Genomic DNA, 72,089 nt, shown 5'->3' on the forward strand with positions numbered 1-72,089 from the left:
AATAAGAAGTCGTTAGTGTTATTACAAGTTTCCCAGTACATGCAAGTTAGGATTGCAAAATGTTTTACATAGACATTTCACGTACATAGTCCATACACATATGGTCAGACAATTTATAGGAGTCTATTTTAATTGCATATGTATATCAATGTGTTTACACACATTTAAGTATATTTTTACGAAACTTTGTACGAAAAATAATCATGATAATCGTACGTATGCTTGAAGTAGGTCATTATTGCAAAAAAATAGGACAAAAAACTAGAAACCTTTCATAATTATTCACACAATATAAATGTAAAAGTTTATTTTCTACAAATTTAGAAATTTATTTGTATATCAGAATATTAATAAGTAATTATATAGGCACATGGATTTCAAGCTTTTCGGCCTTAGCAAAATGAGGTTGGGACAAGGGGCTTTCGGATCGGACATAATCTGAATCTACCTCTAGTATGAACCCTTCAGTCTGAGGAACTCTGGTCCGGAACTTGGACTAGAGTCCCATCAAACTCTCACTTCGAACTCAATTTGGACTCAATTTTAAAATTGATTTGATTATGAGGCTTGAATCATAGTTGAAGACACGATACTCCCCATCTTTTGGTCTAGCTAAGCACTCAAGTCTTGAATTTGCCGTGAAAGTTCATTACTCGTGACTGGACATCAAAGAATTGACTCATTAACAGCTCTAGTTCATAAAAAAATTATTTGATTATTATATGTCCTTACCTTACCTGCTTATAAATGACTTAAGTGCACATGTGTTAGAGGGTGTGTTAAGTTGTATACTTAGATATCTACAAAATTAAGCTGAGTTAATATTAATGAGGCATAACAAATAAGGTCTTCACGAAAAAAAAAAACACACCATGAAATGAGTTTTCACGTTCTAAGTATATTGAGTAATTGAATTTATAATGAAAATAACAGATAAAACATATTTTAATTCATTGACAACTGGGAATATCTCAAGGTTTGAACTGTCTTGTTTCTTTTAAAAATATTGGAAGTGTCTACTAATGTATATGAAATTGCAAGTTTTGCCATTTTATCATGGAATGAATTGGCTATATTTTTATATTATACTGATTTGTATTCTAAAACTCGGTACAGTGATGGGCGCGATAAAATGTAGAGGGGGGTGGAATAGAGAAGAGAAAAAAGGAAGGAAGAATCCTTCATGAGAAGAGATGAAGGCGTGACTCCTACGCCCCACTTGTATTCTTAAACGTTTTCTTGGTATTGGTCTGGTAATATGGGAAGAGTAATTCGCACAGATTTTCATAAAAATTCTGTCATTATATGGTTACATTAAAATAAGTAATAACAACTTGGAATCAGGAATTCAAAAAGTATAAACATTTGAGTCATTCTATTCCACTTGAGAATAATCACATTATCCTCTCAACAAGGATGTTACCTCAGAGGAATCCCCTAGTTGGGATTCCTCTGTAACATGTCCTTAATATCCACCAAGTGTGTTTACTTTAAAATTACTTATCTTTTTTTGGTTCTCCTATACATGTGTGCGCGTCTAAAACTGAACACTCTGAAATTTTTAAAGTGGCCGACGAATTAATTTATTTAACATGAAAGACGAGAGTCTTAGTCACATATCTATTCAATATGGCCGCCCATGTTCGGTACTCCAACTCCAGCCTGGACCGGAACTTGATCTATGACTTGGCGATGAAGCTCTGGTCGAGGTTTGTAATGTATTAGGGTTTTCTTCCCCCTTGTTCTCTTCTCTTATTTTCTTGTATATATATATATATATATGTGCAAAGTACAGTCTTTTACCTCGTTTTAAGTATAAATAGTTGTGTATTTTATGTATGTACCAGAGTAGGTTTTTGTATTAATAAAAATACAGATGTTCATATAAATAACCGTTGCATTATTCCTCCATGCCTTTCCTTCTCCTCACTTCTCTCGGTCTCGGTAAAGTTGCTAGCGTGGCAGCTGGCACCGTCCTGCTGCCAACACCACCTGTCTACGTAAGTAGCCCTGGCCCAAGGGAACACTTTGTCCTTCAAGTACTGGCAGTACGTCTCGGAGTTGAGCCTCTCGTGGTCCTCCAAGAAGATGAGATCACATTTCTGACCGTGGGACTTAACAACATCCAGGACCTCGAGGTTGGCAAAGTGCCGTTCCTTACCCACATGCACCACGTCATCATCCCTGGCATCGAGAGACTCTGCCAGATAAAATCTGGTGTTGTTGGCCACCATCTCGCCTAGGCTGAAGGGCGTCTCATTACTGAACAAAACAACGACATCAGTTGGCATTTTCTTAAGCTTGTTGAGAAGAATTTTCGACCTTGTGAGACGTGTTTCCTTGTCTACGGGCTTGAGGGCTTGACGAGGGGTTCTCTTGAAAGCCTTAAGGCCAAGATCTTTCTTAACTAGCCAGTCCATGGTAATTCTGCTGACATTGAACTCCCTGGAGAGGCCGCTGACGGTGACCTTGCCTCTCTTGTCCTCAACATACTTTTTCACGGCAGCAACCATTTTATCCGACCTTAGAGGCCTTGACTTAGATCTTGTGGCCACCTGAGGAGTCCCTTTGGCTACCACGCTGTAAACGGTGGTGCGGCTGCAGTTCAGAACCTTGGTAATTTCAGTGGGAGTTTTTCCCTGAGCGGAAAGTTCCAAAATTGCAACTCCACGTCTCTTCATATTATCGGCTATTGTTTCACTGTTGCTATTTAGATTTTGCTGGAGATTTGTTTATAACTAGTCAAGACCCTTGACTCGAAGTATAAACCGGTTTCAACTCAATAAAATCACGAATATGTGCATGGCGTAAAATTTAAAAGAGTGTTCAGTTTTAGACGCGCAAGCCTCTATTTAGATAGTTTTAACCTATAGGAAATGAATAAAAGAAACATGAGTTCCTTGTATGACAGTGCAATGATTGAGAACAGCTCGAATCTGCAAGGAAAGTGATGAATAGATCATCATAAAGGAAATCATTTTTTTCTTGATGAATTTATCCGAAAAGTACCTACTTATTTTATCCTGTCAATTTCATTATTGAAATTGACCAATTTCTTAGAGTAAAAACAATAGTAAAATTGTAGTGGAAAAGAGCAAGTATTGATGGATTGAATTTTTGTAACAAGACCCTTTTATTTGATGTGTTTCCTCAAACACACGTATGAATACTGATTGTACTAATAAATAAATAAAACAGCATTTACTTGAATTGGTTGCCAATCTAGCATTTAAATTTCATCTAAAATCCTAACCAAAAAGGCCGGATGAGATATTGTTTGAACGTTTTCTGGCGCGATGGTACTTAATAACGGAGGATACTGACTATGAATAAGTCTTCAAAAGTAAACAATATGGACGATATCTTGTTTGCTCAATAGACAACAAAAGAAAGGAAAGATTTGAGAGGGGATCATATTGACATTATTTGTTATTTCTACATGTTATTTCATACAAACGTCCAGGAGCAATGAACAATGGCGGTAAAATAACCAAAGGAATACACCCGTTTGAAAATAGGGGCGGGGGGGTCAGTTTGAGCTTGTAACAACAAAGAAGATAGATTTATGAAAAGTAGGTACATTCGTATTCGTATCAACAGTTTTAGTAAAATACTATCGGTAGTATCTAGTATTGCCCAGAATAACTAAGTGTTTGCAAAAAGATGTACACGTAGCACCTTAGCACTCTATATGTTTTCTCCACAAGAATGAAGGAATAATAAAAAAGATTTTGAGATAAAAAACATAATATGATGTGATGACTGATGAACCAGGAAATAATTTAGTCTATAGAGAACTAACTAACCAAGACAACCCAAAACAGTTATCCCTGTATACACGCTCGATCCAAAGAGCATACAATATTCTATTAATACGACTAAATTCTTATTTTTTTAGATCAAAAATATGTTTACGATATACACAAGGGAGCACTATATGTATTGCACCTTGTTTACACGCTCAATGCTAAATGCAAAACGCCTGCAAGATTTTATTATCGTGATAATATTGCTATTTCTTAGATCAAAAATATGAATAAGAAATACACCAGGGGAAAATATATAGATATTTCGGTGGCAAAACCCTTCAGAGATTTCATCAAAAGGACTTTGTCCAGATAGTCATACAGAAAGATAGGCAGATAATGTGTTCTATATTAATATAAAGGATATTGAGGCTGTAATTCCTATAATACCCACTCCAAGAAATGATTTACGTCAACTAAGCAATTTATATGAATACAGCAATATTGAAAAAGGAATCTCAAAAAAATATATATTTAGCTCAGATATATATATATATATAAAGATATTTGTTGGAAGTATTGATCTCTCTATATGTGTTCGACTCCCAAGTACAGGCATCGACAGATAGAAAAATGTTCAAGCCTTGAATGGAAATGGTTCCTCATTATATAAATAACATATGATCTGTTACCTGTAGTTTAAGAGATTTTGCAACTAAAAGAAATAATGAATAATGTGTAGTAGCTTTGGATGGTTTGCAACTAGTTTGTCTGACACTAGTTTCTTCACTTAAAGACTTGGGTATGCTCATTAGGTTTTCCAATACTACATAGTCAATAAATATTACTTTTTTGACACTTAAGGTTTAGCTATAGTTGATAGTCTCCAAGAAATGGTGTTCAGAAAACTCATAAAAGGCAAAAACAACTGCTTAAATGATCACAACAATTGGGGTAGTTGCATTGGGTGTAGCATTATAATTAGAAATTGTGGGTATCCTTCATGATAATAGTATGTTGTTATACTAGCATAAATAACTGGGGGGAAATCTTTTTTTGATGCTCTTAATAAGGAGTAATATCGCTGGGCATTACTACATAATTAGCTTTTGTTCTAAATCTTTACGATGTCATGTTAGAAAACTACATTAAGTCAAGAATGGTTGCCTGAATTGTCTTATCAGTTATAAAGGAGTCTCATTTTTATATCTAAGATAAGTAATTAAGGTTTAAAATTAGACTGCATGGATTAACTTCGTACTCGTACTAAGATCGGAAGAAGATATGGATTTAAATCTAACATTATTTTATGATTTTTACATTTACTTTATTATTAATAATTATTAAGATCTCATCGGTAGAGATATATCTATCCTATGCTTGAATGTTTCTAGTATTATATGCTTAGATCAACTATGGGTGAAAAAAGAAAAAGAGTGTTTGTTTCACGTAGAGAGTATTTCTTGACCTGTTCCACAACAGGAACATTCCAAGCTCTCATTATTGAGGGGGAGGCTTAGCCCTAAAAAATTATCAACACACTTGAACTATAACGTATATAAATAATTAATTTTTATGTATACAATATATATATATTAAGAGAGAGTGTCTACATTGCAGGGCTGAATATAGGGAAATAAAAACAAAAAATGAAGGTAGAAGAAAAGAGACAGAGAGAGGAATGTAAAAAGATACAGTCGAGACAGAGAGACATAGAAAGAGAGAAGTCCCCTCCAGTTCAGTCTTGCAAATCAGTTAGTTCTAAAAGTTATGTTCTTATGATGTAACTCAGTTTTATTTCTTCTTTTTTTTAAATCAGTTCTAGTAATAACAATCCCAAGAACCCAAGGTCTTAATGCCTGGTCCTAAGAATGCACTGGACCAAATAAATTAGAATTGATACAGTACTACTTTTTTTTACTATATTTAGCAAATTAAAAGAGTTTAGGAATCGAAATAAGGATTGAATCTCTAAAAAAAAAATCTACAAATTGATCCTTTTGTAACAGACTTAGATATGTTTTCTGAATTAATTATCAGAAGTAAATACTCATAGTGATGTAAGGTTTTAAATAAAACATAGGGAAGACTGAGTGTAGTCCCATGGCCAGTGCTGAGTTACTGGGACTCGAGTAGCCAGGCACTTCAGAATTCACTCGGACTCGAATTAAAAAAACCATGAAACTTAATTAAGAAGATTGTAGGCTTTAGACTCTAAGACATTTTTAGTGGGCATTTCATTATGATCTAGAATGGGTACTTGGTAGGTTGTAAACCACTGCACTTAGTCATAGAACTCGTACAAAATGAATTAGCTATTACTTTTATTATAAATAATGCTGATAACCGTGGGAACTTGAACTCGAGACTTGTGACGCGACTTGATCTCACAATCAATTACTCGAGACTTGACTTGTGCACTATATACATCATGTGTTAAAATTATAGACTTGAAAAGAAGAAAAATAGAAATCTGAAGACTCGAATTTAACTCGATGAAAATATTGCAGGCCTCAAATTTGACTTGATCAGAGTATTCAAGGACTTGTACATAAAAAGCTAAGACTTGAATCCACTTGAATTTGCAGTATAGAAAATTTTAACCTCCTTTGTTTCTTACATCCTAAAATTTTAAGATATCTAAGATTCCTAGCCTCTAAACTTTCAATACATTAGTCATAAAATGCTCTATTCAAAATTGTAAGGTTGCGTGACTATGACGCCACCATAATATTATTTGACCCTCCCATTTGAAAATTCATATCAGCATCACGGATCGTGGGTCACATCCAAGTGGAAAGTTTGTACAATTATAGTGAATATGAAGAGTGGATATCATTTTTTTCTGTATAATTACTGGAGGTAGAATGAGATTTTTGGTACTTTAATTAAAATCATGATTATGGCAAGTTCTAATTTTTTTTTATTAGTCGTTAAGAAAAGTTGAATACAGAGGGTAGAAATAAGATTTAACTTTAATAAAATGTTTCTCTCATAAAAAGCAAAAAAAACAATTCAAGATTTTCTTTTTTTTAAGTAAAAAAAGGCCAATTAAACATTCATGGCCCAACTTAATGGTTCCCCTTTCCATGTATGCATATAATTTTATATTTAACTAGGACGCAGATGTAGAATGTATCATTAAATCGAAATCAACCCTGCATGAGAGGGCGTGATTCTTAAAAGCCCCAACACGTTTTAGGATTTATATTAACATAGTATCATTAAAAACAATGTATGAAGAAGGTAAAATGCTATACGATCAAAAAAAAAAAATTTTTATATATATAAATGTCATGAGAGGGTAAAAAAGGTATTGCGAATCAAGTCAGCCTTGAAAAGTTAGTCACTGCAAATTCATTGTACATGTAAAATTAATTATCATTCGTACGATAGAAATTCAAAAAGAAAAAAATAGCACTCAATCATTTAGACCAAAAGAATAACCGCGTTAAGTGCCTTCAGTCATATACCAGAGTCAAATTCAATAATCACAAAGATACCGTCCAACATTTTTTTTTTTTTTTCCCAACTCATCTTCATCTATGGCAGACTACTAATTGAAATGTTTATATGGGATGTGGGACTTGTGATGAAAGGTTTATTGATATTTCAAACTTCTACTTACTTAGATGAATTAATTTATAAAATGATATCTTTTGCCTAAATGTATACCGCTCAGACAAAAACGTTGTATAGCGAGGTAGTACAGATATATCCTGAGTGAATTGCTCCAACAGAAAGAAGAAAAAACAATGGATAAGACGCAAAAATAGTTTGAGATATCTTCATCATACATAAAAAGGCTTTTTCAAACATTTGTCCACTAAAGCAGTATCACAAGATTATTTTTCATAAAGTGCCCTAAAAATCGATTTTATTGACGAGGTGATCTTCTTTACATCTTTGAACCAAAGATTTTTTGGACCAAAATTAACTCTTAGTAAGCAATGGTATCATTATCCCTAACTGTTGGTCTATTGATTGGCATTAAATAGTAATGAAACATACAGCTGAACAGATTATTAAGGAATACATACATAAGTATATATATTAGGTCGAGATCAGACAAATAATGAACAGAGGCGTCCACAGAGGGTCGGCTAAAGGGGATGTAGCCTCTTCCCCCCCCCAAATAAGAAACTTTTACTTTTTAGAAAAAAAATTTTAATTTATTTTCCCAAAAAAAATAATTTTTTTGGGAATAGTGTGGATTTTTGAAAAATTTTCCCAAAAATTAATATTTGATTTTTTTTGAAATTTTTGTCTAAAAAATTTAACTTTTTGAGAAAAACTATGGATTTTTGAATCAATTTATCGAAAAAATTGAATATTTTTCTAAGAAATTTAATTTTTTTTAATTTTAAATGATCCCCAAAATATAATCCTACAGACACCACTGATGAAATACCTCTTAACTAACCAATTACTTGTTAGGCAAAGTTGTACATGACCTCTACTCTCCTTGGCATAATATGTCCATGACAAAAAAATCTTTGGGGATGGGAGATGGATGGATGTTGCTTTACTTTTTCACAATACTATTTTTTTAATATTAAGACAATTTTTGGTGTAATGCTCAACAAAATTTGCATTATTTTTTTTATTAAAAGCACAACATGTATTTATAATCATGGAAAAAAAGACAATGGGGCATTGGCGTCTTTTACTTATTATACTCTATAAACAAAGAAACATAATACAATATAGATTATAGATATATGTTACTCAGATAGAGGGCGCTAGGAAACTTCTTTTTAGCATGCTCCCATTTTTTGTTTTTTTAAACAAGCTACAGATTGTTACAATTTATATTTTTTGAGTTTGGACTGGTTGAATAAATTTATAATAATTGTCAACATTGATAAATAAAATTTTAGCCTGGGGAGAGGAGGTCGCATAGGCAGGAGTTTGTGGGAGGTATGGACCTCCCCGGCCCTCTAGGAAAAATATAATTAGTATTTTTCAAGCATAACTTAATTAGCTGTCGATTGCTAAGAAAAACATAGACGATTTACAATGTCTTCGATGAATGGAGACATTGTAAATCGTTTTCCTCGATCCTCAAGTCTGCTCCCAGATGACCTTTTGGGACGATCCCACGCGGAGGGGCGTTGCGATCTCAATTCTCTTCTACTACTGTGTGCTCATAGTGGCCACTAGAACAAAGTTTTTCTTAGCAATCGACAACTAATTATGTGTTCTACATCATTGGTCATAGGACAATTTAAAAAAAAAAAAGGATTCTGAACCTCTTAAATCTGCATATAGAGATGGGTTAGTTAATAAGAGTTGGTCTGGTTGTTCTAAAATAAATATATATTATATGGTACTATTTACATTATCTTAGTCCAAGACATGAATATTGAATTTTGTATATTAGAGCGATGAAGAATTATGTGTATCAAACGGCTCATCATGATCCTTTTTATTATATCTATTCGCCTTCTTTATATGTATTGTACCAATATGGTAATGGTCCTTGATGATGATGATGGTATGTTACTTATATTTTATGAAGACACACTGTACACCATATTATTTGATAGGTTTTGTAATCTGTATAGTTAAAAATGGCAATCAAAATGTCACGTTTACACACTTTAACAATTTTTAAAAATATTTTCATTTTTCAAAAGTAATAATTCTTTATATTTTTCATTCTTTCTTTTTTATTATTTTGATTGCGAAATTTAGTTGTCCTCCAATGATAGACTCGTCATGCAATTCCTCCACGATTCTCTAAAAAAGTAATAAAAAGAGTGTTGACACACCCTGCATAGATATTTTATGTGAATATACAAGCATTACTGACTCTTGTACGGGCTTTTTTAGAGATTAGAATAATGACTCAATAAATATTTTTGGGTGTACATGGAAAATATATTTGTATGTATGTTTATATATTACATAGAGGACAAAAGTTTAATTAAGCGGGATTGAATAATTACACAACTACCTTGTAGTAAAGACATTTAGAATGCAAGTTCAAAAGTCATTGTTTAAATACAGTGTAGTTCAAAGTATGGGCCTGGAGCAAAAGGGTAACAAGTGCAATACTATTGCTTTAAGATGTCGTTGATTAAAGTTTTCAAAAACATTTTTGTAAAGTAGGCTTTTACGAAATATATTATTGAATATTTCATTAGAGTAGTAGTAGATATTTACCAAATATGGAAACGAGAGTTCTAAGGTGTGGACTCCGCCTAATAATGGACATCTAATAATATATAGGCTGACCAACCCAACATACACAAAATATCATTCAAGACCATCAAATGGAATTGAATGAGTGTTTAACTCAATGCCAAAAAAAAATGAATACAACAATCTCGTCTAATCTTTCTAGGGAATGATGGAAAATGTACCTAGATATGTATGTGTTTTTTTGGATCCATTGCCAAAAAAGGATGGACGAATGGAATAAGGATCACTTCCACATAGTCAGAGATCTATGGAAGGGACTAGACAGTAGATATATTTTTGTTTATTTGTCTCTTTAAACAGATGTATAATATACATACTAAATGTTAGTATAAGACGAGTGTTTTGTCGATCCTTATTTGGGATTGCAGAACCGTCTTGTTGATACTCAGTACGGTCCAGTTCAATCTGCATCTCAGTCCAAAAACTGATAAAGTTTGGTCCTTGATGGCATCACTCAACTTTATTTCTTCTTTTTTAATCAGTTCTAGTACTAACCCTCCAAAGGAACGGTCCCAAGACTGGAATGGACAGAATAAATAAGGACTGAAACAACACTATATAAGACACAACTTTTTATTAGAAAAGTATAAGGATAAATGTTAATAAAAAACTTTTAGCAATCAATCTTGTCAATAATTATTCAATATGGCCGCATCCAGTCTCTATCACAGCTTCCACACAATGTCTGAACTTGGCACAGGTTGCCATAATTTCTGTATGATGTCTTCCCAACCTTGCTTTCTAAGGCACTCCAAATACTGAAGTTGAGGGGATTGAGATCAGACCTGGAAGAGGGCCAGAAGGTCCCAGACTCAGTAAAGTACTCCTTGCAGAAGTTCTTTGTCTTCAAGGACGTATGCCTGAGGGCACCGTCTTGGGTCTAAATATAATTGTTCTCAGGATAGTTAATATTCAGCCAGGGCAATAATTTGCACCTCAGGACCTTATGGTTGGCTTCACCCCCAATTTTCCCATTAGGCTTGAAGAAGAAGGGATCAATTTTCTTCCCATCAGAGGCCACGACTCCAAAGCACATAGTTTGGGCAAGATGTTTTGTCCTGAAGGTGCCCTGGACTTCTTCAGGTGATGCTGCTATAAATATGTCGTGTTTGTGGTTCGAAACCTGGTCGACTGTGAGATCTTCTGGCCTGAGAAGATCTTCACAGTCGACAGATGACTCAAGTAGTTAAGAACTTTTTTGCATCTCTGAAGCCTTAAGGTCTTCATCATGTCGATTAGGAGATGCCATGGAGTCCTGACAAAGCTCTTAAGGCCGAGGTGATCATGAAATACCCTCCTGATGGTGATCTCGTCCACATTGAATTCGTCAGCCAAACGGTGCATTGATGCTGTTGGATCGTTTCAAACCATTTCCTCAGCTTCCTTTTGACTTCTTTCCCATTCTCCTTGGCCACCTTGATATTCCGGACTGCCTCCAGGTCACGCTGACAATGTCTCAAATTCTTTTTGGATCAATATCCGCGTCGAGAAGATCCTAAACCCTTATTTTTTTGTCCAATTTTGATCAAATTAAAACAATAAAAACAACACATTTATCGGAACATGGCTTGAAATGTCACATGAAACCTTAATTAGCACAAAAAAATTAATTTGGATGACATGGAAAAATTTCCCTGTTACACTCTGTCCTATGAAAAAATTAACCCTTATTTGAATCCAGGCATATGGACTAGAATGGGCACTTGTTAGGGTGTAAACGCCTGTATTTAGTCATTTTTACTAAAATAGATTTTTGCAATATATAAAGCATCTTTATTAATTCACCATAATGATACCCAGGGGCGTCTTTAGGGGTGGGCTGGAGGAACTGTTGCTCCAAATTAAAGTTTTTTTGGCTTTTTATTAAAAAAATTAATTTTTCAAATTTTTTTTTCAAATAAATTAATTTTCCGTAAATAACTATTGATTTTTCAAAAATAAATTCGAAAAAATAATTTTTTTGTAAATAACTATTGATTTTTTAAATATGGTATTATTACTCTATAGTATCATTCTGTTATATGTTTCCAGTATTTCAACGTCTTTGAAAAAAATTCTGGTTATACAAAAAAAAACTATTGATTTTTGAAATTTTTCTCCAAAAAATTTCATGTTTAAAATATAATTTTTGAAATTTTTTGTTAATTGCTGTGGATTTTTGAAATTTTTAAAGATCAATATTAGTTTTTTGTGAACAGTTGTGGATTTTTGAAATTTTTAAAGATCAATATTAGTTTCTTGTGAACAGTTGTGGTTTTTTGAATTTTTTTTCAAAAAAATTAATATTTGAAATTTAATTTTTTATATTAAAAAAAATATAGTCATTTTCAAAAAAAATTGAAAAAAACCCCAAAAATCAAGGCCTAATATATAATCTTGCGGACACCCCTGATACCAATTTGAGTTTTGTACCTCAATATGTTCTTAAGTTAGGATCAATTGTGTATTTTAACGTTTTATGCTGCCTTAATATTAAAATTTAATAACCTTATGCTGTAACCACATATAAAATTCTATAATATATTATTTTTCCGCTAAACTTCAGAAAAAAGTATTTCTTATTTTGGCTCAGAAATCAGAGGTACAAAGTTATTAGACGATTACAAGAAAGAGCAACTGTAACTCCAAGGAAACAAAAATTAATTAAATCAATTAAAATCTTTTGATTGAAATTTCCTCCTTGCTGGAGAATATATTTTTGTAGCAAGGATATTCAAAAACACCGATTATTTTTAAGAAAGCTCAATTTCCTGTGAAGTTGAGTTTTGCTATGAGCATTAAAAAAGGCCAAAGGTCAGACATTTCAAGTTGCTGGCCTGGATTTGTCTAATCCATATTTTTTTTTCGTCAGTTATACTCAATAGTTGGTAATAAAAATGGTTTTTCTATATTTTAACACAAAAAAGAAGAACTAAAGATATTTTTGAAAGAAGTGATGGAGTATATCTGTGTTTTCAATTTTGAATATTTCAAAGAAATATATATTTACCATTTTTAGAAGTGACTGTAAATTCATCACTATTTATAAATACATGCTTCCATTTACATTGGGCTAATTATAGGTACATAAATTTTTCTTAAATTTTACTGCATAATTAATGTGGATATTGTGTTGAAACAATTTAGCAAATAACTCTGTGCAATGTCCAGAACTCCCGCTACTTTGTAATATTCATTGTTATTTTATTAAATATTAAATGTAATAAAGCTGAATTTTGTATTTTAATATTTATATTATTCTTGTTTTCTATGAAGTAAGAAAAAGACAAAAATATACATAAAAATCCACTTCTTTCTTTTCTTCATATTTTATGTTTTTTTTCAAAAGAATTTTCACTAGATTGGGATCCACATTGATATATACTCGGACATAACAATTTCAGTTTAACTATAACGATTTTGAGATATCCTAGTTTATAACACGGAACAATTATAACTACTTTATTACGCAACCTTTTATATCATCTTTAACAAGATATATACATTGTTCTTTCTCTAAATAAATTTATTAAAAAAATATATTTCACATCTTGGAAAAAAATTATTACTAATTTTTCAGGACACAAATTTTAATAGATATATTCTCATATTTCCAAGTAATGCATTTCAAATTCCAATAAACCAGTTGATGTCTATAGCCTCTTTTCTGTTGAAGGGACCCAAAATGGGATCATTACTACATCCATCATCCAAGGAATATTCCATTATTACATTTAAAATTATGGATGTAGGGATACCAAATTTTCAGCCAATTCCGGTTCTGATTCTGATACCCTCTTTATGGAACATTCCTATACCAATTCCGTATTATGTATAAAGGAATTTGATAAACAAATAACTTTTTTTAATGATTAACTTTTTATGGGAAAAAAAATACATAAATTTATCAGTCATAATTAGTTGTAAATAAATTTTAATTTTCAAAAGCTAATTACTCTCCGTGCTCAAGACTCAGAAAATATGGATTCGACTTCAGTTCTCCTAGAAATAATAATATTTAACAGACATACAAAAAAAGAAAAAGTTGGTGAAAAGGTACTTAATTTTTTTAAAGTCAACTGTTCAACCCAACTTCTACCCTTACAGACTTTTTGAACGACTCATGATACAATTCAAATGCATGGGGCCCTACAAATGTAGTTATTTCTAAATTGTTACTTTCAAGTAAATTTCCTGTACAAACCTCCAAATTAGTATAATCGTTCAATGTACATTATCGCCTTTTATTTCTATTTTTTAATTTGCCTCACTGATGGTGTATATTTTAGCTATTTATTTATTGGAGCCGTAATTTGGCCTCCAAAAATTAGCTGAATTAAGTCATATTATCCATTTAAATTGTAATGTATTAGTGTTTCCTTCCCCCTTGTTCTCTTCTCTTATTTTCTTGTATATATATATGTAAAGTACAGTCTTTTACCTCGTTTTAAGTATAAATAGTCGTGTATTTTATGTATGTATTAGAGTAGGTTTTTGTTTAACTAATAATATAGATGTATAAACAAACCTTTGTATTATTCCTCCAGGCCTTTCCTTCTCCTCACTTCTCTCAGTCGTCTTGGATCTCTCCACCTTATAAATAGTTTGTGTCTCCTCAACCTCGTCAAGACACAACATAAATAATTAATAATAGGTATCAGTGGACTCTGCAGCATTGAGCCGATTCCGATACCTAAAAAAACCTATTCTTACCGATCACAATGCATCGGCACACCCCGGCACAAAAATATTAAAGATGGCCTTTGAACTTGTGTAATGTGATTTTAGTTATTTCTCAGTTCTTATACCCCATTGTTAGCAGGCGCCCTTGAGCTTTCGCTCACAGGCTTCTAGTATTCTATGAATTAGATGGGCAAATGTACCCTAGGCTGTGAAATCCTCCAGTCGTTCCCAAACTTTTCTGAGTTCGACCACATAAATATATTGCTAGACAATGTGCAACCCCAACACCTCTCATTGAGAGATGACTATAAAAATTGGAGTACATTTTATATAAATAGATGACTCAAAGATCGTATCCAACCTATAAAATTCAACCCGGAGCCAAATAATATTAGTTATTTGACTATATTGATCAAAAATAAATATTTTAATTCCACATATATTAAAAAATATAAGAGCAAAATAAGGAAAAAGACGAAATAATAGAATATATTGTAAATATAAAATCAACGGTATATGTACTACTTGGAATCATTTCTGTACTATCAATTATCTTTTTTCTTTTTTTTTCGGTAAATAAAGTAGAAATTGATACTCAAAAACAAATGATATTACAGACTGTGGATGTGCAAATATAAACGAAACAAGGTCTTAATGTGACTGATGTGCATTGAGCAAAGTAGGTCTGCTCTCGGTTTAATTTTAGACACCTTCAACTCCAAGATCATCCTCTACGTTAAACCGCGATCTGTATTTATTTTTTATATAAGTTAATACGGAAAAGGTCTTCTAAAATAAATAACTTGAAAAAAAGGGTATAAGTAAATCTAAAGCTGCTTTAGCTAGGATTGGGTACCCATTCATCACAGAAATCCAGATTTAGTCAAGGGAAAGATTTTGTCAGATGAAAGATCTATAAGTGCATCATCTATATCAGACGACAGATGATTAGCTGTGGCGGTAAAAGGGCGTATCTAGTTATATACTTGTGGAGCACCATCTTCTGGGATCCAGAAGAGACTCATTAAAAATATGTACATTCATCATTATTTAAGTTTTGATATCTCTCAAAGTAATGTCAGTTAAAATTGTATTTTTCTTTTTTGGAAATCATCGCACAGCCCCTCTGTTATACCTGGCGACTCCCACAGGGGTCGCAAACCCCACTTTGGGATCAGCTACTCTAGCATACAGCCCTATTGATAGGACACACAATTTTTGTATAAAGAATACCAATGGAAAAGGTTGAGCGAGTCAGTAAAAGAGCATATTTTCTTCCGTAAATTAAAATAAAAAAAAGTATGTTTTTTTTTAAAAGTATTAATTATGTTTATAATTATGGTGCTTACAAAGATGGATTTTCTATATCATCAATCTTGTATCATACTCTTATATCTCGATATCTTTTCTATTATGAAATATGAATGATAAGTCAATATTTTGAAACTTTCCATTACGAATATGTCTTTGACATTACTTCGAGAAGGTTTGGCATGATTCTGTTTAATTTTCAATGTTAAAATAATACATATATTAAAAGCTAGACAAAATTAACTATTTAAATATTTCATTTTTATATTCATGACTATAATTCACCGTATTTAGGGAGTTATCCCCAAATCCCTTCTCAGATTTATTATGACATCATGTCTCTACTCTTCCAAAAATAGATCACAAAACTCATCGTATAAAATCCCCTTCTCAAGCCAGGCTTGGAGATAGGCCGGAAAAATGAACGACGTTCATGCTTCTTGTTCATTTGCTGAACAAATGAAGGGGGAAAATGAGCGGCATTTATTTTGCCGTTAATTTTCTTAACGTCTCAAAGGGGTCGTTTTATGAATATTTTTTGTACAGATTACTTTAATTTCTTGATTAAGGGAATATTTATTACCCAAAATGAAAATTAATCTAGGCATATACTGAAAAATTTTTCATTATAAAACACTTGTATATTGACTTTTTTGGATGAAATGTCTTACAGCTCACCATTTTCAAATCACTAGACTATGTAATGGTTGTGTATGAAATATGGGGCGGATATATTGGATCGGAAACTGAAAACCGATATGTAGGAGAAAATATCCAATATCTATACCCTATAATTAAAAAAATGGAGAAAATTCTTAGAAACTTTAATATTTTCTCCTATTTTTTACATGATGCAATGAAAAAAAAAGGAAAAAATGAAGATAAATTATTTTAAATTTTTGTAGCTCACACATATGTCGATAAATGATTGCATTTATTATTACTTAGGTACTTTTTAAAAAGATTGCAACACAAGTTGTACCTCCTTGGTAACTGATAACGTTAAAGTAGATAAAAAATCTAACAATTTTTATTTATGACCAAGGTTTTTCAAGTTTGTCTTCCTTAAAAATTGTTTTTTTTTATTTTCATACTGTGGTTTTGCTAACAAGAGTTTAAGAAGGTTAAGCACATACATACATTTTTATGTTTTTTCGATTGATCAGATGGAGTTGGACTGATATATATAGTATAAGTAAAAATTATTATTATAATACTAAAATTACAAAATCAGTCCAATTACACAATGTATATTTATTTCCTTATCTAGAAGTGATTGAGTATTGAACCAACACATATTGACTTCAAGATAATAATTCTTCCCGAGCTCGTTGTACATCAAGCTCCATTCTATATTTTCACAATAAAAAAAAATTCATATTTAACCACAAAATCTCCAAACATTAATAATGAATTGTAAAAGTTCATGATATTAGAGTTTTAAGAGCTCTAATTCTAAAGATATGTGAGACTTATTTAAAAAATGAATCCTAACAATTCATTTATGAATAATATTTCTAAATTCCTTTTTAAAATTATAAACTAAAATGAATTCAGATAATAGAAACACTGAAAACCAATTACAAAATGTACTATATATAATGTTTACTATTAGTTTGAAGGCTTTCAAGTATATTTTTGGGTATGATTGCTGCTAAATTTTGAATTTGTTATTATAATTGAATAGTTGTAATGAAACAATAAAGATTTATTCCTTCTTGAGCCATATCACATTCATCAGTATTTTGGCCTTTGATGGACAAAGTTTTGATTTTTTTGTCGATTCCCTCATCTCGCTTGATCATGTTTCACGTCTATTTCCTAATATATGTCAGAGGTAGGCAGCCTATGAGACATGGAGTGGCAACTTCAACATTTCTAATCAATGAGTGTCCCACTATCAATAATAATGTTTTAAAAAAACACACATACACAAACTACGGGATAATGTTCTAATTTGCGTGTGCCAGTAAATATGCCTCCGCATACCAGCAGTGACACGGGTGCCATAAGTTGCCGACCCCTGATGTATGCATTATTTTTGACAAATAAATAGGGTTGTGGGAATCGTCTTTTGCGCAAGTGCGCCCGCAAATACAACTTCCTCTTTATTCATAAGTTCATAAGTCATACTTGATGGCCGATGGGTAATTTCGAATATACTTATAAAGATATATCAATTATGATTTTTTTAACATTACAACTTATCTGAAAGGGCACTACATATAGAAACTTTCCTTCACCAAAATATAGCTCTACTTGGTACTATTTAATTAAAATAATATTATCAAGAAAATGTCTTAATGTTAGTTATAATTTATTGTATGACACAAATAGTATTAAATACTGCTTGTCATAATATAAATATACAAGGTGGATCAAATCATCGTTAGACCTGAGATACAAATATATAACTTCTATTTGAAAGAACATTCAAGGATGACATCTAAAAAATTGACCGGAGTCCAAAAGTATAAAGAAGCACAATTAAGATTATTTTATGATGCAAATAAAATATGTGAAGTATATATTAATGGGGAATGAAAGAAATGGCAAAGAATAATAAAATAGTCTAAATGATTTAGTATCAAAGGGTGTTAAGGCAAATATACAGTCATGTGGATTCAATATATATCGAAGAAGTCAAAGCTGTAGGAGATCGTGGAAGAAAGATTGTGTAGACAGTGTGGTTTCCAATTTCTTCATAAGAATGGGATAGTTTGCCTGCAATAAGCTTCGATTTCACAAGACGTGGTAAGAGAAGCCACTATGCAAGAGTATGCAAGTGTCTAAAAGAAAACTCTATTTCGATCATCAACTCTATCCAAAAATTTGAACTAAATAAATTACCCATTGATGCATTGAATGTCATGAAAATTACTTCAAAAATATAATAGCTACATTAAACAGTGGTGCAATTGTATCTGTCGCTGGATCAAGAGTTCAAAGTAAATATCGATTCCAACCCAATTAAAACAGTATCGTTTAGAATATATATTTAACATAAATTATGTATTTATTTACACATGATTGGTGTATATTATTAATATATAACTTCCCTATAAATAACTTTATAAATGTATATTATATTCTGTAAATTTATGCATGACAAAATATATTGTTAGTTAGAGAACATCAAACCCATCATTACAGGAAGTGTACTTATAACTTCTTAGTGACCACCAAAGGATGAATAGATAACTTTGGCACGAAATCTAAAGAATAGAAATGAGGCAATAAAGTAACAAATTATTTTAAAAATATTGTTAATATTTACGCGTTGAGAATTAAATGATAATAAAATATTCATTCCATTTGGTGATCAATAATTCCATCAATTTCTTAGTACTTAGTTTGGACCTCTTTTTCGTATTGATGATATTCATCCTAGAAAAGACTCTCTCAGCATCACAATTGGCAATTGGAGTATTTTTGTATACAAGGTTTTCACTTGTTGAAAGTTACTTTAGTTTTGTGCCGCCAGGATTCTTTTGAAGCACTTCTTTTAACTTGGTCTTGAATGGCTCTTCCTTTAAATCTTGAGTCAGATTTTCTACTATGATTAGCCTGGTAAGAAGAGGCAATCTTTCCTCCATCGCAGTTATTGCCAAAGGTATTTGACGAAAATTTTCCTGTATAAATACGACTTCGTCTCTTAAGGACTCATTATCTATTACTTCTGATGCTGCCAAATCTTCATCAAGGCTATTTAAATATTCTCTGAAGACGTCAAAGTAAAGGTAGTAGTACTCCACTGCTTTTAGCTGGGTTCCCTATCTTGTTATAATTGGTGATGGAGGGAGGGGAATTTCGTACGAAGCAATGAATACTCTCTTCCTTCTTTCAGAATTCAAAAATATCTTCTTCACATTAGAAATAAGTTTGTTCGTTAGAGGAAACTTTTGTTGAGCCATATCTGCAACTCTATGTAATCCATGATCAATACATGTAATGTGGATCAATTCTGAGAATTTTTTTTTGAAGATCTACTCCTTCTTTGAGACAATACGAGGCGGCATCAGTGATGAAAACTTTAAGTCTACACGGGACATAATCTTCTCCCAATAACTTACAAACTGAGCTTATGACGATGTTCTTTACATTGTTTGCATTTGCAATCTCAATATCAATCAAGTCAATAAGGTAAGGTATCCCACAGAAATGTCCATCCTAAGGGCCAATCAAAATTGCAGTCATTGACCTCCCTTGAACACGCAACCACTCATTCACTATGACGTCAATATTAAAAGTATCAGTTGTACATGCGTTATGGTATAATCCTGGTATTATCCAAATATTACAACCTATTAAAAAGGATTTAGATAGAGTAAAAAAATGATCAAGTCACCTTCAAATAAAGAGAGATCCAATTATGTCAAATATGAGTGGATTCATTTTTTTAATGATAGGATTGTTAGAACGTTTTTCTAGATTATTATTTTTTTTTTTATGAGTAGATAATTAAACGTAATTCCTTGCTCAACGTTGAATAGATATTTAATGTATTAGTAATAATCAAAGACACTAAGTGATGGCTGAGGATCAAATTGGACTGTCAAAGACGTCCGCAAGATAATATTTGGGCACCCCTCCCAAAAAAATACAAAAATTAGAATTAAAAAAAAAAAAATTCAAAATCCAATGCTTTTCACTAAGAATTTCAAACATTTAATTTTTAGGAATAAAATTACAAAATTTACAGCTGGTCACAAAAAATTTGAAACATTAAATTTATTGGTAAAAAAATCTGAAAAATTACTTTATTTTTTAAATTAAATTTCAAAAATTTATGGGGTTTCACAGAAAATTAAATTGTTTTGCAAAAGAATTAGAAAGTTAATTTTTTTGGGGATATTTTAATGATCAAAATCTTAAGGTTACAGAACACATTTTTTTTGTCTATAGTGCCGGCACCATAAACCATTTACAGATTTTGTAATTTATACAAGGAGGGGGGGGGGGCATGAGTTTGACATTTGTATCGGGAAAGGCCAAATCATATTATTTACATATTAAGTATATAATATATATAGGTTCATCTTATACGAGGGCTGTTTGAAAAGTCCACGACAAGTCAGAGAGATGGCACTTGAGGTTATTTTTAGTTAGTTGCATCTCTTGGAAGAATAAACTCCAACTTTCAGCCAGAGAAGTCTATTTCTTTTTGTTTGAATTGAGGAATCGTACAGAAAGATTATGACGACTGTCTTTTGGATTCCCAAGGATTACTCCTCATCAACTATCTGGAAAAGCCTAAAAATATTACCGGTGCATATTATTTATCGTTATTGGACAATTTGAAAAACCGAGCTGCAAAAAAAAACAAAAAAACATCCACGATTGTCCCAAAAGAAAGTCGTTTTCCGTGACGACGATTTACAAGCTCACATTTCAGCAGTTGTGGTCGCAAAAATTAATGGAAACAGCGTTCCAACTCGAGATGCCCACAATCTCAAGCACCTTCACTCTTCTGTCACCCGGAAAATTTGAAACCTTATAAACTTTTCTAAACGAATGTGTAGAGTCCCCATTGTATAAAGGTTTTTTTTTTTACTATACTGAGGCTTTTTACTTTTATAAAGTAAAGTTTAATCAACACACTAAATTCTTTTTGATACATTTTTAGAAAGTCACTCCACTTCCTCGATTCAAACGAATGGCAAACATGAAGAAATAAACCAATCTGGCAGAATGTGGGTGTGTGTTCTTCCAAAAGATGCTACTAACTAAATATAACCTCGATATGCGTCAGTAGTGCCATCTCTTGTCCTTTGCACGTACTTTTCAAACAACCAACAAATTTAAAATTGATTTTCTCCTAAACTAGTAATTCAATTTTAATAAAAATCATAATCAAATAAAAGCTGAATAAAAAAATATTAATATTCAAAATCGGTTTTGGAGTTATTAACGGCATCGACTCCGCCTCGAAAACGGGAAAAGGTCTTGATGACAGTCTCCTTCGAGAATCCGGAATTCCTCCTGGATCCTAGATATCAGTTCGGATTTTGTATTGCAGGTGGATTTGTTGCTGTTTTGCTCAACTGTACCCCACACAGATATTTCCAAGGGGTTGAGGTCCGGTGAGCTTGGAGGTCAAACACTGTGTCCAACAAAGTCAAAAAGAAATTCTGACAAACGTCAACGTTTTCTTTGGAGGAGTTTTACTCATTACGTTTTGTATGATTTGTAACGCAAATCATCTGCTACAGACTTCTGGATCATCATTTCAGAAGAGTTGAAATCACTGGCAATGACTCTCATCGATTTGGATGGCTCAACATCAATGACTTTTTCCACATTTGCGATGAAATACTGATGTTTCTGGCAGTTTGACCACATTTTGTGATCAGCACGCTTTGCTGTTGATAAACAATCACCTCCAGGCTCTTAAAGTTCCTTCCTGACTCTCCAGACAATGGACTTGTCTAAATTTAAGAAGTTTGCAGCCTCCACATTGTCTCGTCCGGCGCAGATTGCAACAAGGACATTCTGTCTTAGTCACGATTGTGGATAAATATTTCGTTGATCAGTCCCATTTTTTAAACTGACTCCAAACCCTTCTAACTAGCCGCCAGAACAATAAACAACGTCCTATATATGGATGCGCAGCTGTCACAGGTACTCAAAGTTCGTTGTTAAACAATAGTCGCACCCTGTAAATCTTAGCCTCTTGCACAGTCCGCATATAGCCTAAAAGCACAATGTTTGAGAAATGACACAGTAAATTTAATTATGCACAAATAATATTACACAATTATCCAGAACTCTTAAATTTTGCAATAATATTTTGCGTGAATATTTCGTCTGTGAGTAAGCAGTGTTGTGTCAAATCGGAAATCAAATCAGATGAGTGGACAGCAGAAGATGAAGGTTATCCATAGTTGACAGTAAAAATGTAGTACTTGAATTCAGTCTTAAGATATTTTCTATGGACTCAAACTCGGAATTTTAATATTTGCACTCATCGGAAATCAGAGTCGTCTTGGAGCAACTGTCTTTTGTACATATGACCGTATGTACCCTTTGCTTTGCTCAATACTTTTTTTAAATTTTAATGAGGGGCAATACAGGTTATCTTAACTTAAAAATATATATACAAAAATTGAGCACACACGAATCCGGAATATATAATTAAATTAGAAGAGGTTCCCGAACTTTTTTGTATTTTTCAAGATGTATAAAAAGTAATTATTGATTCATATTATATTGTAATTAGTAGTAATTGTTTTGAAGTATATTAATTAATTATTTAAAACTTTTTTATAGGCAATATTTATCGTCTCATTTTTAGGAGACTGCCTACATATGAAAAGACGTGGTTTAGGAAATGATTTATTATTGAGAGAGAGGCGGAAAATATTAGGGCCCGTTCACATTTAATAAAGGGGATGTGTTCCCGAATCCCAAGGTTCCAGCCCCTGAACTTAGCACAAGTGTTACCGCCAAATAACTTCTAAAAAGTCTATTAAACGTAGCAGGTAAAGTTGTTTTTTTACATTTAAATAGTTTTATGTTATGAGGGTTTCATTAATGAGGCTCTTTGGTAGAAATAAATAAAGAGAGGAATAAAAACTGGATAGAAATAGAAGATGAATATTGAAAGGAAATTTATAAAATCTATAATTTAACGCCATTAATAATGCAGTGTATGGATGAGGCTTTTGTAGATCGTGAGTATTATATTTGCATGTTTTTACAATTAATTATATTAAAGCTTTTTTATTTACACCCCCTTATTTTAGTCATGTACATTCTTGATAATATTTACTGGTTTTAATCACCAATATAATTTCTTCTAGCATACCTCTTTACATATTCTATATTTTAGTCGTCTTCTTACATTTAACAAATACTTCATTCTGTGACTCTAATTTACTCTGTTACAGAATGGAGAGGAGGACAAGAATACTATAACTCTTTAATTACATTCAGGTAAACACCACCAGAGGCGTCTACAGGATTATATACATATATATATTTATTTATTTTTGGTTTTTGAAGGAAAATTTTTCAAAAATCCACAACTATTTACAAAAACTTAATTTTTTTTCAAAATTCAAAGTGTTTACAAAAATGAATTTTTTTAGAAAATAATTTAGTTTTTTGGGAAAAAATCTATAATAAAATTTTTTAGAAAAAAAATTCAAATATTATTTTTTTGGCAAAAAAAATTAAAAAATCGATAACTGTTTACAAAAATTTATAATAATTTTTTTTACAAATAAATCCAAATATTATATTTTTGGGGAAAAATACAAAAACTACAGCTGTTCATAGAAATTTAAGTTTGTGGATAAAAATTTATAACAAAATTTTTTAGAAAAAAAAATCAAATATTAAATTTTTGGGGAAAAAATTTCAAAAATCGACATGTGTTCACAAAAATTTAATTAAAAAACTCAGAAATTAAACTATAAAAATTAAATTTTTGGGAAAAAAATTTAAAATATTCACACAAAATCAATTTTTTTGGACATTTTTTTGAAGATTTAAATTTTTTAGAAATAAAGTGCATTTGTTGGGAATTTATAAGTGGACTCAGAGTAGAAAATATTTTGTCCTCTAACTGCCTCCTGAGGATATTCAGATCATTAGATGAATAATTATCCACTCTTTGTTCTGAATTTTATTCCTTGATCTGCTTCATTATACACAATAGAGTGTTTCCACTGAATTCACCAATTAAATCATAACTGAAGACGACGCCATCCTGGGAGATCAAAATAGATATTTTTAGCCCATAAAATGGACAAATATCCAATAAATCCTGACTACACTCGAACAAACGGCTTTCGGAATAAAAAAGTATTAATTCCGTGCGTTTTATACTACTTGATACACATGTTAAACAATGATATTTGAATTAAATCAAAGTAATAGTTCCTCAAAATGACTAAATTTGCAATATTTCTTATTTTTCTGTTAGATTATAAATGAGAAAAGTAGATAAATTAGAGCCAGATAGCTTATTATTTCCATTTTAATTGTAAATTTATTGCCTACTCTCTGGAAATAAGAATTTATAACAGTGTAATAAGTAATAAAAAAAATTTTAAATAAATATTAGTGTCTGAGGTTCGGATTTATGTCCTTTAATTTCTTGGTCCCATTTTAACTTCCAATAGTTCACTATATTAATGAAAAGAAGATTTTATTGTTATAAAACTTGGCTCTTTAGGACCCCAAAATGCCCGAGATCAACAATGCTAATGTCACGTGAAAACACTCCTATATTAAGCCTAGAATCTTAACCAATCTGAGAGTTCAAATATTCTTTTAGTTATTAGAATAAATAATTTATTTATGGGGGTGATAACTAGGAAGTATAATACAAATTCCCTTTCTCGGCATGCACATTCTATAAGGCTCTTTGATTTTATTGGTATGAGACAATTGTGTCAACAGGATACTACAAATGTAAAATATGGTTCTTGTTTTTCCTATTGTACATCTATTTTTCATCATTTCAACACTGTTTTGTTTCTTTATTGAATTCTGTTATTGTTTTTCTGTTTTTATTTTACATATTTATAACACCCATAAAATTTTATGAGCATCTGTTGTTCAAAATTGTATATAAGAAATAAAATAAAACCACATTTTATCTACATATAAATATATATGCAGCGATATTTGTAGATATCAACGGAAAAATAGATTTATCACTCTTAAATATCATTAAAAAGTATCAAAAAATATTTCCACTATATCAGTGGTTCTTAAACTTTTTCGTGTAATTTACTTTTTATATCGTTCCATCATACAGATTTACCCCCTTCTATAAAACACATACTTAACATGGGTGGATAGAAAAAAGTAAAAATAAGGTAAAGTTATAACTTTGATGATTGATTAATTGCTTTATCTTGATTACAATTCATACAAAATGAAAGAAATCTGATTTTAAGGCCCATGTGTTTTTACATAAAATTTCCGAAATAAACTTTATATAATATACAACTTTAAAAAAAAGTTATTAAATGAATATGCAATGCTAGGCTACGCTATATAGTCGGTAATTAAATTAAGTGTTGTAATAGTGATCACTTACTTTGAATATGAAACATCCCTAAATTAGTCTTGATACCCTTGCCTCTAAAATATTAATTACATATTTAGTCATATAATCGAATTAATTTTCATTGATTATTATAATCTATGAGAAATCACAACTGTTGATCTAACGTTAACTTTTAGACTTTATAACCTGGTAATTAATTGATGGATTTATAAAGGCATAATTTTTTACCAAGTTCCCAATATTTCACTCTGTTGAATTATTTTTGCTCAAAAATTAGAATTAGTTTGAAAGTCATTTTGACGGAAGAGTAGACTGTATTAGTGTTGATTGTATCTAAAAGGAAGGGGCAGGTTTAATAGTGTTGTGTCGCTGTTTATATAGGCCCACGGTCATCGATCCTTCGTAACTTCATAGAGGCGTAGTTTTTTTAAATAATCATTCCGTCATTTAAAAAAATAAATCATATAATGAAGTAAAAATATAATTTGTTCTTATTATAATGAAAATATGAATATTTTATGCAAGATATATTGTGCAATGATCTTAATCCATATCTTATATGGCTTAATAAACCATGGACATTTTTTTACAAATTCAAAGGACCAACATTTAATGTTTGTTGTCAGCTGTCGATGCCCTCGTTTCACTTGATACATCATGGCTATTTCACATAGTTTATTCTTTTTGATAGATAAACGAATTAATAAGTGTTATAATTGTAGAATTTTAATATATATATATGTGTGTAATTTATAAAAAAAAATAATGGAGAAATAATATAACAATTACAGTCCTGTAGGGATTAAGAGATGGATTGTAGTTGGTGTGATTGACTTATTTGGCTACTACCAGATCATTTCGGCCCTTTTTTCTGTTTCTTTTTAGAGGAAAGGTTGCGTGATACAATAAAGGTAACGAAGTGATGAATGCCCCAGAATTTGAAAGACCTTCAAAAATTGAAATTTACAGATAAATTAATCTCGAGAAACATATCACTAATAACTCAATAATGAACCAACTTAACGATTCTTACGTTGACAGTGCACTAACCTTCAAGGTGTACGCAACGGTTTAACCTCAACATTATAATGTACTGGAATCCATTAAAATATGTTTTTGAATACATTTTGAGTCCGAGTGTTTCCCAGTCTCGTTTATTTAATAACAAATAAGTAAAGTTCATAGTACGACGAGATAAAAATACATTCAAATGAAATTATTTATATTTTTCTACTTTTTTGTTTCCTTACAAAAAGACTCTTCAATAGATTATAATTATAATAATAATAATTAAAATGATTACAAAACATGATAATAATATATTATAAATAGGTAAATAAGAATATTGTAATAAAAGACGGAATGAGCTATTTTCGTTTTAAGTATTTAATAAATAGGGATGGGGGAATGTTTGCTTCTTTAATTTTTCTTTTTTTAAATACAACTTTTTAAAAAGGAAAAAATATATGTATATTATTGACATAATATTAGAGTAATTGTTTTTTCCACATAATAAATATAATATTCAACTTAATTAGTGAAACATTTCGTAAGTAAAAAGAAGTTTAATAATGATAATAATACTTGTGATTGTCGAATAAATTTTCTATAAAGTGTAAAAAATAAATTTTTATATTAAAATTGAAATAATAATAAAAAAATGCATAAAGGTTGAATGAATTTAATATATGTATAGTCGTAATAGATAAAAGGAGTCTTTTTTTTTTTCTTTTTTTTTCTGGATGCTATATGATTGTGGGTCTTTTATAATAAGTATGTATGTCTGTTTGTATAAATGGCATCAGATATTATATTAATATATATATATATATATATATTATCTTTTTTGTATAATAATAGAGTTATGATAAATATATATTTAAAAAAAGTCTTTTAAAAAGAGAAATGATATGAGTTTAAAAAAATTACATAAAATGTAAGTTTATGTACTATTTGTGTTGTTGTTGAAACATATATGGCAACTTAAAAAAAGAACAAAATAAAATGAAGAAACGTAAGTAAATTGATGTGTTTTATGTGTATGTAGGTATGTAACTGAAAGGAACTTGAAAGAGAGAGAGAGGGGGAAGAAGCGGAAGTTTCACTCCGCACCATTTTGTTGAATGATTATTATTGCTTTCCGACCTGATTGATTCCATAAATGGGATCACCTCCTCCGCCTCTTGGATACATGCTCTGTGTGGGTGGAGGATTTTCCTGTTGATAGTATCGTCCATAGACATGATGATGACTTTGCTGCTGATGCGGCTGCTGCTGCTGCTGAAAGCTCCAGGATTCATAGTCATAATAGTTGGACTTTGGGCGACCACGATATGGAGGGTTCGTCAACTGTTGTTGCTGTTGCTGCTGTTGTCGCATGTAAGCAGCTGCAACAGCAGCATTTTGTTGCTGTTGTTGCTCGAAGGAGAGAGGATGTCCTGTCGTATGGGATCTAGATCTTGAGGATTGAAGATGCCGCTGAATGAGTTCATAGTCTGAACAGCCAGTGTTCTGACCAGGATCTGCGATACCCACTCGAGAACCTGGACGTGTCATTGCACTACTAATGGGTACAAGGGTATCATAGATTCCATCTCCTTCAGGATGTTTGGATTTATCAACCCCCCCAGCACCAGTCATTGTGGATAAACTACCACCGCTTCGAGACTTGGCTATTTGGTTACTGTTGCTACTACTATTACTCGGCTGTGCTATTCCTTGGTTTTGATTACTAGAACTTTTTTTAAGAGGAAGTGTTTTTGTCCGATCCGTGGATGAGGACTGCTTACTACTACTACTACTACTACTCCCACTATTTCCGCTACCCCCTCCACTACTCCCACTTATTTTAAACATCGTTCCCAGGTTCTTGAGAAATCGAGAGTTGCGATTTTGCTTCTTTGAGTTGGTTGGAACACTGCTCCCACTCTGACCCGAGTTTCCAAGCACTTGGGTCTGGTGGTGTTGATCCAAATCTTTGGAGTTTATTAAATCAGGATCTTCTATTTCAAAATCAGGTCCACTTGCATGATGGAGATCATTTTCCATAAACTCTTCTCCCCCAGCACCTTCCGGATGACTCCCGTTTCCACCCTCGTAGGACCGATCTACTGCAGCACGGAAAGACTCATTACAACCACGGCTTCTGGATACCCGAACTGAATTGGTTCTAACATAATAATTATCCTTTAGAGCCTCTCGTTCAGCTCGGGAATAATGTTTGAGAATGGCTGTGGAACCCCCAAGGGTTGTAAGGGACTCTAGAGAGGCAGACTTTTTCCAAATTTGAGCAGCTTGTTGCTGTAACTGCTGCTGTTGTTGCAGACGCTGCTCTCGAGCCTTTTTCCTTTTCTGATATGTATCTGTGTTTTTGGCATCTAGAGTTGCATGACGCTTCTCAGACATGGACTGTCTCCCGGGTTGATCTCTTGCAAAGGGAACAGAGCCGGATGAATCCATACTGAAATGCGGCTGCTCAATCATGACGGATGAATCCGAAACGGATAATATAGGAGGAGGGGGTGGTGGAATGTTATGTGGATTCTCATAACCCTTCATACTTCCCTGAATCATGGATGCATTGAAAGTCTCATGGGTAGCCATGTAATAACTCTCATTCCTGATGTTTTGTTGTTGTAGTTGTCCTGGCTGCTGGGAATTTTGTTGTTGCTGCTGTTGAGAGCGATGATCGTTACCAGAGTTCAGAGAGTCTTTGCCCATGAGCCTATCAATCACTGGATTTCGAACGGCACCAGGAACTTTAAAGTTGTTGTTATTACTACTCCCATTGTTGTTGGAATTACTACTGCTACTTGGAGCAGATACGTTATATTCCCGAACCATGTCATCCGATGAAGATGTCATGAGAGAAGATAAGGAATCCCTCTTTTCAACAGCAGTTTTTTGGACGTTTGGAAAGACTTGTTGTTGCTGTGGCTGCTGGACACGCCGGTTGTCCTCTAGATTGTCATCATCAAGGCGACGTGCAATGGTCAAGGATATGATTCCAGGAACAGGCCCTTCCTCATGCATAGCTTTTCTTAGGGTTTCCATGGCTTGTGGATTTGGTTTACCAAGGAGGGATAGTCCATTGATGTTGACTAATTGATCGTTGGTTCGTAGTCGACCATCTCGAGATGCTGCTCCCCCGTGTAGAACGCTCTTGACGAATATTCCTAAATCAATTATTCCAGCTAAAAGAGATCACGAAAAATAACGATTAAAAAAAACCAATTCAAAATAATAAGTAATAATTCCTTACCTTTACCAGTGGAGGTTTTCCCTTTTACAGAAACTCCGAGTCCAGCACGCTCAGTATCATGGACAGGGATATCAAAGGTCAAGATTTCTCGATGTTTCCAAGGGAATTCATCTGCAGAAATCGGTCCTCCGTGAGGAGAAGGCGAATGAGATTTAAAATCTTTAGGCATTTTTGGCTGAGTAATAAGTGTAGAGGGAGGAGGGACTTGAGTGGAGTTGTCCTCCATCTCATGTCCATAGGAGGTGGATATATTAAGACTGTTAGTATGGATAGGAGTAGTTTGAGAGATTGTGTTGGACGTAGTGTCCAAATGGCGTGACACGACCAGTTCAAGATTGGAGTGAAGTGGTGCAGAACGAAGTAAGGAAACAACTTCGGACTGGCCCATTCCATCAACTCGGCAGGAATTAACTTCTAGGAGACGATCCCCGGGTTTAAGATTACCTTCTTCAATAGCTGCCCCTTTAGGTAGAACGTTTTTAATATAAATGGGTGTCGTTCCTCCAGGAGCATTGTCTCTTCCCGTTATACTAAACCCAAGTCCAGCTGCACCTTTAGTAAGTGTAATTTTCATCACTTTGCCAATTTTGCGAGTATTATTGGCATTGACGGCAGAGGTTATTTTTGTTCCAGGAACTAAGTCTCCGATTTTTTTCTCAGAGATATTCTCCTTATTATCTGAGTTCTCCTGGTAGAATTCCCCTCCTTTGATCACCTATTGAAAAGACATATTGTTTAGAAGATTCATTGATAAGAAATAGGAGACCATTCTTCAATTTAAATATGAAACAATAAGAGTTATTATTTGCGTGAATGAATTTTACAGAGAGAAGAAAAAAATAGAGCATACTTCAATGCAATTATTTGTAATTTACTCACACTGACTGTCAGAGAAACATTTTCGTAAACTGATAAAAAGTGCCAAAATAAATAAATTTCAAATCCTGTTCATTTGCTTAGATGAGATTATTTATATTCGTTCAACATAATTGCTAATCTAATGAATAATAATGAATGCTTCATAATAACAATAAATGCAATCAGTGAGAATCAGAAAAATAATATTAGGTATGTATTATAAAATGTGGTAACACTTGAATGCTTATGAAATATTTTAGTTTTTTGCATCAAAAGCCAATATAGTCAAATCACGTATATCTACATATCGTCGTCGTTGATCGAAATTTACGTTTGTTAGTTACACACTACATCTGATCCTTCATTCAACATAACTACTCTATCATGTATTTAAAAATATATACATTTGTAGATATTATATCATTCATCGCATGGGGATATTGAACCTAACTTACTCTAAGTCGGAGTTCGTGATCCAGGAGAGCTTTTTTAAATATATCTTGTGCCTTGTTGAAAGAAACATCCGTGAGACAGCACCCATTGATATCCACAACTTCATCTCCAACAGCAAGACGTCCATTTCGATCAACTCTTCCTCCCGGCTCAATCCCTTGGACAACTAAGCGTCCATCCATTTCGCAAGGCACAACATGAATACCCAGAGGACCTACTTCATTCGGAATAACGACTTCTACAACTCCACAAAGTCTCTCTTTCAATTCCCTACTCTCCCTTGAACCCATTTCGTCGCCTTCCGGCGATGTTATCATATTTAATATCGGAGAGCTATTTGGTCGGGGAGACAGTGTGGCGGAGGGTTTCTCTTCTGATTTTGGATACGAACTATTAATATTATTATTGGACGTCGTCGAATGGGCTTTTTCTGTAATGGGTTTATTGGCAGAGGCACCAAGTGGCTCACGTCGTCTAAGTACATGTAAGGAACATTTAGTTTGTTGTTGCTGAGAGGAAGGATCCTGGAGAATGACTCCTCCACCATTTTCATGGAGTGCTACTCGAGATTCAAAGGCATCTGCCATTTGTGATACACGTGAGGGTGGAGGTGGGAGTCGAGGGGAGTTCAGTCTTTGATGATGATGATGGTTGTGCAAATGAGATGATTTCATGTAGAGATCATCTTCATCATCGTACAAATATGCATTGGAGGAGGGAATGGGATGAGAGGAGGAAGACCCTTCGGATTCGACGTGATTCAGAATTGGTTCACTTCCTCTTCGAACCTAAAAAGAGATGGGAAAAGAAACAAATTAGTAAAATGAATAAGAATCTGAATAAGAAACAGCCCCCTTTGTTTCCAAGGGCAAAAACAAATTCCTTTCCCTTTATTGCTAAATAATATATGTACTGTAGGTATATTAAAATCATGATCAAACGGATGATAATTTGCTATCATGGGTCCAACAAATAGAAGGGTTGTAAATATATATACATATATAGTCATATTTAGTTCTACATAAATATAAAATAACTCAAGACCAGAGAGGCACGCAATAATTTAAGTTATTTTATATCGTGAGTAAGAGACATATATATTTGCAATTGGACTTCTTAAAGAGTACGCAGAAAATAACATATATATATATATATACAAGTATAAATAAGACCTGTTTGTAGGGGTATAATACATTAATTACTACACAGAAGAAGGATAATTTCAAGGACTTGAAAATCATCCCGAGAAGAAGGATCTTCTTCTTTTCCTTTCAAAGAGAATGAAAGTTACATACATACAATCATTTCTACAAAAGAAGAAGAAAACCAAAGGAAACTTGTTTCGTAGGTATATATAATAATGGTTTCTAAGACGAAAAAGTAGATCTTCTCGCAAGAGGAAATTACTCACATTTTTAATTATGACAAAAAAAAAAAAAAAAGCAGTCATACATACACCACTCCAGAGATTTAATAATTTTAGCAATATACTCGCGCACATAAGAGAATTTATTATGAAGTGGGGTCATTGAAACCTCAATCTATTTATGAGTGATTCTTTAAGTAAGAATCTAAAAAAATCAAATTCCAACATATAAAAAACTGCGTTTTTTCTCCCAAATATGAAAAATAACCAAATATTAGAGATTATTTCGTTAAATTGAGCATGACCCTACGAGGGGAGTATACACAATATTTTAAAGGTAGAGGTAAATAAATCATTTCATCATTCTATGAGTAGTAGTATTTGGAAGCTCTAAATAGATTTTTTTTTTCTGATAGAGGAGCTACGCATTAGGTAGACAAAGAAACTAAATTTTCCTTCATTATTTTTGTACCTTCCCTCCCTATCAAATTAATAAATCACAGGAGACACATAAAAAATCCCATTAATTTTATTATTGAAAAATATATTTTTGGGTTCTTTGTTAGCTTTTTCTCTCATTATCATACGTATGTAGACACAGGGCCAGCAAAAAAACAATACTATTAATATAATAATAATAATTAAACTGTGTCTCCTATCAGAAGTAGAATCTATCCATTGGAGAATAATAGATCAGTACTCCGCCTCCTATTTTTATAACAATGTATTTGTTAGTGATGATAAATTACCGAGCTTTTTGTATTAATAAAAAGTAGCCACATGCTTAAAAAATTATCGGGAATTATCCCAAAAATTATCGACACACATAAGTTTTATATTTAAGCATTTAGATCCTTATAATTGAGATTTGTACGTAGTAATAGAAAAGCATGAAGGGTATCATCTCCTAGTCTAGTGGTTCTCAATTAGGGTACGCGTAACCCTTGGAATACTTGGAGGCACTCCAGGGGGTGCTTGAAATATTCAAAGAATATTCTATATGTGGTATATAACTCAGGGGGTGGCCTGGAGGGAGTGTACCCCCTCCTAATGAAGGATTTTTTCCTTTCTACTAGAAAATTTAATATTTGAATTTTTTTGACCAAAAAATTTAACATTTGAAATTTAATTTTCTGGTAGTAGCTATGGATTTTGAAAAAATTCTTCAAAAAATTTACATGTATAAAATTGATTTTTTTTTTTTAAAAAGCTCTGAATTTTAATTTTTTGAGAATTATATATATTTTTGAAAAAAAAATTGTGACCAGCTGTGGATTTTGAATTTTTTTCCCCCAAAAAAAATAATTTTTTGAGAATAGATATGGATTTTAGATTGTTTTTTTGCGAAAAACTATATATATTTTTGTCAAAAGCTTTAGATTTTTGAGCTTTTCTCCAAAAAGATTGAACATTTTGAAATTTTTTTCCAAAAAATGTTAGTTTTTCTCTTCAAAAAATCCCAAAAATCCTAAAAAAATATAATCCTCTCACTGAAGCTAAAAATGTTTTATGCTAGTAAGGGGGTACTTGGGTTAAATCAACATTTTACAAGTGGTACATGAATAAAAAAAAGGTTGAGATTCCCTGTCTTAGTCGATTGCAATGATTATTATAAAAAATTTCAAGACTTGAAAAACAGTGTTCTAGTTCAGTGGAAGTTGGTGGAATAGTTAGAATGCTTCTTTTAAACGTATCGGAACATCTTAGCAACTTTTTCATAAGGATCTTTTTTAGGGTCGAAATATTTTTCAATAACTTTTGTTTTCTTCGTCTATGTTGATTTCATGTTTTTTATTCACATATTCAAAAAATCCAATTATATTTGAGGCTTTAGTCATTAAAACCTTGCCACAATGATTGAAATTGCCCTCTTGTGTTTTTCTATTGTGGGTAAAATGATCCATCACTTTCCTAGAATGTGTATTGCGCACAGCCCAACATGTTATTAAAAAAAATGAGTGTTAATGGTATGAAAATTAATAAAATTAAGCTGGTTGAGTTTGCACCACAATACGCATTAGATTATAATCAACTTGTAGAAACTTATTAGCTATTACAGATTCAGGATAACTTCAATACTAGAGTCCATAAATTCCCCGTAATTATTATCGGGAATCAATACAGCTTTTGAATAGAAAATTAAATTTTTTGTTATCAGCTGTGGAGTCTTGAAGTTTTTTTTTTTCCAAAAAAAAGAATTTTTTGGAAACAACTATGGATTTAAGAAAACATTTGAAATTTTTTTACCCAAAAAAATTAATTAATTATCAATTCTATAATTCCTGAGAATCAACACTAACTAGTATTTGTACATAGACCTCTCAAGTCATTAGTATTTTTATGGTTAAATATATGTTTTCATACTCCTTAAGACTTATAATAGTTATAGATTAGAAACGAAGCAAAATACACTCGTACTATGAAGATATTTCATTAAATATTTGACAACAGGAAAAACACACCATTAATACGGTTACTTTGCTAACTAAAGAAAGAAATTTAAAACAAACAGTAATAATTGCACTTATTAATAATTTAATATTTGTAAAATATTAAATTATATTATATTTATCATTTTAATGACAACACAAGAAATTTGACATAATTTGAAAATTTCCTAATACATTATTTGATTGCATCATTTGTCATTTTATTAACCAACGATTAATTGATGTTATCATTTCATTTTGATATATTCAAATTAATTAAATATAATATATTTATGAGTATTATAAAAATAAGCATTTGAGCTTTATAATGTGTAACAGAATACTTTTGTGTAGCAATTTGAAATATTCATCAAAATAACATCATTAATTATCAAACATCCCAAAAAAAAATTCCATTATTATCATTACATGAACAATAAAATTTTACATTCATTTGCTTATTATACAATTTACAAATTGTAATCAATATTAGGGCTTGACCAATATATGAGCGAGTTAATTAAATTGGCCAATTTTAGGATATTTTAGATTAAACGTTATCAGTCGAAGTTGCCCACTATGATCGATATTTATTGGCTCTAAAAAAATATATCCAATTTTTATAGAAAGTTGAAACATGACTTTTTTAACAAAAGAAATGAGAAATATAAATTTTTAATTCCCTATCCATTGAAACCCCCAATGTAGTTAGTGCGGCCATTTTTAAAAGCATTTTTATATCCTGACAACATATACATTGAACGTTTAAGATGTGAACTCCCTTATAACTGTATTTTATAAGTCATACAAATTGCAACTTGTACATAAATGTAATGTACTTATGTGTAGTAGGTCAGGGCCTGCACCCCTTCCCCCCCCTCCCCCCAATAAAGGTGCAAGTTACAACTATTAGAAAATCCAACGTGTACATAGGATATCTAAAAGAAGGAAAACCCATGGAGTAGAAACAATAGGGTGAATGATGAACAAAAGACAATCCCTTCTCTCCCCTTCTGAAAAATACCACATACCAATCAATCCAAGATTGGAAAATAAGATGCTGCGCAAGATTCCTTCATGGTCCATATGTCGTCTATTAAGGGGATAATTCGAAGAGAGGATTCTATATGTATGTATGTACACTGAACACTAATTAAAGGAAGGAGGGGTTTGAAAACAACAATTAGTGTATAATGGGATTACAATAATTATCAATAATGTTTTGGGAGGAGGAAAAGAAGAAGATTCTTGGCATAATTTGATTCTGAAGTAAAAAATACAATTGAGAAAAGAGGATTTAACCCCAAGGTACAACACATTGTAGATACTAGTGATGGGATGATTAACCGGAATCGGAGAATCGGGTGTTTTTTCTGGAATCGAGAATGTTATGTTAAATAAAATATAACCCCCCAAAAAAAAAAAAAAAAAAAAAAAAAAAAAAAATTCGTAATTTACTAGAAAATTTAATTTTTAAATTTTTTGAAGAAAAAAAATAATAATATTTGAAAATTAAGAAAATTTTTCCCAAAAAGTTTAATATTTGATTTTTTTTCTAAATTTTTATATTAGAAATTTAATTTGTTTTTTTTTTTCTAAAAAAAAATGAATTTTGGCATTTTTTTCAAAAAGATGCCCAAAACCAAGCCATCAAAAAACAATATATATATATATATAATCCTGTGGACACTCCTGATAAAAATGGTATTTTTTAACTATTAATTAAATTATGAAAGAGTCGGGATTGGGATTTTTTTGGAATTGTCCTATCACTATTACCTACATACATATATATATATATACATATATGTACATCCAACTTCTGACCTTCATATTTATATATCTACTCATGAAGTAAGCATGTGAAGGGAACCCACTTTTTTAGTATTAAAGACGTGTCCGTACTCCATAAATAACTCATTCCATGTGAGCACGGCTGACTGACTGAGTGTTTCTCCATTTGGGAAGAATGGATTTTATATATTTTAATAAGAGCTTTTCAAGAGCAGAGTATTGTAGCATTTCTATAGTCTTATGAAGGAAAGAGGGAAGGGATGGTTTTTGGTTCTTATTATTTTGAAAGTTATTAACCTCTAATTCATTATGTGTATAAAACATTTTCAAGGACTAACGTATGTTTATGCATGCATGTAATGTAATAAATATAATTAAGGGACTCTTTGCATGATTGAATGGGATTGCAACTACTATGCTCAGTTCGAAAGACAATACATAAATAAAAAAAGTCTAATAACAAAATGAGGTTTTTATATGTCTCAATATGTTTGTATTTTTTCTTGCTATTTTTAGGTGTATATATTGGGGATGAGGTCTTTGTATCACCTCTAGGTCTCGCCCCTTCAAAGAACAAAACATGTAAAAAATAAATCTTCATTTTCACAAAAAGTAAAAGACAAATCCGTTTTTTTTCCTCAAATGTGTGAACAGCCGCGACCAAACTTTGCTATGGTCAGGAATTACATTATATGTCTAAATTAAGTATTTTCAAAATGAGGGGGCATAATTGGGGTTCTTTTTATAAATTGGAAATCCTTTTGTATGAATAAGAAGGGGTAATTAGATACTCGTAGAGTATTTGAGGAGAGGGTGGAAGTCAAAAGTTTCAGATATATAATTATAATCAAAAACACATTATTTCGTAATAAAATAACTTTTTGAGGGGGTCTCGGGCAATTTGTTTTTGAAGACAACTTTAGGATAATTACTCGGATTGTCAGGGACATGGGGTAGGCAGGAGAGGATGAACCCCTCCCCCCTCTCAAATTAAGGAATTTTAGCTTTTTACTAGTTTTTTTTTGTGAATATCTATGGATTTTTAAAAAATATATAACATTTTGTTATGAATACCTGTGGATTTTTCAAAAAAAAATTATATTTCAATTTTTTTTTCCAAAAATATTTAGATATGGATTTTTGAATTTTTTTTTTTTTTAAATTTAATATCTGTGAATAGCTGTGGATTTTTTAATTTAATGTGAATAGCTATGAATTAATGAAATTAAAAAAAAAAAAAATCTTATTTTTCCGACTTTTTTTTCAAAAAAAAAATCCAATCCCCTCCCAAAAAATAAATAATTAATAATATAACTATATTATTTGATCCTGGGGATGCCCCTGATTGTACATAAATGAAAAAGGAGCTAAAATCAGACATAAAGTCAAGAGTGTAAAACCCCTAATTAAAAAATTAAATAGAGAAAGAAACAATTCATAGTCTTATATTAGGTAGACTTTTTTCTAGCACTTTCTAACTACAGCAATCCATCTTATTTAAGTGGTGATGCAATGTGATTACGTGAATATGCTGCTACTACTACACTATTTGGTGGAAATCTTCAATCCCAGGCCTTCCAGATCATAACTAGGTACCAGTTTTGATACTTGGTACAAGACCTAACTTTTTCATTTCGGTTTGAATGGATTTTTCTAGACCCATTTGGACGGATATTTCGGTCCAGACCTGTACTTCAGAAAAACAAAAGTTAACAGCATTCAAGTCATGGACCGATTATTTTGGTTGCAATATATAGACGGTCTTTTTTTTCTCTATCTAGAGACCGATTTTATTCCCTATACTGATCTATGAGCTATACAATTATGATTGATCCAACACCTTTAACTTCCTATGACGTTGTTGTTCTGATGTTTACTTTTTTGAAGCAAAACTGACGTCATCAACAAATCATCTATAGAATCTGTCAAGGACTCACAAACCGAACCCCAAACAAATAAGTACAAACTCCTTTCTAGAAAGTCTCACATACATAGATATTAGGTTAAGTAAAAAGTTCGCTGCGTTTTTCGAAAGATGTCTTTTGTGAACTATATCTCACGATTAATACAATACATCAAAAAAAAAAAAAAGCTGAGAGGATAAGTATGCACTGAAAAAAAAAAGTTTATTTACAATTTGGTGTTTTCGTGAACCCAGTTGTGTATTACAGAGTTCCAAAATTGAAGTAAAAAAAGAGAAAATTCGATAAATTATTCAGTATCACTAAGACAAATGTGAAAAGGCAGCAGGTGGTCAAAAAAAAATTGTACTGTTTATGGACCCAATACAGTATCGAATGCAACAGCAAAGCAGTGGTTCTAACGATTCCGTTCTTGTAATATGGACGTCGAAGAGTAGTTCAATCTTTAAAAAATATGGACAAAAGAATGGAAATTGTGAAGTTGGGCCGGAATGTGAGTACTTATTCCATTGACCTGGAACTAAAAGTTAGTCAGAAAACCTTTTGAACCATTTGCATAAGGCTGGTCTTAAGAAGAAGATCGATGTACGGGTACTCCACGAATTGACGCAAAATAACCTTTTAGATATAATTGATGTTTGCGACTCTTAGCTGAAACGTAAGGAAATCTATCTATAGTGACTGGTGATAAAAAATGGGTCACATACGAGAACAACAGCCAAAACAAACAAAAAACACCGTGAAGCGATTCAAAGGATTGCCAAGCACCGGGTTAAGGGCCAAGAAGGTAATATTTTGAGATTGGTAGGATTGGAACGGAATCATCCACTCTGAGCTGCTTCGATGGGGCAAAACACACAATTTGGATTTATATTATCAACAACTGACCAGATTTAAGCAGACAATCGACCAGAAGCGGCCAGAATTGGCCCATAGAAACCGTTTTGTATTCTGTCAAGACACCGTAAGGCCATACACATCTTTAACGACGCGCCAGAAGGTCTGGGAGGTTCTATCATACGCACCGTATAGTCCAGACCTGGCACCAAGCGATGATCACCTTTTCGAGCATTTACAAAATTTTGTGGATGGTACTAAACTGGCCACAACAGAAGCTTGTGAAAATGAGCTCGTCAAGTTTTTAATTAATCGCAGAACTATAAAATTGCCTTCAAAATGGACTAAAGTTATCCAGACAAAAGGCACATATTTCATCTAAAATGGATAATCCTAACTATGTTAATTTTATTGTCCAAATAAAGCAAAAAAATACCTCAGAGCTTTTAAATTGACCTATTATTATTCTAAAAACAAAAATAAACAAAAAAAGAAGAAGAAAATTATGGGTTTTTATGAGGAATAGATATTATTGAAATGCAAAATTAAGGGGGGTTCCCCCTTAATTTTGAATCCTTTGTTTACAAATTGAATCCTGCCTTCTCCACAATTCGGTAATAATTATGACGATGAATCAATTTCTTAATTCCTATTTATTGGAATATTTTCATGATGAATTATAATAATCCAAATAATAATTGAAGTAGCCTAAAATAGGTTAATCGAAAAATTGATTCAATAAAAATTAAAGAGCATTAGTTGAAGAGGAGGAAGGATATATGTAGAGGGAGTCTAACTTTGAGGGATTACTTCTAGCATGTTTGTTCTTAATATAACATGTATAATACATATATTGAAAAAAAAACTCATTCTTCCCCTATTTTACGTCGTCTATACCTTACAAAATTAATGTGTAATAATACTATATATATATGCTCAGATATATTCATAAGAACGTTGAGAAATTATTCTTATTTTTGTTCTTTTTACTATAAACTATGTGCTGCTCACACACGCTGTGTAAGAGACCATTCCTTCTCCTTCCTTCCCAACCTTGAAAAAGAAGAAGCAAAGAATCACTAGTACATATTATTATTATTATTATTATAATATGTATACATTGAAGTATGTACAATGTATATAGTACTGCTCACGAAACCTAACACACACACAAAAATGCCGTTGGTAAAAGAAGAAAAGAAAAAAATTTTAACGTCATTTAGGAATGGAATGTATTATATATATACATATATATCATGGTTTTTACAAAAAGAATTGACTTCTTTATTCTTCTTTACGTTATGTACAAATCCAACTATTACTACAAAAAGATTGTACAAGTCTCAACTTGTACGTTTCATGTTGTCTTCTAATAATAATTAACTATTTTAAGTATTATCATATCTTTTTGATCTATTGAAATGACTTATTTATAAATCCTACATATCTCCGAATAAAAGAACCGTGAACAAATTGTGCCACACAATAGATATCAATCCCTACTTGTAATTACACAAGTCAAAAACTACATCATGTATGATATATGCAACATCTAAATAATATAATTTCTACAATTGTATTACCCAAATATTACCTAATGTAAATCATTCATAACCTTTTTTTTGTGCACAGTTTGTATTCAACATTATATATATAATAATACAAAAATATACATGCTTTTAGAACTTCATTCTTATGAATGTATATAATAGGAGACTTTTATTTATTGTCAGAGGGAAGCCTCGCAACATACATATATATAATTGTATAAAAAAGTTATAATTACGTATTAAAGAGGCCAGCCAGAGGGTCCAACCTTAATTTTGCCCAACCCAATACTAATACATTTGTATGTAAGTACATGGGGCACGCGACCTCCTTTTGTACAACTATGCATTAGGAATTGTTCAAAAGATGGGCCTTTGATATCATATGAGATAGATCCAAACTATAGTTACTTGAATAGGTACAAAACATATGTAAGTTCTATAGTAACTACGTGAGAGGAACAATTTCTTAGTGGGTCTCTCTCCTCCTCTTAGTAGTAGTGACCAAACGTGTAAGTAGTTTGTAAGATTTTTTAGGGAGAGAGAGAGGGGCTACAAAACAAGATAGAAGCAAAAAGAACAGGTAACAAGAGCGTTGCTCATCTTACATAATGAAGTATAAGGGAGAAAGAATGTTATGTTATATATATATATGTAGATAATATGTATTAAATATCATGATCCAAAGGATAAAGTAGAAAAAGTAGATCATAGGTGCGTAAAATATCAGTGCAGGTGCTTTCCCCCTCCCCAATAATCCCCCCCCCCTCACATCTCAAAGCAGCATTGCTATTATATCTACTAATCATCATTTCATAGTTTCTACAAACAATATTTCATGATGCAATGCAATGAAATACATATTTTCCTTTTTCCATAACTTGGAAGAGCATTTCCGTTATGTCTTATTATGTATTAGTAGGCACTGATAATTATGCTATACCTCCTATTCTCTAAAAGAAGCGAAATTACCATAAAAATGTATATACGTACAAAATTACGAAAACAACAGCAATGTTTTTTTGAAGAAGCATCTGCTCTTCTTAGAAGATGATACCAAAAATTAAGTCGAAGCAACAACATACGGATAATAATGAAGTCACATACACAGAGAGAAAAAATACGTTGCAGAAAGATTTCTTTAACAAGAAAAAAAAACCCTCAAAAATGTATAATTTTTTTAGAAGAATGGTTGGGGGAGTGAGGGAGACTATAAATAAATCAGTTAAATGCAGGTGCAAAGGAAGTCGTCCACATACAAAATAATCAATATTATTGTTGTTAATATGTACATGGAGGGGTGGAAAAGGGGGTGTGGGTTATTCTAAAGGGCTTTTTATAATAACAAAAACATGGGACAAACAACAAAAGTTCAGCAAAGGAATCATGAGGGCACACACACACACACAAAAAGGAAAACTTTTCTGTACTTACTGCCTACAAAGCAATATCTTTTTTAAAACTTGTTTGTTCAGTTCTGTTATTACTTTTTAGATAGTTTGTTCATATCATAGATATGCATAGGTATATCATTAATACATTTGTTTGATAACAATGGTACATAATTTATTAATTAGTATGAAAAGACATGGCTAGTAGTTATCAAGAAACCTTTTAAAGATCCCTACTACTATGTACATAGTGTTAATTTTTCTATTAGGACCGACTCTTTAGTCTCTTTTTTTTTCTTTACATTGTATCAATGACTAATATAATAGGTTACTCTGTTTGTTGTCGTTTAATTTGATGAATTACTTATATATGTATGTATATAATTGTGTATACATTGAGTCATTAAAGATTTCATAGGAATTTTATCATTTTACATGCATGCTTGGATGATAATGAGAGAAAGAAAGAAAGAAGTGGAGGTAACCCCAACTCCCCTCTCTCAAGCAAGTGATATTGAGTTATATTTTAAAGGAGGTTTAAGTTATGTGTTGTTCTGTGATTTTGACTTTGCTTAGTTTGCTATTATTTATGTATATGCAATGCAGAAATTAACTGTACTATATGTAGATGTATGTATGTAAAACCCGTTTAAAAAGAGTGAATATGTACCATCTCGAGTGTAAATGTCAACTCAATGATGGTTCATGGATCATTCATTTGAGACTCATAGATTTTGGGGTTAGAGAATGGTTTTTAAGAAGTAAAAAAATAAATAAATAAACAGATAGACGCAGCATCTCTAACCTGAGCAGAGGGATCATTAGGGGATTCTTCAGAAGACATTCCGTCCCCATGAGAGTGTTGCGAGCCCCTTTCGTCATCAAAGAGTGCCTGTAACTGCTCTCGATCGTCGCAGACATCCACAATGTAGTCATCCGGGTCTAAAATGCCCCCTTCGTAGGATTTCAGACTTGAAACAGAGACCCAATAGTCCCCAGGCTTCCCTATAGCCTTCTTATAACGTGTTGTGGCAAGAGCCGTTAATTCACGAACACTGATGTCTCCTTCTCCACATGGCACCACGATCTTTGTTCCACTAAAACTAATCGTCACTTTCATCACGCTCAATCTTAAATATGTAAAAAAATACACACACTTCTTTGACTAATCTTAGTCAAAATGAAGTGATGATGAGGCACTATAAACAAAACTAACTTAAAACACACACAAATTGTCAAACGATAATCTCTTTCATCATCCAGCCCTGACTAAGGACGGGACTTGACTGATCATAAATAAAGGAAAGAAAGAGAGAGAGAACACGCGCGCACCAAGCGCACTCTTCTCTTATTACCTGCTTTTTTCCAAAGATTCTTCCAATGGTACCAGATCCATCCATCTGCCCTCTTTTGCTATTATTACTACTACTCCAGCTAGGGAACGCTGACTACTCCAAGTCCCGATTCCTCCTTTTGCTCCATGTTAATATGTATCAAAATGACTCATCGTTATATCCTTCCTTTTTAAATATATTAAAGTATAATCATAATATGTAGAATATGAGGAAGAGAAAGGGGGGAGTGTATAGTAGATACTGCATAGTAGGAAAAGTATAGCTATTGTATCAATATGGTGCCATTGTTTTCTTTTTTTTAATTCAATTTATAATTTATTTGGTGATGGCCGGAGTTTGATGATTATAACTTGGGTTTGATTATATCAAAGTCAGAGATGAGTTATGTCGAAATTGTAGGTGTAGGACCGGATGTCGGGACTTGTATTACTATTTTTTTAATCTACTCTCTGTAAATTCATTTTTTGAGGAGAGATATTGTAATTGTTTGTTAATGGATTTGTATCATGATGTTTCTTTTGTTTGTTTGTATCGAAACATTAATAATGAAATCACGGCAGTGTTCTCTGGGTCAATCCAGGTTGTTGTTCTTTTACTCGTTTTTTCTCCTTTTTAGATGACTTGATGAATATAGGTATGCAATTATTTATACAAATCATTGCATATTTAAAGTAACGCCCTCTGCATATAGTATATTATGTTTAGATAATTACTATTGCATTCGCTCAGCGCCATAAAAGTAAATTTTTTTAAAAGAAAAAAATAAATTCTGACACCCCTAGCAAATTTTGACGAGAAATAATTTTAAATTTTATGGAGAGAACACGGAAATTCATTTTCATGATCATAAAATGGGGGATTTTCAAAAAAAAAAAAGGGAAAAATATGTTATTACATATAATATAAATGTCTTTAGGCAATCATCCATTTAATATACATATGTATTTTTTTTTTTTTTTTTTTAATATTCTTTCATAATGTAATTAGTTTGGCCTCAGGAATCCCTTGTTTCATTATCGGCACAATCAAGAATAGATGCCAGCCTATATCGTTTGGAGACTTAAATTTTATGTGAGATCATCCTGCTACGACAAACCCTATAATTGGACTGGGTGTAACCATAGACAACACATAATAACTGAGCATAAAGTATTTTTTTTTTTGTACATACATGCTGAATCATTCATTCTGTAATCATTATTGTAGTAAGCAAGGTTTAAGCTAACGATTGAATAAATAAAAAAATACAAATTAAAACTTTAACGAAGAGAATATTTCTGTCGTTATAGCATATTATAATGTTAATATGTAATTACATGGTATACAGACTACATGGAGCTGCAGAGAACCTCTCTGTATTTACAACCATATGACGTCAGACCTAAAAACAAAGTAGTCAAAGAGTACCAAAAGTACTCCTCAAAAATGAGGGTAAAAGAATACATCTGTTCTCTTTCTCTCTCCTCATAATTTTAATGGCTTTGTTGTGATAATAAAAGAAAATTTATAATCAGATTAATCCACTTCCGTTCTTTTTTTCACAATAGCAAAGCAAATGTATCACTAGTCGTTGTTGTTTTTTTCTCTCTCTCTTTCTCTATGACGAAGTCAATCAGTGTTTGAATCCAGGCGGGAAAAATAAAAGAAAAGGAGAAAGAAGGGGTACAAATTACAATGTCAATGTGTATCTACATGGGCGAAGGATATAATTCAAAATAGAGCGGACAAAATGTAGTCAAATATTAGGATGAGAAAGGGGAAATGTTTTTTGAACAAAATCAAAACTCATGATTGAGCAATGATGATAAGTCATCATGTGTAATTAAGATGCAGGGGTGTTTTCAAGGGGGGGAGGAGGTAGATTCAAAGTGTTTTGTGTACATACTAGTAAGAGCACGACGCCATCTTAATGATAGCTAATAAAAAATTAAAAAAGATTTTATTTCTTTTAAATTATTTATGTTAAAATTCTAAACTAAAACGATTTACTATAAATTATACTTATATAATAGATAAATTTCTATTGTAATACCTTCTTGTATACAACATTTCTTGTTCTTTCTGTCCATTTGATGTAAATATCATTTAACATGCACCCCTTTTGACACTCTTGAAAAGGCAACATATAATGGACGATGTGAAAATACTGATTTTTGTAAATATTAAGCAATTTTTTCAAATATTTGACCCAGTAATTTATTTGTTGTCATTGACATTACTAACTTGCCATTTTCTTTCTTCAACCATAATGAATATACTTAATAAGATTAACTGGCTCATATCCTTCCTAATTCCCTTTTTTAACTTGTATTTAATATACATGCTGTTAGTACAGCAATTCATTTGTTGGTTTTTTTAATTTTTTTTTTGCATTTTCGAATCGACAACCCGTACTTAAAAAAAAAAGCTTTGAGACAAGGTCAATTGATCTTGTTTTATGAGAAAAAAAATCGACTTATTAGCAAAAAATCAAACTTGCCCTACAGAGACCAGGAATCTGGTCTGATCAGAATTGAAGATGGCCGTACGTACGCAACCCATAATTCTGAAAAACTTTCATATCGTTCTAAAGTCTGTATCCGTCTCTCTTTTTGAAATAAATGTGTAGGATATTGGAAGGTTAAAAGAAATAGAAGGTTAATAGTAAGGAATTTTTGCTTGTTATTAGATTTTTGTTAGTGAGAAGTAAAAAATTTAAACAAAAATACGGGTAAAATATATACATTTTTTAAAGTTTCTTTTCTTAAAAATCAAGTCAATTCGGGCGAATTATGTAGTAAAGGAAAAAATGTAAATTTAAAAAAAATTAATTATTTGTAAAAAATTATGGATTTAATAATTTTTTTTCCAAAAAAATTTAATTTTCTAAATATTTTCCTACAAAATTTTATTTTATGTGAATAGCTTTGGATATTTGAGTTTTTTTTTTTTTGAAAAAAAAAGATTATTTGAAATTTTTTCCAAAAATTTGTATTTTTATTATTAAATGAACATGGTTAATATGTATTTATGAGTAATATATCTCTGAGCATTCGAACTTTATAATGTGCCACAGAGTACTTCAAAATTACAATTCTTATAGATGGATCATCCTTGGAATATTCAATTATTGCTTTATCCTCATTCCAATGACTGTAGATCCTTCAAATAAAATGATTCATCTGAATTTTGGCTACCCTTTTCCTTTACAACTTATAACAAACAGAGAAAATCGCAACTTGTACACAAAATATATAATTAAAGGTCAAAATATGCTAAGTGGTGAGTAATTTGCGAGTTGAGGATAAAAGAGTTATCTTTCCCACATTCATCAAGAACAGGTTACTTTATAATGAGTAAATAAACATCAATATTTGTACAATAGTAACCATTCTTTCTTAATTATTATTTGTCCCTATAAAATAAAATCCAAATTTGTCAATATGTGAATGTACGAGCCTACATATAGATATAATTAATGGAAGGCCATAATTAATGTATTTGTGTATGTAATATGAATGTATATTTCAATATTTATTACACACTGGTAAATGATATGAATTAAACGCCCTATTGAAGAAAAAGACAAATAACAAAGACTTTTATTTATTATAAAACTCGCCAAAGTATTTATAGCAATATAATCAATCCCATTTCTGATCCTACGTTTTATATATATATACCAGATGGTCCATTGAAATCTAACAAATTACTCATTCAAATATTAATTAAGGTTGAATAATTGAAATTAATTCAAATTTTCGATATATTAAAGCATAAACAATTAGTTACAATATAAATCAACGATTTTCCATTCACGCACTCCAACAAGTTGGGCGTCTCCGGGCCCACCGTCAGCAAGTCTGAAACGTTGGAAAGAACGAATGGCTCTATCAAAAAGGCGAAAAATCAGACTATCCAGAGAGCTATAAAAACTATATGAAACTTTTGTGCAGATCTGGAACAGTTCATAAATCATTTACCCGACAAAGTGAGAGTTTTTTGGCGTTGATTCATAGTCATTTAATTAAAACTGGCCTCGGAAGAGTTAAACAAAATAGCCCAAGCTAATTACTTTACGTCAATGAGGGATAATATAAGAGATATAGGGGTTTCATAATAGACTGTACAGAGATATGTAAAAAAAAGTGGGTGGAAAGAGCCTTTTGACACCAGCAATGAAAGAAATACATAACCTCCCTTGAAAAACTCTCTTGAGTTCTTTTAAACTCTTTTTTGACACTTTTAGGCACCATACAGACCTGCAGTGTCAGTCATCCAAACACTAAGGCTCTCAAAAACACTTTCAGCCATCACTGGGACTCCATGACAGAAGAATACATCTGTAGCGGGTGCCAGGCCTTCCACTCTCGACTGGAAGCCATCATTACCAATTAGGGTGGCTGCATTAATGATTAAGAGAGCTCAGATACACATCTATTTACAGTACTTATTTTATTAAAATTCTATATGTTACTTACTAAATTATATCTTGTTGAAGATTCAAATTCAAATTTTTGATGTTTTAATGGACCACTCTGTATTACCAAGATACATAGCAGCAGAGTTTGAAACAATAATAATAACAACAACGATTTTCATAAAGCAAACGTCATAGAGAAGAAGCTAGAAATAACTTAATACTTTGTTTTACCTACTCAGTATGAGATTCAAATTTCATAGTATGTAATATCATGTGTACAAGAAACGGAAGCTAAAATATTATGTGTTATTTTTCGCTACGTATAATTAGTGTAGAATATACAACATATACGTTCATAGTATACTACTATATAAAATTAATTTCTTTTCTTACAACACTTGCCTTCTGCATTAGCAACCTTTTCAAAAACATACATACATAGAATGCCGCACATGTTGCCTTACCTCTTCTCCATGTATAATTACTCTAATCACTATAGTTCCTATCTATGCAGAAAATATTTGTGTATTTCTATATCATTGGTTGCATATTCGATGATATTAATGATTAAATCATTAAATTTTAGGTTGGATTTGTATCGCCGTTACAAACGTATGTACATAAAATGGGGCTCAGATTTTCTTGAACCCCAAAACGCCTTCACTTCCCTGGATTTTCTATAATTTATGAAGCAACCAGGTCTGTAACTATGATTTATAATTCTGTTGGGCCTTGTGACAAAACTTTTACAATTTTGAGGGAAGGCTTTTGAATTAACTTTCTGTAGAAAATACACAGCAAAAAAGAGACAATAATGAATCTTACAAATTCTGTCACAAATTGTCATATAAAAACACGAAATTTTGACAACATATATATATATATATTTTCTTCGAGAACGAAATTTATGTCAGGGTATCTAGCACGCCTATATCTAGCAATACCCTTGAATGCCTCATCCTCCCATTATACTGCGTTACCCATTGATATCTGAACACTTGAGGTTGAGTAATTGAAATTAATTCATAAATCGATATATTAAAGCATAAACAATTACTTACAAAAATAAACAAACTTGAGCTCTCTATCTTACGTACAAGCCGAGAAAATAACACTTGAACGTGATCGATTAATTTATATTCGTTCACTCTCAGTAGTTGGGGTCTCCTGGGCCACTGTCTACGCCGTCAGCAAGTCTTAAACGTTGCAGACGAAGAAGGGTTTTATCAAACCGACAAAACTGGATCCAGAAGAGTTAAAGAAAACAGCCCAGGTTTCGAATCCATAAGGGCCCATGCAAGAGATCTCAGATTTTCACACCAAACTGTCCAAAGAGCTATAAAAAAGGGGTGGAAAGAACCTTGTGAAGGGGGAGAGGGTCCTTCTGACTCCAGCAATAAAATAATCTCATCTCATCCGTTGCAAGACTCTTTTGAACTCTTTTTTTATACACTTTTGGCCTCCTACACCCCTGATGCAAACCCTCTCTCGGGAGGCTTGTAGTGTCCGTCATCCAAACACCGATTCCCTTAAACCACTGTCCGCCAGCACTGGGACGCCATGACTGAGGACTACATCTGCAACGTGTGTCTGGCCGTTCTGCGCATCCTGAAAGCTATCATTGCCACGAAGGGACTTCCATTAATGATTAAGAGATGTCAGACACACATCTATTTATAGTATTAATTTTGTTGAAGTTCTATTGTTAATTACTAAATTATATCGGTTTGAAGTTTAAAATTCAGATTCTTCAGATTTTAATGATCACTCGATGAAAGCCATCACTTTATCCCTGGTTTTAAAGTACGACATAGTATGTACGATGTACATAGACAACAAATTTGTTTAAAAGGGGTTCTACCAAACATTATATCAATTGAGACTGCCTAATCGTTCATTAGTTCTTCCTTATAAGGTATTATCTTTTAACTTAGAACACTATGATCATCATTGTATTATAGAGGCGTGTCTACCATTGTAATAGGAAGGAGGAAACCTAATATTATTTTCCTGGCTCAATAGTGTGAGAATTAAAAGCATTGGTTTTTATATAATCAATAATTAAATTTTGTTGTGTAATTACGTACTCTTACTTTTATTCGTTAACATAAAAACAAGCTTGATCAAAAATAAAGAAAAAAATAATGTCCTAATATATTTTTTTACTTTATTTACAAGCGTGTATACTGGTCAATATTGAGTCAATTATAGGCTTTATATACAAAATTCTGGTATTAGTTGATATTTTTAAGAATAGTTACTATATGTTGTTTAAAGCCTGCATTTTGTTTGAAAGATTTATATTGGCCCTGATATGGTCTTTCAAATAAAATCTATTAATGTATTCCTCTTTTATTGTGACGATTAATTTTCACTACTATTGAATTTAAATTCAATGTATTGCAAGTTCAAGTATCCCGTACGATTTATGACAACCATACATTATTTGCAATAGCTTATAATAATCAAAATGATTGGTTTAATTAAAATTGGTTTGTCAATAAATTTTTATTTAATTTGGGCAAAACAATCCAAATCGGCGGTCTATCGTGTTCCTCGAGTGACCAGACACCCGATTTATACAAAAAAGCACTTTATAAAAAAATAGACACCCAGGGGCTTGAGTCTTCACAGCAAGGCCATAAAAACTTCTCGTTCCTGACATCAAGAACGATGAATGTAACTGACCTGACCGGCTGTCCAAATTATGGCTGGGTCTGTCACCACCAAGTCGAAAATCGCAAGCTTTAAAACTTTGGAGGGTGGCAATAAGTGTGAGTCTTGTGCGGACAAGGTCAAAAACTTGGCCTACATTCTTCAGGTGTGCCCGAGGGTTCATGGAGCACGCACAAAGTGCCACTATGCCATTCAAGAGCTAGTGGAGCGCTCCTTGAGCCATAGGGGTATACTTTTCACCAAAGACAATGTGCTTCCACACAAGGGCTCTGTCTAAAAGCGTCTTAAATTCAAATATAATTAATTTATTAATATAAATTTAGTTTAATTCGTCTGTAGAATACAAATGTAATTCACACTCTTGAAAAAAATCATTCTAGCTTGCTTTTGTCTTGATTTGTCACATATATGATAGGTATTATATTTATAAAAATAAGAAGATATGCAATCTCAAAACAAATTGATTTATATGAAATGTGATTATATTAATTTCTTTTGAATCATTTTAAGTAAGTATCGATTTACGAAACAAGAAGGGCTCACTATAAAATACCCCGTTGCAAATATTAATAACCAGGCTTTCCTACTAGAATTGATAGAGTATGTCTACATGGGGTGGGTTGGAGGTGCTGTAACAAATTTCAAAAAAAATTAATATTTGTAATGGAAATTTTTGAATTTTTTTCTTCAAATATTTAATTTTTAGTGAAGAGCTGTGGATTTTTAAAATTTTAATATTTGAAGTTTTTAGATTTGATTTCAAAAAAATTGCAAAAACCCAGGCTCAGCCCTAAAATATAATTCTGCGGACCCTCTTGATAAAATACATACATTTCTCATTAGGTATGCCATCAATAGTTGTACAGACAAGCTAATTCTATAATATGCATTAAACAAACCGTAACATATTATTCATTTTTCAATTATTGCATTGCTAAAGATTTAAGAATATTTATTATTTTTTCTTTTCTACATATTAATAATTATATCTAAAGCTTCACAAAACATTTCCCCCTCAATGATATAGTGCAAATTAGTCATGTAACGATTATTTCTAAAAATGCAGTTAATGTTCTTGAGACTGGTTTTAGTTTTGAAAAATTAAACTCTTGATCTTAAACCCTCCCGCCCCCTGGGATAGTTCTGAAAAATTCTTTGTTTCCCAAAGGATTTTTCTTTGCAAAATACTTAAATTTTGCCTCAGATTTAAATTAAAAAGGTTTTTTTAATGACGTCACATATTAATGACATCATAATCACGCATCTTCTTATCAAAAAAGTGATAGGCCCCCTTTTACCTATATTGCATCACGTAACCTTTCCTCCAAAACGAAACAACCAAAAGAGGACCGAAATCATCTGGTAGTTAGACTAGTTAAACTGCGAGGGATCCTCAAGAAATTGTATTCCTGTTCCTTTGGAAACGGAACATAAGAATTATAAAAGAACTTATTACTTTGTTATCATAAATAATAAATTATGACAAAGCCATGATGTATCAAGCGAAATGATGAAATTGACAGCTGACAACAAAATAGTGAGGGTGGTGTTTTTATGTTAAGGAGGTAACGCCGTGATGCCAATAATCTCTTGGTCCCTTGCCCTGGTCTGGCACCGATTGCGTGCATCCATTTTTAAAATGCGGATAATCTGTGGATTTCTTTATAAAAATGTAGCCCTTTATGTATGAGAACATCCATATTTTCAAGTTGCAATTGCGAATTTAAGTATTTCTTTTATCGGGGTATTCAATACATTAACAAGGGCGTCTGCAGGGGATGAGTGCTGGAGGGGCTGTAGCCGCCTCCAACATTAAGGAATTTAAAAAAAATTACTGATGTGGAATAAAAAATATCATGAGCAGAGCAAAAAATTTACTTTATGAAATATTTTTCAAGAATTTTTAATATTTAAAATTAATTTTTTTTAATAGCTGAGGATTTTGAACTTTTTTTTCTCAAAAAATTGAATTATACGCAAAAAAACTATGGTTTTTTAAATTTTTTTCTGAATAGCTTTGGATTTATGAATTTTTTTTTTTTTCCACAAAATGTAATTTTTCTAATTTTTTTCCAAAACATTTAATTGTTTGTAAATAGATTCTGATTTTTAAAAGAAATTCCAAAAGATTTAATATTTAATTTTTGAACTTTTTTTTCCAGGAAAAATAATTTTCTAAGAAAGTTTTAGATTTTGGAAATTTTTTCCAAAAAAAAGTAATCTTTGAAGTTTAATTATTTTAATTTTTTTCCAAAAAAAATTATATCTGAAATTTAATTATTTTAATTTTTTTCCAAAATATTTAATTTTTTGAGAATAACTATGGATTTTAGAATTTTTTATCAATGATTTAAATTATTTATGAATAATTATGGATTTAAAAAAAACCATTGTCATATTATTTTTTTTCAAAAATTAAATATTTGACTTTTTTTTTAAATAATTTAATTTTTTTCCGAATAGCAATGGATTTTTTGTCAAAAAAATCCAAAAACTAAGCCCCTCCCCTTCTCAAATATAATCTTATGGACACCCCGGATCACTAATCAGGAGTGTTAATTAATTGAAAACTCACCATAGTACGCAATAGATGTGGTAGGAGTCAAGTAATCGTTCCTTTCTGATTATTTTGAGACACACATACACAAACGTTAATCCTTTCATTTATACAATCTACATAATACCCGGTGACTTTGTTCACCATCACTTTTATTGATAAAAAATGAAAGAACTAGGATCACAACAACAGCTGTCTTCTTTCTTAACTACATATAGAAAGTCAAAACTATAAAAAAAGAATCCCTTTAAAAGATTATGCGTCACTTATAACTTTTTTCAACACGCAATAAATGAAGTCCTCCCAAATGTAAGCAAACTGGTTTTTACGATTAAATTCTTCTCTCTCTCTGTAGAGAGAGTAATTAGCATAAAATTGTAACTTCGTCATTTGTTAAACAACTACATTTTTGTATTGTGTATTTATATAGAAAGAAATTGTTTCCTAAATGAAATATTTTCACGTTCCTCATCATGCTTTAATTCAATTTTTTGTTTTGTTTTTGTAAACATACACACATATATATTTTTATATTCCTTCAGAAAAATAAAGACATAATAATATCTCTATATAAATATATATGTAAAGAAAAATATTAATATTTTATTTGTATGTGGTTATTTTATGATGATTATGACTATATGATAATGTTGTGGGTTTGTTTTGACTTCTATTAATTAAATGATAAGGTAGGCATATTGTAAATGTACGTATTATTATTTGTTAATAATATCTATTATGTTTAATTTATCTCCAATTGTAATCAATAACATGAGAGAAATTTTCTGTATATATTGTTCTTCATTTTCATTATGAAGAAAAATACAAAAATTTTACCAATCTTTGAGGTAAAAGTAATTTGATTTTCCTACAAAAGAAAATCTTGCAGTAAAGTATTTTCCCCGAGAAACATAAAAATAGCTTGTGTTGTATGCCATAGCACCTACTAGTATGTAAAAATAAAAGAGAGCGAAAATGAATGTAATAATTCGGACAATTTGACAAGCTTAGCTGTCATGACATTACAGGGTGTCCACAAATTATATATACATTTTTTTTTGGAGGGGAGAGGTGCTTGGGTTTTGGAAATTCTTAGAAAAAATCCAAAATTAAAATTTTTTTGTAAAGAAAAATCAAAAATTAATTTTTTTGGAAAATTAATATAAAAAATTAATTAAAAAAAAACAAATCTACAACTGTTCATAAAAAAATAAATTTTTTTGAGAAAAAATTCAAAAATCCACAGCTATTTACAGAAATTTATATTTCTTAGAAAATTTTATGAAAAAAAAAAAATCAAATATTATTTTTTTATGGAGAAAAATTTCAAAAAAGAAATTTTAAATATTATTTTTTTGGAGAAAAATTTCAAAAATCCATTGCTATTCACAGAAAAATAAACTTCTTAGACAATAATTTAAAAAACTAAATTTTTTGAAAAAAGAAATCAAATATAAATGTTTTTTTGGAGAAAAATTTCAAAAATCCATGGCTATTCATAGAAAATTAAATTTCTTAGAAAATTATTTGAAAAATTAAATTTGTGAAAAAAGAAACCAAATATTATTTTTTTTTTGGAGAAAAATTTAAAACAAAATTTTAGATATTAATATTTTTGGAAAAATATTATACTATGTTTTATTCAGCTAGGGAACGCTTTTATTTATCACCTTGACGCCATATCTAGCTGGCGAGCTTAAAAAAATGATAACTGGCCTACCTTGTCTTTTAGTATCTTAGGTTTTTGGAATATATATATATTTTTTTTAAATCCATTTTCAAAAGTCAATAGCAATTTAAGGAAAAAAATTTCGAATATTAAATTTTTTTCTCTGTTCCATAATTTGCTCGAATGACATTTTTTTTTTTTTTGAGAAAATAAATCTTTCAAATAAAATCTAGTAAAAAGAAAAAATTCCATGATTTTGGTCGGGAAGGGACCACAGGCCCTCCAGCTTATCCCTTGCGGACGCCCCAGAACTATTTCAGGAATACTTAAAGAATGTACGCATCATTTAAGATAATAAAAGTCATCTTAGCCTTTATTTATGTTGATGGGACACATGAATTATTTACATTACTAAACCTTTCTTTAAAATTTTAAGAGAAATCCGTATTAAGGAAATAAGTGTCATTGACAACGTATGCTACTTATGTACTTCTATCTACATCATTGATAATACTTAATGATCCTTAATGAAGAATATATAATTATATTTATGAAAGAGAACGCAATAAATATGCTATTGCACGATTATGATCACGTATGTAGGTATGTAATAATTTATATATTATATTTTAATTTTTTTTCAAATAAGGCCTGTAATTTTACATAATGATTTAAAAAAACACTACATGTCAACACTGGAAACTCCGTACATTGATATACATATGGCAGAGGCTCCCTATGGAGTGTGGACTTGAAGTGTCTGGAGGATTATATTTTTTTGTGGGGAGGGGGCTTCATTTTTGGAATTTTCTAACTTAAAATTTTTTTATATTTCAATAAAAAATTTCAACTTTTTTCCCAAAAATTCAATTATCCCTGAATAACTATAGAGTATTAAAATTTTCCAACGAAAAATTTAATATTTGAAATTAAAAAAAAAAAAAATGAAATTTGAAATGTAATTTAGACTTTTTTTCCAAACAATTTAATTTTTTGAAAACATCTGTACATATTTGAAATTTTTTAGAACAGCTATGAATTTTTAATTTTGAAAAAAATTGATTTTTAAAATTTTTTGTGGACAGCTGTGGATTTTTGAATTTTTTTGAAAAAATAGAATTTTTGGAATAGCTATGGGTTTTAAATAATTAAATATTTTAAATATGATTCAATTTTTTTCAAAAAATTGAATTTTTGAGAATAGCTATGGATTTTTGAAATTTTACTATTTTAAAATTAAAAGAACAAGCCCCCATCAAAAAATGTTTATACATATAATTTAACATTTTTTTGGCAACTCAACTTTTTGCACAAGTATTATTTTAATTAAAATCCAAGTCGTTGTTTATCTTTCAAAGATAATATTTATAGTTAATATAAACAATTCAAAACATTGTATGATATATTTTGAGCAAAGTTTCATGCATTTCTATTAGAGTTTGTCTCCCTCCCCCCTCAAATTTGAGGTTTAAAATATTTAATATTTTGTGAATTGCTAAGGACTTTTGAAAAAAAAAATCCAAAAATTTAATTTTTGTGGACAAAAGTACTTTTTGAAAAAAATTGAGAAAATTTATTAAATTTGTCAATAGCTCTGGATTTTTCAATTTTTTTTTCCAGAAATTAAATTTTCTATGAATAGCTATGGATTTTTTAAATTTTTTCAAAAAATTCTTAACTTTTGAATTTTTATATCAATAAAAATAATCTTGCAGATCCTGACCGGTAATTTAATTCCTGGTAAATTCATTCCCTGTCTTTCATTCCTAGTAATTTAATTCCCAGTAAATTCATATCCTGTAAAATTTATCCCTGGCTATTTAATTACACCTATAATATTGAATGACGTCATACTGTGAAAACCAGTTATATATATACTACCAGTTGGTCGTCTTTAACTATGTAGGAAGGCCCAGGCAGTTGGCACTGAAGAAGACTCATGACTTATGATGGATGGGACACGATTACGAAGGATTTATGGTGTTTATCAATAATGAATGACGTCATCATATAGTCTTAAATAGTGAGTAGGACTGGAATCCCGATCTATGGATATTGTTCAAACCTAGGAAAGTATAAATAAATGACGTCATAACTCTTCCTTGCGATCGTATACATTTACCAATACTCCCTCTCAACAATTTTATCATCCTTATCTCTCTTCTGACAGTTACAATCTACGTAAATAATAAGCAAATTTCCTTGGGGCCCTCGCACCCTTCTCCAAGATCACTTACACTTACATACTTTATTTTAATCTGTGGATTGAAGCCGTATTACATCCATAATTAAAGTGGGAAAGAAATGTCCGGGTATGAATTTTACAGAGAATTAATTTACTGGAAATGAACCGACAGGGAATGAATTTACTGGCAATGAAATGACCTACTACCCGTGTAGATACCCCAAATTTGTCTCATAAAAGAGCTTCTGTGTCCAATTCTGACGTTCCCTTAATATTTAGACAGGAAGTCAGCATTTTAAAAGCCCCTAGTTTATTTTTAATATGAATGTATTTATTGAAAACGAGTAAATTATGGATATGGTTACAATATATTTATTCTATAATAAAAAACTCTTGAGTCAATCAATAAAAGTATCCGAAAAAGGACATTTAATCTTTTAGTATCATATATATGTACAAAGGTACATAATATTGATGTATATACATTATTATATCGGGTGGTCCATTGAAATCTGAACACTTGCTAATTCAATAATTAAATAAGGTTGAGTTATTGAAATTAATTCATATTTCGATATATTAAAGCATTAACAATTAGCTGCATAAAAAACAGAGCTGAGCTCTCCAACTTACGTATAAGTCGAGAAAATGGCACTTGAACGTGATCGACAAATTTCCATTCGGGAACTCCGTGCGGTTGGATGTTTCCAGAACCCACGTCTACGCCGTGAGTATGTCCAAAACCTTGGAAAAGAAGAAGGGCTCTGTAAAAAACAGCCTAGGCCAGTCACTTCAACTTCACGAAGGCCCATTCATGGGGGTTTCACAATAGACTGTTTAGAGGGATATCAAAAAGTTGCTGGAAAGAGCCTTGTGAGAGTGAAAAGGCCACTTTTGATACCAGCAATGAAAGAAACCCAACTCCTTTGTTACAAGACTCTTTTGAACGAGTCTTTTGAGTTCGGTTTAACTATTTTTTAGAAGTTATGCCCCCTACAGCCCTGATATCATCACATTTACACGTTTTGGATGCATGTCAAACTGAAGGCCTGCCGTGTCCGTCATCCAAACACCAAGGCCTCCAAGACCACTCTCAGTTTGCAATGGTATGACAAGACAGAGGACTATATCCGCAGTAGGTGTCAGACCGCCACCAGGAAACCATCACTGCCGCTATATGCAGCTATATTAATGATTAATAGAGCTCAGACCCACATCTATTAATTGCATTAATATTGAAATGCAATTGTTAATGAAAGAAATTACATTTTGTTGAAGTTTAAGATTCAAAGTGTTTAGATTTTAATGGACCACTCGGTACATTTATGCAAGTAGAGAGATTGCAAATTTAATTTTGTACAGGATGTTGTAAATGGGCGAAAGTTTTAAAACCTGGTTGATACAAATAGGTAAATATCTTATGATCCTACATACCTATACTTTATAAGTGTATATATCATATACTTGTATACTATAAGAATGAAAAAAAGTGTAATGAAGGGATTGTGGAAGTCCATAAGTCAAGGTTTTATTAAAATAATGAATCATAATACGAAAATAAAAGTAGAAATAATACTTCTAATTAAATCAAAAGAATAAGTGGAATAGACATAATTATGCAGAAGAAGAAAAGAATAACAATTAAATCCACCCCCGTTTTGAAATATGTAAGTATATAAATTGTTTATAATATTGTTATAAATATGTTTCTTTAAATCATTTTTCTTAGACATATTTTTTTAAAGAAAGGAAGTGCAATTTATGTACAAAAAAAAAAAAGGGAGATTCTGATTAGGTACATTTAGATACAGGCGTTTCAGATAAATTGGGATTAACTGTTTCTAGATCAATAAAGGTTGCAAGTTGAAAAAAAAGTGTAATTATTCAATTTATTCTTTATTTTATTGACAAAAATGTTATTCAACCTGATATCAATTTTTGGCAACCCTTTTATCGATTCTTGGCCTGAAGGTCTTACAGGCCTTGACAACTTCTGTAGGATCAATAGTCGCATAATGATTGATAATAGAGGCCTTCAGGGCCTTGAAGATGTTGTGGCTGGTATCACAAACCTCTCTTTCTCTAACTTAGCCTAGAAGTAGAAGACCTAGGGGTTCATATCAAGGGAGTTTGGGGGTGTCAGGTTTTGAGCTCCAAAAAGAAATGAAATCGCTTTTAAGAAGGTTTTAAGTCTTCTTTGCCCTGGATGTTTCAGTGGAGCTGAAATAGAACTGGGTTCCAATTGGTTTCCTTCATCATCCAGGGAATGACAATAATCTCCAAAATCTCAGAGTATCTCTCTGACCCGACCAGTTCCTTCTAGTTAAAGAAGGACAGGGGTATCACTGACCCGTTCCTCTCCAGGGCGCCCAAAATCATAATGGATGCCGGAAACTTGGTCTTGAAGACGTGCCCACGGTCCAGTTTTTCCTTAATTATAGCAAAAGGTCGTTCCACGCGTCAGCGAGCTCAACAATTGTTGACCTTCTTCGCTGTTCCATCGTTAATTATTTTTATATCACATTCAAAACGGACTCAATCAAAAAATAATAGCATAACCTCTCAAATGGTATATTAAAATTATGTATATATATGCTCTCTTTATTGATGTGGATACAGTTAAAGTCAGTCCCAACTTACTTGCAAGACCATGTACATATCTGAACCAATTTTTAAGTTAAATGTAACATAACTATAAAAGAATGCTTTATCTTTGAACGAGACAATTACCTAAGAAAAACCCGTAATTAAGGTGCGATTAGTCGTTTACAGAACAATAATTTAAGGTCTAGAGATCTGCAACTTCATTGCATCTAACAACCTTCCTCCTCCTATAATAGAGATAAAAAATACTCAAAATCTATTGGTAGTAGGTAGCCAATCACGTCATTCAACATTTGGGCAACTTTTCTTGATATTATACGGTATCCTTTACGGATGAACAGGATAATGTAACTTGAGTTAAGCAAATCAACGTTCAGATGACTAATAATGAGTGTGTATGAGCATTGAAATCAATAGCTGACAAATTGTTACATAGGATTTGTAGATATTTTGAGAATACCAATATATCTAAGTCGATTTAAATCAATATTTATACATCTGTGAAGAATCTGTCTCAAAGTGAGGGCCGTTACTTTATTGGTTGTAACAAGTTACTGTAAAACTTTGAAGGACGTCATTTGCTCATTACGAGACCGTATGCATAGTATAATTTTTATTTGTGTATCTCAACCTTAAATCATGAAGAGATGGGGAAAAGGGGTCTAATTTATCCAAAATGTAGGAGTAGATACGTAGAAGAAGATATATTTTACTGGGCCAACCTCAATTTTGCCCAAATATTTGGGACTAGGATTGTTGTATTAAAGACTGTGTATTTATTATTTATTTTTTTTAAATTTTTTTTTTTTTTTTTTTTTTTTGGGGGTGCTTAATTTTCCATTCTGGCATAACTGTCCGAATATAGATAATGAATTGCCTGAATATTACTAGATTAATCTTAATTGGGGAGGAGGGGCATTTGTGCCAATTTCTGCGACTATTCTTCACCTAATGTACGAGAGGAACTAATTTGAGTTCAATCAATCAAGGAAAGGAGGAAAAGTAGTAAGTAAGTGAATCAACAGCTTACAAAAACTAAAGTGTATTTTTATTAAATGACCTGGTAATTGTGAAACTTTGTAGGACATCATTGTAGAAATCAATAAATTATTTTTTTTGGAAAAAATTACAAAAATTTATAGTTATTCACAAAAAAATTCAAAAATTATTTTTAAAATGTTCCATTTTTTTGGAATTTGTTATCAAAAATCCATTTTTATTTAAATAAAATTTAATTTATTAGAAAAATAATTCAAAAAATCCACAGTTGTTCATAAATTTTTTTTTTTTTGGGAAAAAACTTCAAATATATAATATTTTGATCTGTTAAAAATAAATAAATCTTTAAAAAAAAAGTTATACCCTTCCTTTTGCGTAATTTTTCTTTCATCCTGACCAAAAACATTTCAAATAAAAGACAAGTTCTTTAATGTGGAGGGGGGCTGCAACATAATATGCAGGGGCGTCCCCAGGATGTGAGCTGGAGGGGCTGTAGCCCCCACCAAAAAAAAAATATTCCAAAAATTTTATTCTTCCAAAAAATATCCTAAAATTTATAATTTGATTATTTTTGTCAAAAAATTTAATATTTGAAATTAAATTTTCGATTTTTTTTTCTATAAAATTAAATTTTTGGTGAACCAATCTAGATTTTTGAGTGTTATATTTGACATTTTGTTTGAAAAAATTAATTTTTGCAGCTATAGATTTTTTGTGAATGGCTATTGATTATTCAAATTGAAAAAAAAAAAAAAAAATTGATATTTTTCTTCATAAAAATTCCTTAAATCAGGGCCCTTGTCTGGGACCATTACATATTACTTTAAAGAGGCAAGGGAAGTCGGTTTGAGTGAGAGGCATTCCAATCCCATTTCTGTCTGGGAATAATTATAATTAGTCTATATATTATATGCATACTATTGTACTATATATTATGTATGACGCAATTCCGGGAAGATTAAAGTAATAAGTAATTAAAAGAAAATGGAGGAACACAAGGGCTATTATTCATCTTACTATCGTTTTCTCTTGTTTTTTAGTTTTTATTATGTCTATTATAATAGACACTTGAAAGATATATAATATCCAAACTATTATATTTCAATTTCTATATTATTTTTAGGTACGTACATACGTTAGAGGGAAGTTGTTTCGTCATCATCTTCAGCATATTCTTGGAATTTTGATGAAAGAGAGTGAAGGGGGAAGAAAAGGAGGAAAAAAATAGGTTAATTGAGGGAGAGACGTTTGAAGTTTCCATTTTCTCGCCGTATATTTATATATATATACATTTCTCTATTAAGAATATTATGAATTTGTCATCAATCTTCATCAAACACTTCCCCCCCCCCCTTTTCCTTTTAATCCTGAATAGGGACTCTTCCCCCTTCCCCAAATAAAGTAAGTATGGGTGCAAATACAGGGGCGTCCGCAGGATAATATTTTTGGGAATTTATAGGAATTTTTTCTTAAATAATACATTTTTTTCTCTGCATAATGTCCCCTAATGACAAAAAGATTTTAGTATAAGGGAAAATTTATTAATCGGGAGTGGGGGACTCCAGCCCACCCCATGCAGACACCCCTGAAATATCCTACCCCAATCTTAGCAATTTATTGATATTTTTTCTACTTACATCCCTCGAGATATGAGAAAAATTAAAAGTTATTTTAATAACACAGCAACGCTCTACCCAAAAAGACATAGGTTCATCAAATACATATTTTGATAAATTAATTGCTGATAAAAAACAGCATTTTTTAATAACTTATCCTGTCTCAACAACATAACTCAAGAATTCTCAAATAAAAATCAAGGAAATGAAAAACATAAACGCCCCAATGCGTCATAAACATATTTTGGTTCGTTCTGAACTTTCTAACTTTATGTATTCAAATTTTGGTGATGGGCTGAGATGCCCAGGAATGTTATTCATATTCTGAAACAAGGACATCCAAACGTTGGCCCGTTTAATCCTTAAGTGCTCTCAACTATTCATTCTCACTTCAAGAAGTATTTTTGAGCAAAATTGTCACAATATCAATAAAATACGTAGAATGCGTATAATATGTTACAAACATTGAAAAATATTCGATGTTATCTCATATTTTCTCTGACTATAGCAGCAAGGGCGCGTGCAGGGAGTGGAAATGCCCTCCCCAAATAAAGTTATTTTGAAAAATTGACGCTTAGGGGGGAAAAAATTAAATATTGAGATCGATAATTTTTTTTCTTTTTTTAAGGATTTATTTTCTAATAAAAAAAAGGTTATTCGATCAAATTATGCCGCAGAGCTTTAATTTAATTTGATTTGTCCTGAATACGATTTTTTTTTTTGGATATAATAGTTTTGTTTTATGAAGCTATTTTTCATTAAATTTAATTGAATAGATTATGCAAGCTATTAAAATATTTCAAATAACAATGCGGCCCATTATATTACAAAGGTTGGACCTCCTTTTTCTAGAACGCAGGCACTTTGTCTTTTACTTTTTCGTTGTTCTATTATCCAGATTAACCCTTTCTCTACCATGAGATTATATAGTTATCCAGGGTAAGTTTAAAAAAATAGTAAGTAAAAGCTTATTAGTAAATATTATATTTCTTTTTAGGACTTTATTTGGCTCCTATCGGAGTCAATATATTTGCCTTTCAGATATAATAATCTATCGATTTCTGTTCCTTTAATTGTGACTGGTAATAATATATGTGGCCTTTCAATGCAATTTGGGGTACTTTCCAAGGAGTAATCATGATAATTTATTGATATAAGACCGATCTCTAGATTATTAATTCTGTCAAGAACACAAATTTAAACTTCATTATTATGATAAAGATTATAGTAAATTGCTATATAAAGGCATGTTAGTTATAAAACTCTTTTGTAAAATTTGCAATCATATGGGAAAAAATGATTAAAATATACCATTCGTATATCAAGAATATATGATTACCTACATAATATTTATTCAGTTCATTTTTCAATGATTAAAACTAAGTATTTTCTTTTCGAAATTCCCTTCTCTATACATGACGTCATTTCAATATATGTTTTTTTATTACGTCGAAACATTTTTATCAGAAGAATATTAATTGCAGATTGGACCGTACCTGATAGAAATTAAATTATATAATAAAAAAATATATTTGAACAATATACAGCGAATGATAAATCCGATATTTATTAAGCAAAATATTCCAATTACTCTCGTAGAATTGATTTCCTTACCCATCCAATGCCCGTATTACAACCTCTCTATGATTATTTTTTTTTGTTTGCAAAATATGAATTAATAGGCCAATCTAGTATTACAGAGTTATTGCAACTCTTTTGACAGGTTCCTAAACATTACTTGTTGGAGATGAAACCACTGTAATGGGTTTAAGCACCAAATATTTCTATTGATTAGAAAAGTAAAGGCATTATTCTGGGTTTTCTTGAAAATCCCCTTTAACATCTACCCCCATTCAAAATAGAGTTTGTACATGAAAAATATAGGTTTTCAGCTGCCACCCACATAAAACAGCCGCTGCTCCATGTTCCTATTTGGTATAAGTATGAAATTTCGAAAATACGTGTTTTGTATGTACATAGACCCTACATTGAATATACATTCTACTCCTACTAATACAAGGATATAAAAATTCCTCGTATGTCCTGGGATCACGGTATACTACGTCAATTCATCATTAACCTATCTTAATCCTCATGCAGTTCCAAATTCCTTCACTTGGTGGCGTAGGAATAATATATAAAAATAATCAAATAGCAATTATTGATATGAACCCTTGAGTAAAATATTCAAGTAGTTTATGTATGCGTAGAATGCCTATTCAACACTTTGTTAACAACTGCGTTACGTCGTGAGAAAAACTTTCCTTACTACTTACATACACAAATAAATAAATAGTTGAATATACTATACAAGTCTAATTGTGTCCTTCATATGATATTCTATTGTTCATTCATGTATATGTATATATTTATTGTCAGCCTCGTGTATCCTTTCTCCTTTCAATACGTATTGTGTTTGAAAAGTAGTTTGTTACACGCTATTATACACTCTCAAGTTGAAGAAGTTAAATCCCTTAGGAAACCAAAAAAGTGTTGACCTTTTATAAAAGGCTTCTTTCTTCTGATTTTACACACATTTCAAAAGTGTATTCTTATATATTTTATGTCTCTAGGTATGGTTGATACGGAGAATGGAATGTCAGGAGCGTCTGTATGATTATATCGAGGGAGGGGGCCTGGTTTTGGATTTTTTTTCTTCAAAAATTGGGAAAAAATCTCAAAAATGCAGAGCCGTTCACAAAAAATTATTTTTTTAGGAAATTTTTTTTTAATAATTCCGTTAAAAAATCGTGAAATTTATATTTATCTATAGAAATCTTTTACCTTTAAAATTACAAGAAGATTTATATGTAGATTTTCTTATTTTCTTTTTTTTAGCAGTGGTAGGTTGCCGACCCCTGATTTATATAATATTTATAGTTATTTGAATTTGATTTTTAGCTGAAGGAGAAATCATTTTAGCTCAAAAATCAACGTTCAGAACACTCTTTTAGGAGCAAGATTACATATGTGGCTCGTCATCACAAAATTAAGCTGCAATGATTTTTCTCAAAATTGATAACGGATTATATTTAATAACTTGTTTGTCTAAAGTTTAATCAATTAAACAAATTAATTATCATCAATTTTTATTAAATAACTGTTCTAATTAACTCTTTGACTATGTCGTAAATTACACTTGAAGTATCCAAAATTTATCTTTACAATAAAATAATTAGAAATAAACTGATTTGACTTGAAATACCATATTGGGGCCTATCTAAGTATATCTAAAAATAGATTGGGATTTTTTTTCTTTTTCTTAATTTGGGGTTCATTTTTTTTTAATATTAGTACACCACATTCGTACCTATAAGTCAGCAGCTGACAGTACAATTTTATAGTGATAACTAGTTTTGAGACTCGACAGAGCAACGATTTTTTCCCGCTTTGGTCTTAAATGTTTTTTATAAACCGATTTTTTGCTCCACGCCGCGGTGTCACACCATAGACCGATTTTTTTTGTTCTTGCTTTGTGGACCAATTAATTTTCTGTCTCAATTTATTATACAATTTTTTTTGGGCTTAACCTATGGACCGACGAAGAAACCCAAACCATGCTAAGCCTAATACAAGAGAAGAGTCGACTCCTTCCTTGGGTGGGAACTGGGAATCTATCCATCCATATATAACAATGAATATATTCAAAGGTAGAAACTGTAAAAGGATCCATTCACTTTCAGATTAAGATAAAAAGCTCCGGATGTGAAATATAAATTAAAGATATGTTAATTATGTACAACTACAATATGAAATTATAATCATACAACTAAAATGTATGACAATTGGAAATTTTGATGTGCTTTTAATTTAACAAATGCTAAGACCTTAGATCATTCTTAATTCATTAAGATCGGAAGAAGTGGACTTTTATTTTGTACAAGAGTTATGACTAAAAGAAAATAGAGGGAATCGAATGAAGATACTTTTAACTTGATTATCCATTTCAAGTGATGCTCCAATTCCGAATGATGTATTCCAAGAGTGAGGATGGGATTAAAATTCCTCCGAGCTCTCCTGTTTCAATTTCGTATGACGTCAATGTACTTAAAAACAAATATGATGTCATTTTACATCATTATCATAGGTGTAAGTCTTCATCAATCAATCTTGGAGGTATAAGAATTTACTTTTTATACGAATAACAAACACTTTTATTAAGCCTGAATGAAGAATAATGGCAAACTATTTTCGTGAATCTGTTGTCTCACTAGATATAACATAAAGTTTTTCTAAACAAATTCCACTTTTTTGAGGGCAAACCTGTGCCAAGTCCCATCCCTCTCTAAAGGTCAAGAAGCTGTGCCAGCTTCAGGTGGCGACTAACGGCTGCTCAATTGAATAAAGTGATATGTATATGCTCATATTGTTTAACAAGTCAAATTTTGTTGGGATTTATCTGTTCGACCCTGTTTGTACAAAGTGAAATAATCCCTTATTTGATTGGGTTATCTTCGAAAAAAAACAACTATTATCTCTCCAAACAATTTTCACTTTTTTTCTAATATCCTGACCCAAATCGATAGAAGAAAATGTATTTTAATTTTCCTTTCAATTATTATTTGTCATTTTTAGTCTCTCCCTCCAGTACATAGATTGGGTCAAAGTAATTTCATATCTTTGTTTATTTCAATTCATTATAAGAAGTGTTACAATCATCTGATTTAACCAATTATGGCCCTGTTCCGTACTTTTTGGCCAATGAGAATCTAACTTGATAATACCCTTCTCATGGAAGCCCTTGTCCCTATTGGCAAAAAAATAGGAAACCCCATTTTCACATGCCTCCATTGAGGCCAAATTTGTACCCCAAAAGCATTGTTCATAGACAGGAACAGCTGGTACTCACTTGGAGACAGCTATGGAATTTAGCGTGGATGCAAAAGAACTTCCCATCTGACCATCCAGATATTCTGGCGCGTCATCAAAGATGTGTCCGGCCTGGGGTTGTCTTGATGATGTCTTGTTGTATTCTATTCACAAATACTGTCGCATTTGTTTGATCGCCAGCATCAAACGGTTTAGTTTATCACAGGAGAGAGAATAATTGACCGAGGGGGGAATCACTCGAACTACTGTGGTGTAACACGAACCAAAAGAGTATATCGCCAATTTTCTTGTCCTCTTTTGACGCCATTTTTCTTTCAGGTAGTAAAAATGTAAAATAGGGCGAATTTCTGCCTTTGAGATCTGCTTACTCGGCCCACGATAATTCACGAATGAACCGGCCAAGTACAATACTCTTCGAATAACAACACATTATCCTATGATCCGATGTGACCAATTATGAACAAGATATACTTAGTTAAAAAAAGAGCGGGTAATATGAAATTACTTTTGCCCCAACCTAATATCTCTGCCCACTATCTACATCCATAATATGTATATTTGTATATATAATTTAATTTTTTTCTGTTTTTATTTATCTTTCTCTATTTTTTTTATTGGTTAGTTAGTTTGTGACAAGTTTTTTATATATTTAATTCATTCATCTTCTTGCAACTTCACGTTTTTTATTCCTTTGTTTCTGTTTGGTTTTTTGAATATTCTTCTTTGCAGAAGAAGAAACCCTAGAGCTACGAAGATTATTATTTATTATAAAGACTTATAACGACTTATTATTATTATTATTTTGAAATAAATGTACTAGTATATACATACATGATTCATATAGCTTCAAGATGTTTTTTTTTAAAGATATCTACTTAGATATTATTCTCCTATTCACCAATCATTAATTTCTTAATTAGGTCCAAGAGAGAGGGAACATTCTTCCTTGTTATAAAAGAAAGTAATATTCTTTTCATATGATCTAATTATGAGTTAGGCCCGAAGGGCTTCAATTGAATAGTTGTTATACTAATCAGTGGTGTCCACAGGATTATATATACATTGGTTTTTTTTTACTAAAATCCAAAATTTTTATTTAAAAAATAATAACTAGAATTCATTAGTAGCACAAGGCAACAAAATAAAAATATTTTAAATTTTTAATACACGTATTACATAAAACTACAAATTCTTTTTTCGTATGGAATTGAGTTTTCGAGAATTTTCGGTAGTAATTCTTTCAACATTTTATCCTTTTCATTTCATGAATTTAGATATAAGAAGACATATATTAAAATTGGATTCTATCTTTATTAATTATATAAATATATTTGAATTTACATGCACAAAGCTTAAGGAAAATATTTTGTTTGATATTAGTATCATTATTATTTTTACTTTTTTCGAATAGAAATATATATTTCCTAAAAAGTTAACTACAGACAAAATAAGTAAATCTAAATAAGTTGTTACAGATCACACATATATCGTGTATAAGTTTTTTTTTTTTTTTTCCAACTATAGAAACCTTTTTTTTTCTTTAAAACAAAATAATCTTAAAAAGGAAACGAAATAAGGGGTGCAACAAAAATCACAAAAACATAAACAACAACCTCACTTATCTTTTTGGCTTGGTTTTTGTAATTTTTTTTGAAAAAAATTCCAGAAATAATTTTTTTTTGGAAAAAATTTCAAAAATCAAAAAGCTTTTAACAAAAAATGCCTTTTTTTAAAAAAAAAATCAAAATTTCATATTTATTTACAGAAATTTAAATTTTTTTCAACAAAATTTGAAAAATTAAATTTTTGATCAAAAATTTACTGCTATTCACAAAGTATTTTTTTTCTTTAAGCTTTATTTTACTAAAATCAAATAGGTATACAAAAAAATTATGTTTTAATAATTTGTTAAAAAGATTTTATCTATAATTATAACAGTGGACGGCACTTTGCCAAAAACTATTTCGTCGAAAGCCACATTGTCGAATGCCATTTTGACGAATAAACACTTAGGGAAACGGGCACATTGCTGAAAAAATAGTCTGTATATTTAAAGAAATGTCAGTCTTTAATACTCTGTAATTAGTAATTATTGTAATGCTTAAATGTTCCTTAATTAATTATAGTATTTGTCTCTCATATTCTCAAAATGTGCTTTTGATAGGACGAAAAACTAATTATACAGAGGGAATACAAGTACCCTTGAAGAAAAAAAAATCAAAAGTTATTCACGCAAGAAATCCCAACATTGACAGTCGACAACGAAATACACTTAATATTTGGGTATACGCGAAGTAACGCCTTTATTTATTTGGTGATTGTCATGATTTTTGGTAGAACGGTTCTAATAGGAGTTAATGCCAACCGTTGAAGCATCTTCATAATAAAATAACTTAATTATCAATCAATCAATCAACACCTAATCATTACAATTTGGGGCAATTAATTATATCTTTTATAACTGCATTGTAACATGAATGTGAATCATAATTACATAGAATTGCAATATGACTCATCATAAAATATACTTAGTTATTATTATTTTTTTAGGCAGTGTCCTAGAACCATTTTAAGACTTCATAATCTTAGGTAATAATTATCTTTATGATTCAGTGATATAGTTCTATTTTTTTTATTTTGATGATAGAGGGTCGTCTGTTTTTAATAATAAATGACGGCTGAGTGGTTTAAATTTATTGATATTTTGATATATTAAAGCATAAACAATTAATTACAAAACCAAATAAATTTGAGCTCACTAGCTTACGTACAAGTTGAAAAAATAACACTTGAACGTGATCGATTAATTTCCATTCGTGCACTCCAAGCAGTTGGGTGTCTCAAGGACCACAGTCTACTCCGTCAGCAAGACTGAACCCTTGGACAAGAAGAAGGATTCGATCGAAAAGGCCAAACTGAACAAATAAGAGTTACAGAAAACGGCCCAGGCCAATCCCTTGAAGTCCACGCAATGCAATAGAGCTCGGTGTTTCATACTAGACTGTCCAAAGAGCTATCAAAAAGTGGATACAAAGAGCCTTGTGAAGGTAGAAGGCCCATTTTTGACACCAGCAATGAAAGAAACCCATCTCTTCCGTTACTAACTCTATTGAATGAGTTTTTTGTGTTCTTTTGAACTCTTTTTTGACACTTTTACCTACCCCTACCACCCGCCCCATCAATTATGGCAACCCCCTTGACTACATCTTTTGGGTGCATGTCGAGGAGAAAGCCTGCAGTGTCTTTCATCCAAACACAAAGCAACTGTTAGCCAGCATATGTAACCATGACTGAGGAATACATCCAGGCCTCCCATCGCCACCTCAGTATGTTGATTGGAACTCGAAATGAATTACAATTTATAAATATGAACAAACAATTACATATTTCTAGATCAAATCAAAATATATCCCAAATTAAAAAAAAAAAACATCTCAACATTTAAATATATTACAGATAGCATTCAAAGCTAAAAAATGAATGCAAGAAAGCATTAAAGTTCTTCTCGTCCTTCAGAAAAGCTTATATTGTAACTCTTAATCTTATGTTAAGGAGTCATTTTATAGCGTAAAAAATCTATGTAGGTCTACTTGAAAAATGTGCTTTAATAGGGGCGTCCGTTGGAAATATTTTGAGGGGAATGGTATATTTTTAGAATATAAAAAAAAATCAAAAGAATAAAATTAAAAAAATAAAATGAAAAAACTCAAAGATATTCGGAATTTTTTTTTTTTAATATCTTTAAAAATTGGAAAAACAATTCTAATTTTAAATTTTTTGAAAAAAAGTGTCAAAAATCCACAGTTATTCAAGAAAAATTAAATTTACTTAAAAAAAATTCGTAGCTATTCTCATAAAAAGTTAAATTTTTTAGAAAAAAAAAATCAAAAATTCACAGCAGTTCACAAAAAGTTTAAAAAAAAAAAAAATTTCAAATATAAATTGTTTTGAGACAAATTTCAAAAATCCGTACTTATAGACAGAAAACAAATTTTTTGGGAAAAAATAAAAAAAAATATATGAACTCTCAAACATTAAATTTAAAAAGAAAAAAACCAAATATTAAATTTTTCTAGTTTAAAACAAAAATTCATTGATTTGAGGGAGACTAAAGCCCCTTCATCCCATCAATGCGGAAGTCCCTGTTTAATCCGGATTTGACTTACTACATAATGACCATTCTTAATGAAAGGATTACTTCTTTATAAATAAAAATAAAAATCAATTAATGTGAGAATTGATCCCACTTTAAAAAAATAAAAAATAATAACAATAAAAACAAAACATCAACTAATTCCTAATTAACTAACGACATATTTTAATCTTACACTTTGAACATGGATTAGACTCCTCCCTCATTTAACTTTTTACCATTGATTTTTAATTGA

General features: G+C 31.2%; 1 protein-coding gene across 3 annotated transcripts; it reads right to left on the reverse strand.

Moving 5' to 3' along the window:
- Positions 1 to 27,792: 27,792 nt before the first annotated feature.
- Positions 27,793 to 54,092, reverse strand: baz (par-3 family cell polarity regulator). Of its 3 annotated transcripts, none has more exons than XM_040708206.2 (5): positions 53,817 to 54,085; positions 43,614 to 44,328; positions 31,525 to 32,310; positions 30,212 to 30,926; positions 27,793 to 30,143 (listed from the first exon to the last, which is right to left on the reverse strand). In XM_040708206.2, the coding sequence occupies exons 2-5, from the start codon at positions 43,926 to 43,928 to the stop codon at positions 28,081 to 28,083; spliced, it is 3,879 nt and encodes a 1,292-aa protein (XP_040564140.1). In that variant the 5' UTR covers positions 43,929 to 44,328; positions 53,817 to 54,085; the 3' UTR covers positions 27,793 to 28,080. The 3 variants fall into 3 exon arrangements, with proteins under 3 accessions (XP_040564140.1, XP_071743304.1, XP_040564145.1); XM_071887203.1 differs by lacking the exon at positions 53,817 to 54,085 and adding an exon at positions 46,484 to 47,472 and having other exon boundaries at positions 43,614 to 46,434; XM_040708211.2 differs by lacking the exon at positions 43,614 to 44,328 and having other exon boundaries at positions 53,817 to 54,092.
- Positions 54,093 to 72,089: the final 17,997 nt, after the last annotated feature.

This window comes from Lepeophtheirus salmonis, chromosome 1 (assembly GCF_016086655.4).
Source record: "Lepeophtheirus salmonis chromosome 1, UVic_Lsal_1.4, whole genome shotgun sequence".
NCBI classification, from domain to species: Eukaryota; Metazoa; Arthropoda; class Copepoda; order Siphonostomatoida; family Caligidae; genus Lepeophtheirus; species Lepeophtheirus salmonis.

Coding starts and splice junctions, on each gene's coding strand:
- baz (XM_040708206.2), bottom strand. CDS start 43,928: ATGAAAGTGACGATTAGTTTTAGTGGAACAAAGATCGTGGTGCCATGT. Junction 30,927..31,524: donor ATCACGAACTCCGACTTAGA/GTAAGTTAGGTT, acceptor TCTTTTCAATAG/GTGATCAAAGGAGGGGAATT. Junction 30,144..30,211: donor GAAAACCTCCACTGGTAAAG/GTAAGGAATTAT, acceptor GATCTCTTTTAG/CTGGAATAATTGATTTAGGA.